General features: G+C 32.3%; 10 protein-coding genes across 10 annotated transcripts in view; 5 read left to right on the top strand and 5 right to left on the bottom strand.

The window, feature by feature from the left end:
* Window positions 1-464, top strand: part of LOTGIDRAFT_116873 (hypothetical protein) — a gene marked incomplete at both ends in the record, with an annotated part of 18,415 nt that extends 17,951 nt beyond the window's left edge. The window contains 2 exons of the mRNA XM_009055643.1: window positions 1-116; window positions 302-464. The exon at window positions 1-116 is cut by the window's left edge and continues 49 nt beyond it. Coding sequence (XP_009053891.1) covers window positions 1-116; window positions 302-464 — 279 coding nt within the window. The remainder of the gene's footprint in view (window positions 117-301) is intronic.
* Window positions 465-4,100: 3,636 nt separating this feature from the next.
* LOTGIDRAFT_116838 (hypothetical protein) lies at window positions 4,101-5,030 on the bottom strand (the record flags this gene model as incomplete). Its single annotated transcript, XM_009055642.1, has 1 exon — window positions 4,101-5,030. The coding sequence occupies one exon, from the start codon at window positions 5,028-5,030 to the stop codon at window positions 4,101-4,103; it is 930 nt and encodes a 309-aa protein (XP_009053890.1).
* Window positions 5,031-10,857: 5,827 nt separating this feature from the next.
* On the bottom strand, window positions 10,858-15,790 carry LOTGIDRAFT_52553 (hypothetical protein; the record flags this gene model as incomplete). Its single annotated transcript, XM_009055528.1, has 12 exons — window positions 10,858-11,079; window positions 11,324-11,572; window positions 11,811-11,906; window positions 12,326-12,880; window positions 13,200-13,315; window positions 13,496-13,649; window positions 13,883-13,976; window positions 14,244-14,350; window positions 14,795-14,963; window positions 15,193-15,243; window positions 15,431-15,509; window positions 15,664-15,790. Coding segments are annotated over 12 exons (2,019 nt in total), but the record flags the coding sequence as incomplete, so codon positions are not given.
* A 7,942-nt stretch (window positions 15,791-23,732) lies between these two features.
* Window positions 23,733-24,979, top strand: LOTGIDRAFT_160514 (hypothetical protein; the record flags this gene model as incomplete). Its single annotated transcript, XM_009055641.1, has 2 exons — window positions 23,733-23,843; window positions 24,482-24,979. The coding sequence occupies 2 exons, from the start codon at window positions 23,733-23,735 to the stop codon at window positions 24,977-24,979; spliced, it is 609 nt and encodes a 202-aa protein (XP_009053889.1).
* A 3,916-nt stretch (window positions 24,980-28,895) lies between these two features.
* Window positions 28,896-31,514, top strand: LOTGIDRAFT_215032 (hypothetical protein; the record flags this gene model as incomplete). Its single annotated transcript, XM_009055640.1, has 2 exons — window positions 28,896-29,018; window positions 30,102-31,514. 2 exons carry the CDS (start codon window positions 28,896-28,898, stop codon window positions 30,618-30,620), a joined length of 642 nt encoding a protein of 213 aa, XP_009053888.1. The 3' UTR covers window positions 30,621-31,514.
* Window positions 31,515-32,167: 653 nt separating this feature from the next.
* LOTGIDRAFT_116799 (hypothetical protein) lies at window positions 32,168-33,317 on the bottom strand (the record flags this gene model as incomplete). The annotated part of the gene is made up of 3 exons (XM_009055639.1): window positions 32,168-32,287; window positions 32,675-32,741; window positions 33,253-33,317. Coding segments are annotated over 3 exons (252 nt in total), but the record flags the coding sequence as incomplete, so codon positions are not given.
* Window positions 33,318-35,211: 1,894 nt separating this feature from the next.
* On the top strand, window positions 35,212-44,305 carry LOTGIDRAFT_215027 (hypothetical protein; the record flags this gene model as incomplete). The annotated part of the gene is made up of 21 exons (XM_009055638.1): window positions 35,212-35,271; window positions 35,927-36,012; window positions 36,263-36,401; window positions 36,512-36,708; window positions 36,973-37,078; window positions 37,278-37,358; window positions 37,610-37,721; window positions 38,091-38,174; window positions 38,757-38,935; window positions 39,161-39,273; window positions 39,595-39,684; window positions 39,921-40,056; window positions 40,422-40,511; window positions 40,916-41,026; window positions 41,359-41,428; window positions 41,781-41,880; window positions 42,261-42,308; window positions 42,810-42,913; window positions 43,074-43,126; window positions 43,545-43,617; window positions 44,017-44,305. Exons 1-21 carry the CDS (start codon window positions 35,217-35,219, stop codon window positions 44,303-44,305), a joined length of 2,316 nt encoding a protein of 771 aa, XP_009053886.1. The 5' UTR covers window positions 35,212-35,216.
* An 8,564-nt stretch (window positions 44,306-52,869) lies between these two features.
* On the bottom strand, window positions 52,870-58,266 carry LOTGIDRAFT_116903 (hypothetical protein; the record flags this gene model as incomplete). The annotated part of the gene is made up of 4 exons (XM_009055637.1): window positions 52,870-52,992; window positions 53,233-53,290; window positions 57,786-57,850; window positions 58,129-58,266. 4 exons carry the CDS (start codon window positions 58,264-58,266, stop codon window positions 52,870-52,872), a joined length of 384 nt encoding a protein of 127 aa, XP_009053885.1.
* Window positions 58,267-60,445: 2,179 nt separating this feature from the next.
* Window positions 60,446-62,495, bottom strand: LOTGIDRAFT_232059 (hypothetical protein). Its single transcript, XM_009055636.1, has 6 exons — window positions 62,343-62,495; window positions 61,947-62,011; window positions 61,551-61,608; window positions 61,213-61,285; window positions 60,827-60,930; window positions 60,446-60,537 (listed from the first exon to the last, which is right to left on the bottom strand). The coding sequence occupies exons 1-5, from the start codon at window positions 62,478-62,480 to the stop codon at window positions 60,830-60,832; spliced, it is 435 nt and encodes a 144-aa protein (XP_009053884.1). The 5' UTR covers window positions 62,481-62,495; the 3' UTR covers window positions 60,446-60,537; window positions 60,827-60,829.
* A 7,938-nt stretch (window positions 62,496-70,433) lies between these two features.
* LOTGIDRAFT_117098 (hypothetical protein) overlaps window positions 70,434-72,089 on the top strand; it is a gene marked incomplete at both ends in the record, with an annotated part of 4,999 nt that continues 3,343 nt past the window's right edge. Inside the window, 4 exons of the mRNA XM_009055635.1 lie at window positions 70,434-70,612; window positions 70,991-71,089; window positions 71,323-71,409; window positions 71,593-71,671. Coding sequence (XP_009053883.1) covers window positions 70,434-70,612; window positions 70,991-71,089; window positions 71,323-71,409; window positions 71,593-71,671 — 444 coding nt within the window. The remainder of the gene's footprint in view (window positions 70,613-70,990; window positions 71,090-71,322; window positions 71,410-71,592; window positions 71,672-72,089) is intronic.

Genomic DNA, 72,089 nt, shown 5'->3' with positions numbered 1-72,089 from the left:
TGGGATTATAATTTTACTACGTCTGGTACTATATCAGATGATCGTTTGGATGGTGGATTGTTTGGTCAGGTGATGAATTCCTCTCAGAATAGTGCTATGCCTGGTAAAATGCATGGGTAAGTGTTCTATCTATGTGGAAGGAGATTGATATAAGTATTAGCCGTCCAATAATCAAATATATTTGAATAAATAAAAATATGGGAACCCATCTTTAAGTTAAGCTGAAAAAACATGATGTAATATAAAGTTACATTTCTTTTGATAGTGAATTAATTTAAATAAACCATGTCTTTTATTTCAGGTATGGCTTTGGTCTACCAACTTCATTAGCTTATTCTCAGTATCTTGGAGGAAGTCTGACTTTAGAAACCATGCCAGGTATTGGAACAGACGTCTATTTACGTCTAGCACATATTGATGGGAAGAAAGAGAGTTTCCGTATCTATGACAATAAATGTCACTGAATCTTGGTAAAGAATTTCACCATTTTATTTCTACCCAATTATTAGGAGGCTTTGATGTACATGTATCAGCTTTTTAAATCTTACTGCTCATCCGAGTCCATTCCAAACATAAACATGACTAGTCCATTTCATTTATAGGTAGAATAAATAGTAATAGATACTATACAGACTAAACTTATATTGTGTTGAATTCTACTTAGACTACCTAAAAATATAGTGGACTGGTTGTGTTTATGTTTTGGAACGAATCAATCAACTATATCAGTTCATTAGATATTAATGAATTATTGTTATGGTTGAAACTCTTCATTATGAAAGCATTATTTGAAGTGAAGCAATAAGACATATTGGTATTATGATTGTGACGTAGTAGGGGACTAATGCTTCCGTGTAAGTTTCAGTTCGTCAAGTGCATCACTTTGACACATTTTAAATTTAATGTCATTAATGTAGTAATAGGAAACATGATACAATATGTGAATTTTAACAAATTATTGCTTTGTTGTTGTGCAAATTGTGTGCCAATGACATTGCAATGAATTCAAGCGCTGGTATTTAATGCCTAATGTGTCAGTTGACTTGGCTTTGATATTTATTACATATTAAGTTTTGTTAAGATTAAAATGTTTGTTTATTTACTGTATGATATTTAATAAAGTGAATTCGTTGTCGTTGTTTTCAGGGAAAATATCAATCTAAAAATATTTTAGACCTATATCTTGATTATACAAACTAACATTAATATATATGTTTTAACTATATCAGGAATCCAAAACCAAAATAAGAAATAATACTAGTCACAGCTTGATACTTCGCTTTTAAACTTATGTAAAATGAACACATACTGAAGTCGTAAATCTGTACAGCATGGATTTTGTAATTTTAGATTAATTATATCTTTGATTTCTTTTTGAACAAATAATTTCTGTTATATGAACAAACACATTTATATTTTTACATTATATCGGGTTTAATAAAATAGTTAGTCCTTTTACATCAATTACATGTATGACAACCAAGACAACAATTGCATATAATCAAGACTACAATTGATATTATAGCATTTGGTGCAATTAGGCTATTATTATGACCTCAGTATGTCAAACATGCAAATCAAGTGATATTCTGTGTTCTGTAGTATTTAGGTTATGTAATTTAAAACATACCATAGGTAATTTACGCTATCAAAGGAATGAAAAATGTTTTCTGGCCTCAATTAGAAGTTAAATTTTCCCAGAAGCAAATATCAAGTCAAAGAAAACTCTTTGCAAAGTGTTGATTAAATGTAGTAAAGAATTAATTTCATTTATGTTATTTGTATTACCATTTTCTGTTTTGCCTTTTTTTTTGATATTCTTAAAGAAACAATGTATATAGCTTATGCCTTGTACTATTGTTTATGTATCATTTTTGGGTTGTATTCCTTTGCAAATCTATAGCTCATTGTCACTTATCATAAGGGAATTGTAGTATTTTAACAATAATTTTATTAATGAAATATTTTAATGAAATATATTATGTGTATCATATACACTATGTATGTATATGATTGTGTGGATTAGATACATATTTACTGTTCTGGTGTATAGGTGTGTATCATGTATCATATGTTTATGTTTCTGATAAGAAACAATGAATTTGATGCCAAATATTCATATTAATGTATTCATTGATATTTCATAAAAGTTCTGTTAATTATGGTCGCAAAAAGTGATGTTTTTAATGATTTTGAACATCCTGTTGAAAATGTATTTAAATAAGCAACATATAATCTTGTTCAGAAGTATTTCTATATCGCTTTACAATTGATGTATTCAGCAATCTTGTTAAGAAAAGTAACAGTTAATCCTGTTTAAAAAGTAACATATAATCCTGTGTAAAAGAGTAACATATCCTGTATGGAAACGAGGTAACTTCAACAAGATTACTGTATGAGTGAATATTGTATATATATAAATTATAATTGCTTATATAGTATCAAAAAGTGAAATCAAAAGCTGTAATTTATAAAGAATCTCATAATTAGTCATAGAAATAGATTTATTTGATGTAATATGTAAAACTGTTACAAAGGATGGTTGAACTTTTGTACCACACAGAAAAAGGATTTTCTTCAAACTGGTTTCTGTAATTTTAGAAAAACCTGATAAAATTATGTTACCATATCCAAACAAATTTAGACTGAATAAGTGATAATGTCATCATATTTGGACGGGAATAGTAATGTAAATAGAGACAATAGATGTGGGCAAGACAAGAAAAGCACTTTAATGAATCTCATGATAGTTATTTCACTTATGATTTGATTTTAAATTTAGCATTTACATGAAAAAAAAAAAAAGGATTCAGGAAAAGCTTATCCATGTCATTGAAATACTAATGATATTATTTCTATTATTTTTAGTCTTATTTTGAAAAAGCTATATAAATCATATATATATCCTCTGCTTTTTTGCAATTTTGCAATTCTGAAAAAACGCCATTTGTATCTCATCTTTATGCTATAGCATTGGTGGCCTCATACATGCGTTTATGTTTTCTTGTACACAAACCACTAGTAATGATTTGAAAATATTCAGTCAATTCTGAATTGAATATAGATTGTTTATGTTGATTCTATCAGTTCTTATTATATATTATAATCAAATTTCATATTTTTTAACTATTAGTTTTGATATTCTACTATGTAGAGTACTATGATTAATTTTGTAGGATGAATTATTCTCATGTTTTCATCTTCATTAAAAAAATGTAGCATAGAGTTGAGTCTTTTGTTTTTCTTAGAAAGAGCAAGAGCCAGCATTGTGAATGCACTGATCACAGCAGTTTTGTTTTGTTTAAAAGGTTGAAGCCAAAATCACAGATGGACTTTGCAAAGTTTTTGTCAGCCAATGTTAAGAGGATCCTTTTTAATATCCCAGCCAATTCCAATCACCTCTTTATGATGTGCACACTAAAATACATATCTTGAAAGTTCTATGTTTTAATGATAAGTCTAGACAATATTGTTCTTTGATCATTTACAAAATTTACATATATCCAGTAATTAGCTTTAGGACATCCATAATTTAAAGTAATTCTTAAGCATCAAGATTTCTTGTTCATTAAAGGTGAACAGTCAGTATTTTGGGATTGATTTGGGTCTTGAATGTGCTCTAAGTACTAAAAATGCATCACTGTCTATTCCAATATATGTGTTTTCTAAATATGGCATAGTCTCACTAAAATTTGAGTCTAATTTTTAACTTTCAAACGTGAATAATTATGAATGCACATGGATTTGAAGGCTCAAACACTATTGAACACTATTACTGATTGTGTAAGCTAAAAATATTCCTGTTTGTGAAACTAAAGTATGATTGGTCGAACACATAGTGAAGGTTCTCCTTTAAAGAACTTTGTCTACTTTATTAGTGGAATTCTGGTATATTCTTAAACATTTAACAGTTTTGAATTTGACAAAATTTTGTCGAATTGCCTGAATGAGGAGAATTTCTTTAGGTTGATAAAATATCACGACCTGCATTTTAACCAGATTGCTATACTTCAACTTTTTTTTTATCTCCAATTTGAAGTCTAAAATGGATCTGAATTCAGGAATACACAGCAACAATATACCTTGCCTTCTGTACATGTTTAAGTTTTTACTATGATTTTCATTTCGGTAGAATTCATGATCAATTTTTTAGGACTGAAAGTGTCCACAAACTTCTGTATAGACAGCCGATTTATTTTGGGACAGCTTTTGAAAGTCAATGACATTAAAGATGAACATGATTTGAAAGTGAAAGCTACGCTGATATCAGTAAGCTGATTGCAGCCAGATAGATCCAATTCTTTGATGGTTGAGGTCAATGGATTAGATCCTCCAAATAGGGTCTCAATCCCAGCATCAGTTAGTCTCATACAGTAACTTAGTCCAAGTTTTTCCAGAAATGTCATATGCTGTACAATTAGTTCCAGGGACTGATCTGTAATTTCACAACCAGATAGATCCAAATTTCGCAGATGGCTTAATCGACTTACATCCAGAACTCCAGGTCTACCATCAACAGGTGGCAGCACTAAATCTCTAAAACAATTTTCACGAATTCCTACTGCCCATTTCAAAAGAAGAGTTCGTAACAATGGGCAGGAGGATGAACACAGACCACAAACTGTTGCCCAAGAGCAATATGTCAGATCAAGTTTTTGAAGTCGTGGGAGACGTGCAACTAACCAAACAAGTTGTTTCTGGGATATGACACTTGAAACTAAAATCAAATTAGCTGGCTGTCTTTTCACAATGCCTATTAAATGTACTTGTTTGAGACGTTTGCGAGACAAGTCAATAGTTGTCCACAACTTCCTGTCCAAACACCACCAATTCCAAGTTTTACACACTGCCATACACATGCTTAAATCACTTTCATTAAGATAAGCAAATATTTGCATCCAAAGCAACCGATTCAGAATGTGTTTCTGGCCATTTTGCAGTTCCACATGAGCAGGAGGAGCCTGAAGTGGAGCTGGTCTAACGACATATTTTTCCTGAACATGTTGAGACTCTTTCTCTTTGTCCAACATAAGAGGTCCTTGTGTTTCAGTTTTTCGTAATTTGGGTACAGGATTTTCATACAATTGACTGCGCACTGTTTTTGAGTCATTTGTTTTGGTGGATGTTCCAGCAGATTCATATTGACTACTGGATTTCTTTAAATGGCTACTCTGTTCACCTCTTCGATCACTACCAGTTTTGGAACTTTCTAACTTTATTTTGGAGCGTTTGATTCGACTTGGGCCTGGTGAATCTGTTCTCTGGCTCTCTGGTGAGATACTCTGTAAAAACGAAGAAAGAAAGTCAAAATAGTGATCGAAGGGGTTACCAGATTTTACTGTCAAGCCATTTTCTCTGTTCTTGAACTTTAACCTATCTGTAGATTTTGATTTGTGTCAATCAAAATTTCATGAAAAACTAACAAGGTATATTTGAAAATGGTATCATTTTATTTTGAAAACTCAACACTAATTAATTCAAACTTTTGAATCAGGGAAAATAATTAACAGTAAAATCTGGAATGAAAATGAAATTCGAAAATTTTAAATGAAAAAAAAATTTAGCACATTCTTAACTGAAACAAGTGAATCAAGTTTGAAGTTGGACATCATATTATAGTCATATATCATATTATAACAACCCACAGAATTAGCAGACAATATCTCAATGTTTCAATAACGAATATAACGTTTTTAAAAGTGAAGTATGAACCATATACAGGTGCACTTAAGTTCTGACAGAAACTATTACACACATAATAGTACAAGGTCTTTGGTCTGTAGGTTTTACAAATATGACTAACAGACTAAATATTTGTTTCATAATCTGAGCTTAATTTCAGCTATCCTTAACCTTTTTAATAGAAGCATTATACATCAGAAAATGAAACACGAGCTCTGTCAGCTGGTTAAGCAAACCTTAACATGTCAATGCTGTACTTGTAACAAATCAAAACAGAAGAACTGAGTTATTCACCAAACAACCATATAAAACTATGGTTTTGATCTTTTACGTACTAATTTATCAATGCAGGGCTTGAATAGAAAGATGGAAATCAAGAACTTAGTTTATGTAATTTCTTAGGGTTACTAACTATTAGACTACTTGTCATCCATGATCTTATGAAATTATTATGTAACGGTACTAAAATATTCAACCAATCGTATGCCATGTTAGCTTGTATCAGCAGCTCACATTTTACAGTCAGACTACCATTACAAAACATGATACAATAAGGTCAGAAATCAACTGACTTCGATTTCAACAAGAATTTCACGAGATCATGGATGATTATATAAGTAACCAAACAGAAAAACATGAAACAAAATATATAGGTCTACTTAGTAGATAATATTAAGTTTTAAGCCAATTCAAAAGATCATAAATACCACAAAATTACTAACACAAAAATAAGATACATAGTCATTAACAAAGTTGACAAAACTAACAATTACAAATGATATATACAGTGATATCTAATGATATGATTACAAATGATTTGCATATTCAAATTTTGTAAGTACATGTACTTTGATATGATACGGTCTGATGAGCAAACCGTGGGCCAGCCTGTTTTCTAGGGTGGGCCAGAAGTGATATGAAAAGATCAGATTTTCTGTCAAATGAATGAACAAAAAAGAATAAATAAATAATTACAAACAAGGACTGTTGATTTGATCAAAGCATTTTGCCTAGTGAATCTTTTTGGGGAAGTATTCAAGATAATGACCTATTCTTTTTTGAATAATTTTAGAACTTTTTTATGATGGAATTATTCAAATCAACAGCCTGTATTACAACATAAATTACAAACAAAATATACAACATGAAACGAAATATACAACATGAAACGAAATATACAAAATGAAACAAAATATACAACATGAAACGAAATATACAACATGAAACAAAATCAACAAGTCCTATTCTAGACCTATAACTAATTCTGACAAATTCTACAAAAAAAAACCAGTTTAAGTCATAAAGTCATCAAAATATTTCCTTTTACAGCTGGTAGGGCACATGTTTAAACTATCCATACCACTTTTCAGAATAAAAACCTGACACCCAGTTCTCTTACAATAGAACAAAAGCTTACTTTAAACTACTATCACTTCGTGAGCACTATGAACTTTTTTCTGTTTAGTTATTACAAATAATCACAATAACTCAAACACTCAAACTGGTCAAGGTTGAAGTGATGATGAAGTATTTGTTGAAAATTAGAAGAACCAGACAATGAATTTGACTGATGAAAAATTCTATAGATAAATTAAATAGGTGAAATCAGATGTTAAAGCAAAAAATTTGTACAACTTTATGTATATCCCTTTCAAATTTAAAATAGATTTTCCAGGAAAGAAATGAACTTCTTTCAATAGTTGAATAATCGCTTCAGTCTGGTACTTGCATCTCTTTTTCTGTACTTGTGTCTTTGAAGCTTTGACTTTGAACACATGGCTCACTTTTTTTTTTTAGATATTTTCTCATCTTGACTGATCTTCAATTCAAATTAATTAAGTCTATGCTAAGTTGGTTTAATATAATTAAAACTAATAAAGTAACTGTTCTATGGGATATATTTTTTTCAATCTTTTTTGTTTGATAAATACATGATACTGAGGGAACATCAAAATGTTTATGATTTCTGTATAAAATGTTTGTAGGTCCCTATTATGTTGATTTCATTCTAGTATTTCTAAGCTGTAAACAGAAGAATTAAATTGTATTATAAACTCTACATGAAAATTTCAACCTTGCACATAAATATTTTTAGCATCAATTTGCACCATTCCAATTTTCATTCTGACATCTGTGGTTCTTGCAATTCTACTAAAACATCACTAAAGGGGAGCTATCAGAATATATATACAGTTCCCTCTAGTGATGTCATAAAACGTGTTTTAGTGGAATTGCAAGAACCACAGACATCTGATTGGAAATTGGAATGGTGCAAAAGTTTAGAAAGCCCCTTTACAATCCCTTTAATATGCTAGTCAATAATAACATTCAATTTATATATGAATTAAAATCTTACTTTTAAAATTATACTATCTCTCACTAACAAATCTGAATTATGTTAAATTAACAAAATAACTTTAAGTGCTTTTATGTTGTTAGTATTAAACTGAATGTAAGAAATAAAATGAAATGAATGGCGTTTTACGTCCTACTTTTCTGCACCATGTGGGCTAATAAAGACGGGCAACGCCATGCAGGGTGTGATGAGGAAAATTTTGCCAGGACAGCGGCATTAGCCTGCTTTTTTTCGATTTCCAACTGTCGAGGCATCTTTAACGTCTCAATGCAAGTGTCAAGTTATAAACACATGAGTTTTATGTCATGTTCACCTGAGGAAATTGGGGAAAAAAACTGTAAATAGCTTTGTTTTTAATGCAAGGCCAGCCAGTGTTGACAACATTTTAGCAAAAAAATAAATGGATACTTATCCTTACTTAAATAGCAATTAAATTGTTATTTAAATAAATACATGTACACAAATCATAGATATCAATAACAGTCCAACTTGGTAGTCTACTTTCAAATTTGCATAAAATATGAATAAATTTAAATAATTTAGAAATATTTTATGGAGTGAAATATAAAGCATAAAGTGAAATGATGTAAAATATTTTTCTTAAATGTAATGCGAAATGATGGTATCTATGGTTACAACAGTATGATTTTGAATTGATGGTATCTGTGGTTACAAGAATGTTTAAAAATGTAGTTATCTATGGTTACAAGAATGTTTAACAATGTAGGTATCTGTGGTTACAAGAATGTGTTTAAAAACTAGGTATCTATGGTTACAAGAGTTATGTGTTTGAAATGATGGTTTTACGTCCTACTTTTCTGCACCATGTGGGCTAATGAAGACGGGCAACGCCATGCTGGGTGCAATGAGGGAAATTTTGCCAGGACAGCGGCATTAGCCTGCTCTTTTTCGATTTCCAACTGTCGAGGGATCTTTAACGTGCACAGCCTGTAGCACACAGGGCCTCGGTTTATTGTCCCATCCGAACGACTAGACGCTTTTTCCATTTCAGCCCCTCGTACCTGCATCACTGACAGGGGGAAACTGGGTTGATACAAGAATGTGAAATGTTGGTTTGAAATGTATGGAATCTATGGTTACAAAAATGAGTATTTTAGATTTATGTTAACTATGGTTACAAAAATGTGTGCTTAAAATAGTTGGTTTCTATGGTAACAAAAATGTGAAATATTAACAAGTGTAAACATGAACTTTAAACTATAGACAATACATGCAAGAATTACAAATATATAAAACATTTTTTAACAAACATATGAAAATATAAAATTTACATCATGCATAACCCGTGAATCCAAACTTAAATCCCAAATACAAGTGATATGATCTGAGGCATATTAAATAAATATCTTCCCAAAATAATGTCAAAAAACATTGTTGTGAATTTAGCAACTCTTTGCAACAGTAGGCCTATATCTCTACTAGAATAGTTGTTACACCAATGGGAATTGAATTCTTTAAATATACCTCATGAAATCCAAATAAAGCCATTGAATGAATCAACACCAAAGTAGATAATTTAGACTCTGATTTGTCTTTCTGGTTCAAAATCTACTTCCAGTTTACACATTCATTGGCTTTATATGAAGACTATTTTCCTTGCTTCCATTGGAAATATTATGTGAAACATTTTCACTTTTTGTGAAAATGTCAACAAATTTTGTGGTTGTTAGTAATTTGTCCGCTTTTCCTAGGACTGGAATACAATTTTTTAGTCTAAATAGCGCCGAGGCAATACTACCTCTCGTTTTGGTCTTTTACTTGACAAATCTATGTCATCTGCTGCCAGTCTTTTAACTTGTGGATTTCGACCAGATCTCGTGAATGAGGGAGATTCTGCTTTGACTTTTTCTATTTTCACTGGAGTAGTTTTCACCTGAAATGAAAGGAAATGTGGAAATGAAATGAAATGTTGAAATGAAATATGGAAATGAAATGTTGAAATGAAATGGTGGAACGAAATGTTGAAATGAAATGAAAAAGGATTTCACCTGAAGACAAATTGATTATCCAGACTAATTCCCAGCAAAAGTCAAATCAGAGCAGATTTCAGATATCTCTCTGCTAGATATATGTTTCCAATTTATAAAGCACATTTTCTTACCTTTTTAGTAGTTGTGGTTTCTTTGTTCTCTTTTGTTGGAGTCATTTTATGTTTCTTCACCAATACTTGTGGTTTCTTATCAATAATTTCTTTTTTAACAGTCAAAGGAGGAAGAGTACTAGGCCCTGGTTTAGGACTCTCTGATGGTGAAGGTGTTTCCTTAGATACCACCCTTTTACCTTCAATGGGAGTTACCTTGATATCATCTGTATCATAGGCAGACTCACTGGCTTCTGATGACCGTCTGCTTTCTATTTTACCTTTTGGTTTTGGTCTAGTCTATAACATGGGAGATACAATTTAAAATGGTGAGATTTACAAAAGCAAAAACAGTTTAACTACAAGAGACCTTCTTAATTTGTCCAATTTTATAAAGGACAACCAATTGCATATCACCTGTCATTGAAAGACTTGCAAAGTAGTGAGTAACCATTAGGGGTCTTACTTAAAGGTACTAAAATATGTTGTCTGCAATTGGTTCTTCTTTCTTCTCTAATTTCACAGCCAAAGTTTGGTCAAAGTTAATTTTTTTGAAGATTTTTTAGCAAGTCAAATGTCTAGCTATTGTTAGCCATTTGTTGCCTTAATCTTTATAGCAACAAATACCAGTGATTGCTGTAGCTTTGTTTATGATCAATAACATGACAAAATATTGCCAAAATGTATTTACATGTACCTTCAACTGGCCTTGTTTACCATCTTGACAACATTTTGGACATTCCCAACTACTAGGTATATCTTCGTTAACTACACCCTCTACATCTAGATCTTCAAACTTCTTCTTGAGACATTCAGGATGAACAATTTCCCAGCAGATACCACATTCCATGAGGGTAGTGATAGATTCATCACTGTCTGCTAATTTAATTCGTTGATCTTCTTCACATATCATACAAGTTGCTGTATGTGGTAAAACAGGCTGAGAAAGAAAAGTACAAATTTCTCAATCATATTTTTATGTGTTACTAACTCAATGTTATCAATTTATGAAGTGAAATGATCTCAAATCTACTCAACCAAAAATCTTTTTAGTGAAAAAATCAAGGGATAGGCATGTAAAGTTCAGATACCCAATTTAAAGATGGTGGTTTCTTAGACTTTGCTCCTTTGGATTCATCTTAAACGGTTGCTTGAGGTCTGAAGAAAGAAGATGAAGAACTTACAGCCATACACTGTCTACTGATACAACTCTGTTTCATTCTACCAGGACCACCAAATTTCCTCATATCTTTACAGAAATTACATTCTTCACAATCAGCTCTTGTACATGCTTCACATTTCTTACATCTAGTTCGTCGCCTACGGTTACCAGATGCTTGCTTTGATGAACCTTTTGGTGGTTTTGGGCCTTTTGGCTGTTTATACAGTTTTACTTTCTGAAAATCAATAGAAACCAAAGTTGACTTTAAAGACTTTATGAGCATATTCTACATCAAAGTGTTTTATATGTGCCCAGCATTTCACTTTAAATTCTTGGTCTTTGACAATCTCAGAAAAAAATTCTTGGCCTATTCCATCCCTTGCACATGCATACCTGACAAAGCTTCTGATGTCACATTCAAGAACAAAGATGCGACTCTTGAATGTCAACCTGTTGAAAAGGTCCTCTTCAGATTGTATATGAGAATTGAGGTTAACACCAAATATGACAATGAGTACCTTAATTTCTGATTCTGGCCAGGAACAAATTGGTTCACCAGTTATAGCTAATGTCTGGTCATCATTCTTATGTTCTACCAATATTTGCTGAAAATACATTATTCATATCATATTAACTCTTCTATATTTTCAACCATAAACTATAATGTTTGTCCAACAGCAAACAGAAAGATTTTGTTAATCAGCAAATATGAATTCCATATAGGAATTTTGGAAAATATTCTCAGGAAAAGTTAGGATGAGAAATTTTGACATATCTGAAGCATTTGAGGCTTATAAATAGAAAGTAGATACCAGTACTATTGTATAAACACCAGGCAAAATTGTTGGTTTTTGGCTCAACAACTGTGCGATATCATCTTTCATGTCAAGGAAAATCCCTTTTAAAAATCTTTAAGTTTGATTGGATAATTTAAAAAAAAAAAATACTCATATATATTTTCAATTATGATTGTTTCTGTTTACATTCAAAAAATATAAAAAAAAACAAAAATTGTCACTCATACCTTGATGTCTGCAATAACTGATTCAGGATTCAATAATTCCTTAGGTATGACCCGTTTCTGAACTGGTACATTTTCTACCCATTGTACCAACTTAGCTAGTCCATCTTGTTCAAATTTAGTTAAATATAGTTTCTTTTTTTCCTTGATATCACTGTTTCCATTTGAAGGTTTACTATTTTCCACATCACTAAAACTCCCATCAGAGTCACCACCCTTTAACAACTCTCCTGCACCTTTACGTTTGGGTTTTTGATTAGCATCAATACGTGTTAGCTCTATTGTTAATCGTTGTGAAAGTTTGTCTGATTCCTCTTTTTCTTGTTTCACTTTTGCTGCGTCTGCTTCTTCCAAAGTAATAGAATCCGGATTCCTGGAGGGGGGTCTGGAATCATCATCAAATTGAGATGAATTAGGTGAATCAGGTGCTTCTTCTATTTCCTCCTTTTTCTTCTCATGTTTCTTAAGATATGACTTTCCTGTTAAACAATGAACATATCTTTCCAAAACATACCACAGTATTTCATTGTAAAATGGATAGCGGAACTTTTGAGGTACCTGAAAGAACAGAATAAAATACAAAGTCATTGTTTTACAAATTCAGACTCTTGGTTTTGAATTTTACCAAGACACTCATTCATTTCATAACAGCTATAAAAAATTTAGACAAGCACCATGAAAACTTAAAGAGAAAAAAGAATAAATTTCATAATTTTGTCAAGGATGGCTTAGCAGGTTCTACAAACAATAATTTTTCTCCATTACTGGGTCAACTGGAGTATTTTCAAATGTCAAACTTCAAGCAACAAAAGTATACAGAAATCTTGAAGTCTTGGATTTCAGATCTTAAGCATTACTTTGAATTATGGTAACTTACATGTGTTCTATCTTCTACTTCTGCTACACGTAGTTGTTGTGTGATGTTAAAACTATGTATAAAATTACCTCCAAACACTAGAGAGTCTACCGGTGTATACACAGCATGTATCCATCCTACAAAATACAAATGACATGGATAAGCCATGGACTATTACACCCACCATTAATAATGATGGAAAATTTCAAAAAAATATTATGCACATTTTTGAGCACCATAATGCCAAATCCCTGCCCTGGCACAAACTTTTTGAAACTGATAAAATACCATTAGAATATTTAAGATGAAATTCCTACCTGATGGAATTATGAATGTGTAACCAGCTTTTAGTTCCAGCATCTGGCAAGATTCCACTTGATCTGCCAGGAATACATCCCCTTGTTTTCCTGATAATATCCAGTTCTCATATATAGCTATATTCTTCTCTGTTGGTGGAATTAACCAAAATACCTTTAAAATAAAAAAGGTTTCAATAATCTATAAATTCTTATCTTCTTTAAATACTTATCAAATGAAATGAATGGAGTTTTACATCCTACTTTTCTGAACCTAAATGGCTAATGAAGACCATGAGGGAAATTTTGCAAGGACAGCTGCATTAGTCTTATCAATTTTCGAAATCCTTATCAGGACAACTGGAATTGAAATAAATTCTAATATTATAGATAAGCACAAAATCTTACCTTCTCTCCATGTAAGATATGATACCATACTGAGGTTCCACCAAAATCTATATGAAAATCTGTATAACAGCCTTCAACACTCATTAAACAATATCTAGAAATAACATAATCTATATTAGTACAAAAATACACAAAAAATCTATTTTAGTAATAGAATACACACAAAACCTAGGCTATGTGGCATGCTTTATCATTAAATTCTATTAATTTTTATACTGCCATAAATACAATCATAAATATGATGCAATACAATATATATATAAATATCCTATATACCATGAAAGACTTGAAAATCTCTCTAGTCTAGAATATTCACATTAGACTTTTCAAAAGCTAAATATAATATAGGGTCTTAACATACTTTTGAACTTTTGGATATTTCATCTTATCTATCACATTGGTTGATTCTGTTTGACAATCTTTTAAATGTCGTGGCCATACTCTATCTACCCAATCTATTTGTCGTACCTGAAAAACGCAATGGGTTGGAATTTCAAGGATAATTTTAAACAAAACATTTCTTTCCACTGCAACTTGATATTCACTCATGGTGGTCATATGATTTGATATAATCAAACTGATTAACACCAAGTGAACATCAAGTTTAACCATTAATACTATTATAGTCATCATTTCAACTGATAACCCTACGCCATAATTGATCAGAACGAAAAGTAAAACTATGTAGTATAGCTATTGAAAATCTCTATAAAATCACTTCCATTTTGTTACAACAAGTCTGACTGGCAAAACATGTAATCTTACTTCATTCTTGGTTTTCTGTCTCAGACATTAAAGACCGCAAAATTCTTTTAAACCCTTGAGGGCTCAAGATTATTTTGGAGACTTTTGAAACAAAAATGTTGTGTGGAAGTTTTTTTTTTAGAGTGGGACACTTTAAAATAGACTCACCAAGGTTGGAGATTCGACATAATTAGCCAGTCTGGTATGACTGAACTCTAAACTAATAACATTCAACAATCTATCACGTTCAGGGTTTTCATAATATCTGACCCAATCTTTCATAGACATCTCCATTCCTCTCTGTGTATTTACATCCATCACATCTAATACTCTTCTACTTCCTGTAAACAAATGAAATGAAGAATTATATGTTTGGGGCGAATTTATTGGTAGGGATGTTGAGATACATAGCTAAAGTACAAATATCGATCCAAATCCCATTCAGAAAACAAGCAGTGTCGTTCTTCCTGAAATAGGACGTTAAATTTTCTGCAAAGTTATTTGTTGTCTGAAATAAATTGTCTGAAAATATAGTTACCTCCCTTTAATTAGTTTTCAACTGACACTTACCGACACATTGTTTTACTTCTGCTACTTTGAAGTTTTCACTTGGCACTCTGCAAATACATTTTGAATCAAATGAACTGATTTCGGAAGAATTTTTACGAGGAAGGACACTAAATCGAGGAATTACAACAATTGCTTCGCTTTTGGTGAGCATTAGGGCTTCTAAATTAACGATTTAGAAAAGTTATAGCCTAGATACTGATAGGCTTAGTCATTAAGGCGTTGAGGCTTACTTACCGCATTCCCAGTCCCGTCTTTTCATAAAATACTATAGGGTTCTTTAATCCATGTTGTTGTACGTGTTTAAGGGTGAATTCTGAAAAACGGGATTATATGAGGTAATAGTTAACCAGTATAGCGTGTAGGCCTCGTAGAGATCTTTCTTTTCGATCAAAAAATTCAGCAATACAAAATTGTTATGTGTGCTTCACCTAAAATTAATGATTTCTTTTTTTTAAATATTAGCTTACCATCGCCTTTCATTGGTGTAACAAAGTTTCCTCGACATCGGTTATTGTTAAACTTGTCCAAAATGCTATAGTTTCTTTTCCCTTCTATTTCATCGTCGTCTATACCTTGGTCTGTGTATAATTTTCGCTCTTTTGTTCGCTGAAATTAGACGAACATTAGATTAGATATACTACTCCCAGTTAAAGGCATACTGAAATCTATAAAAGACAAGAAACTGTAAAGTTAATTTTTTTGTTACTAAAATATTGTAGTTATTTCCCCTTCATAAATCATTAAAGACATGTTTTTTCATATCCTAAGGATGAATTTTTGTTTAAGAGTCTACAGGAATAATTACAGATTTTTTCCATATATTATATTTCCAGCTTATCTTGGGCCACACTGTTTAGATGGAATAAAGAATATAGCATTTACTGAATAAATGTGTCGGCCTATATCTATTTTGAAAATAAGTATCGCTTAAAATCAGGCTCTGAAAATCAACTGGCATTTAATATTAACAATTGCTTAAAATTCAGCACAATAAATACACCTTTAAACATTTATAACGACTTGTATGTATATTGATTTTCAATTATAAAGTATTGACTTTGCTGAATATATCTATACTTTATTGCATTATAAAAGTTTCGATTCACATTCCGTTTGCTGAATAGGCTACATTCTTTGAAGAAATTATACTATTGAATATTCATTTTTCTGAATATATTGATGGTCTTAATTATAATAGCAAATTCCAGTTTCACAATTACGTTTATCAAATTCATTCACTTTGCAAAAAAATATAATCACGTCATAAATTTAATTCCTTGAATATTCAGTCCTCTTAATATACGTCATATACAGCCGTATCTTGTGAATATTCATTTTTCTTAAAGGATAATACCTACCTACCTAAGATTTTACCTACTGAACACAATAAAACGTTATCGAATTTGATGGTTATTCAATATTTATTTTGCTGAAAATATACAGTTGGATACTTATAAAATATTCAATAATTATTCAATTTTATTACAAATTTTCATATTCGTCGTTGAATAAAAAAAAAACTGAATACCATGTAAAAAAGAGGCCATTTTCAGTGATATTTATTTGTTTGATAAACTTATTGGTTTAATATTTCGTTTTTCGTTACATATGAGACAACCTACATTAGTGTCAAAAAAAAAATTTATCTCAAAAATATTACATTCGATTCTCGAACACAACTCAAACAATTTCATCAATAAATCGTTAAACACGCATATACAATTTCATAAACATATTAATAATGATATAAATCTTTAAACAATAAAATTCCACGAGCAAATTGATGCATGAAATTAAAAATTTTCGCAGAAATTCTAGTTGATTTGATGATAGCTCTTTATTCATTTAGTTCGTTAATATTCAATTTGGTGAACATATCATATTTTATAATACAATACAAATTTCATTAATATTCAATTGCAGGAACATAATAATACAAACCCATACAACAATAACATCGTTCATATACAATTGAACATATTAATGCATGCTTAAACATAAAAAATCAAGATGACCATATTGAATATATTCGGTAAATATTTAGTTTAATGAACATAATGACACATACTATATTCAATTTGATACATTTGACCATAACTTTTAAATATTCAATTTGGAAACAAATTGTTATATGCTTAAATACTAAATTCGTTAAATAGCTTGTTTGAAAAATACATTTAAACATAATATTTATACGAAAATTATATTGAACAATAACTATTCAATAATCCATTGGGAACATATTGATACAAACGACACATTCGTTAATATTCATTGTGAAAATATACAAATACAATCTATAAAATATTCGAATTGTCCAGCAAAAGAGACAATCGAATCAACATACATTCGATTAAAAATCGGGCATTTAATCATTGGGCAGCAAGCGATCTTATTTTTATGTGAATTTCATAGTGCTCACCCAGTATATGAATTTAAAATCTAGATAACCTACTATAGTGTATTTTGGACATTCACTACCTGGTGTTTTGCTATATTAAATTAATAAATTTCGTCTGTATTTTGTCATAATAACAAAGATCTTTAATTTGTTACTTATATTCAAAATTAAACCTGTTTTTAGATAGAGAGACCGATATAACCACTAAGCCACGGGCCTATTACATTATATATTATATATAGTAAGAAATGAGGTCAAATTTCGACCACAAATTTGACCTGGTGTGCAGTGGTTTTATGCTTGAACGATCGACAATGGCTCTTTTCTTCAGTTCTACTTCGTTTAAGATATGTATCCTTTATAAGGCGGATTTTTTTTAACCTATTTTCATACAGATTCTTACTCCATTTACTACGAACCGATTTCATTTAAAGGGACAGTCTGATAGATTATTCTTTTTCCCGAAAAATACAAAATTTGTGTCTTAATGGAGAACATTTTCTCAAAAATAAAGAATAGAATTAATTAAAATAGAAAAATAAATAATAAAGAAATAAACTTTTAATTGATATTAGGTGAGGATAGGTCTACAATGTGAATTGTTTAAATTTCAAGATTGTTGTATAAAAATTTCAAGATTGTTGTATAAAAATTTCCAAGATTGTTGTATAAAAATTTCAAGATTGTTGTATAACAACTTCTAGATTGTTGTATAAAAATTTCAAGATTGTTGTATAAAAATTTCAAGATTGTTATATAAAAATTGTTGTATAAAAATTTCAAGATTGTTGTATAACAACTTCTAGATTGTTGTATAAAAATTTGAAGATTGTTGTATAAAAATTTGAAGATTGTTGTATAAAAATTTCAAGATTGTTGTATAACAACTTCTAGATTGTTGTATAAATTTGCAAGGTTATAATATAAAGATTATTGTATCAAGATTGTTGACTCTCATAATGAAATATTATAGAAATTAACATACAAACCTTTTTATTACATAATTTGTGTCGATATGCTTTTTTAATGAGCTCTAAGGTGATATGCTATTTCTATTAAGACAAAGATGAAATCAAATAACGGAACTAATTTTTACGGTGCTTATTTGATGTAATCTCTAGACTACACCTATCATCCTCAGGAGTTCATCGACTCAAGTTTACACTACTGACATGATCATAGTGTTATACAATTATGAATACAATTTTGTCGGCATTTGTATATTTTTCATCGACATTGTCCATCTAAACAAATATAATTTTTAATTGACAAGAATATTTCCTCGACACTTTTGCAATTTGTTCAGATGTGATTACAATTCCACAGATAAGAACATAATAATACGTCGACAAGAACATAATTTTAATACACCGGTACCGGCTGTACCAGAAAACAATTCTTCATCGACAAGAGTATAATGTTTTATTATGAAGAATGGAGTCTATTAGAGGGGACTTGTATTCTCATGTCCAACAACCGAGTCTTTAATTACACAACTATCATTTGGCACAACTAGGCTATCATTTGGCACAACTGTCATTTGGCATAACTAGCATTTGGCACAACTATCATTTGACATAACTATCATTTGGCATAACTATCATTTGACATAACTATTATTTGGCACAACTATTATTTGACACAACTATCATTTGACATAACTATCATTTGACATAATTTGAACAAAACAAGTGTGTCTGTTATCTTGAATTATGATTTAGGGCTGGATTTTTGTTTCGTTTTAGTCGACGTTAATATTTTTACATCGACAATTTCTTCAATTAGTCGAGTGATCTATTGTTGGGTGGGTGAATTAAAGAGACAAAAATAAATCAATTAAGTACATATTAAGGCTTGTATATGAAGAGTGGGGCATCACGGTCCCGCATCATGGTTCTAATTTCTATTCAAATCGTCGACATCAATATCTGGGGAAAATATTGTTAACGATTGATTATTTGTACCGTCACAAGAAAGCATGGAATAACTCTGGTTACAATATATCGCTGAGTTTGTCTTACGAACTGGTAAAATGATCAATAATTGACAAAGATACTGAGTGACCACTCGTTGATTAGAAGGCTGTGTACTAGTAATAGAGGATATGGAATAATCATGAAGCTATATAACAGTAGACCTACAGCCGTAAATGCCACACTTAAATCGTAAGCTTAACATTGGAGAAATTGGAAAATATATGAATCATACAATCTAATCTAGGGGGAAAACTGAACGCCTGAAATATGATCAATTCGGAGAAATTGGAAAATATTATGATCATTTAAATGAACTATAAGAGTCTGTCTTTGGGGAAAATTGAATATCTTCATCAAGGAGCCGTTTAAGTATAAAGAAGAGAACCGATTAAACCTCTTGATTATACAGCTGGGATTATCTTTTGATATTTATAGATCCGTCTAAATCGCTTTAATCATACCTATTACAAAATAATTCAATATTTTTGTGTTTTATGAATCGTACTAAATAAGGATAAATATATATTTGTAAGGATATTTTTTTTACAAAATTACATGTTAAATAGGGTTCAAGCAGTAAACTGATAGGCCCTACTATAACATAAAGTGACGTCATAAACAGGTTTTTTTGCACAACGCTGCCAGTGCTTCTATAAGAGATTATCTCTTAAAAAACCTTATACAACGTTACAAAATAGGAAAAACAGAAAGGTCAAGAATGTGACTAAGTATTTCTGCATCGTTTGGATTATCAACTTATAAAATTTATTGCCTTGGGTTTATGAAATTTGTCATCAATCCAAAAACTTGCAACTTTAAAATAATTTTACAGAGAGGAATTTCCACTGAAAAATCCTTGTCATTTGCGTATGCAATTTCTAAGAGAAGAGTATGCGTATATAAAAGGGATTATTAAGAGTTTTTCTAAATTTTGTATGTGTATCGGGGACAATGATAGCATCAATTTGCGCCATTCCGATTTTCAATCATACGTCTGTGGTTCTAGCAATTCTATTAAAACTGAGTGTTTTATGACGTCACCTCCACTAAGGTTTTAAGTGATACAACCAAATTTTGAGGGGGTGGCGTCATGAAACACTTAGTTTTAGTGGACTTGCAGGAACTACACACGTCTGATTGAAAATTGGAACCCGATAACCATACCAAATTTAGAAATCCTCTTTAATCCCTTTAAATGTAAAATTATCAAAATTCAAACGTGATTTATGGAGCCCAAAGACATTCAAAGACAAATGGTAAGTATTTCAGTAGTATTTTGCCTTTTTTTAAAATAACACACAAAATTCAATTCAGAAAACAAAGTGATCTGTCAGTAGAAGTATTGTTATTTTTCACATCGAGAAGGAGGGCCTATCCTATTGACACACATCAGGATTAGAGGTATAATAAACCTTCTTATTGATATATTTCACAATTAATAAAATAACAGAATATTTTCACTGTTAGAATAGTGCTCAATACATCAATTGTAGAGTGATAACTATTAACCAATAGCTCCAATGTGAACAACAAACAAAAACAGAAAAAGCAAAATGGACTACGTGACGTGAAACATGAACTACAATGCATCGAAGTAGCCTATACCAACGAAAATCAATATACAGGTGTAAGCATTCCGAAGACGAGAAAACAATCCAAGAGACCTAAATTGGTTAATTAATTGCAAATAATAAATATAGGCCTACACACGTGATTAAATACGCTTTAATTAATTTTAATTTGATACGATATACACCTGTATCAAAATGCATATTCTTTGTAAAATTGATATTCACATTTTTGCTTTATTTTATAGTTATTTGAAAGTTTTACTAAAATATCCGTTTTCGCTACCTCACTGCTCAGGCCAGTAAAAAAGAAAAATTTAGTTTCATTGAATGATTTTCACAAAATACAGTTACGTTCATAGGCTAGCTGAATAATTTGTAGATTTTCCAAGGAATTAAATAGGACTATGACATGGCTCCATGCCTTATGGAATATCAGGCCTAGCCTAAGTTTTGAACATATTATAACGGGGAATAAAATTACTCAGGAGAGCACAAAGATATTAGCCTAAGTCTAAGGCCTGCAATTTATGAATAAGATTATGAATTTACAACATTAATTACGGTATTTCAAAATTGTTATAAACAAAAATTATATAAATTTACACCAATCATAATAAAAGTAACAAAAAGTTAAAAACCGCGTCATAAAGCGGCAATTTTAGTGTCTTTGAATAGGATCTATGTTCAGTAAACCGTCTTTCATTATAAGCTACCATTGACTGCAACCGATTTTGAAATAAAAATTTTGAATAACCTTTGCATGCTATGTTGAATTCATATTCAAGAGTTACCTTTAGTATTTCTGAAGCTAATGAAAAGGTTTCTCAATGGAGAAATTTCAAAAATACATAGATATACGGCAAAATAGTTACGATTTTTAACGATAGCAGAAGTTATGAAAGGAAAAAGTGGCAGACACTCGGAAAACTCTGTCCGAATTTCATTTATAACATAATTATTATGCAATCTGTCTCTGAATTTTTACTGGGAAAAGCTGAAAGTATGTTTTCTTCAACTTTTGCAGGTGTCAAATGTTCAATTCTCATCATTTTAAAGATTTTCGGGTTGAATTTTCTTTTGCAATTCATTTTCGTCTGAGCCATGTTCGACCAAAATGGCTGCTAACAATCGCATGCTATACTGCTCTGTCTAAAACGACGAGAACTTGTAGAAAACCCCCAAACCTACCAATTTTCTACCACCATCAGTGGTATCACCCATCTTTATTGGTGTTTTGGTTCTCTTTTACACAATTAATTTCCAAATAAAGGGGGTTTTGATAATATTTTTTCTCAAGCGAGGTGAACTTTTGTGTACGATGTTCGTGACGTCATGTCGAGAATTTATCACGTGACCTAATTTTTTTTTCGTGGCATGCGCAGTTAAAAATGTAAACACGCCGGTGTTTTCCGAAATATTTGGGATCACTTCGTTAAATCATTACTAGTGATTGTGGTGTTCATTTGGACCACATCTACATAGTCCGAAAAGTTCGATTATGTTTCACCCCATAAGTGTCAAAATATCTATCAGAGGCTGAACTGCAGTCAGATGATTCGGACTAGGGGTATCTTAGCTATGTTTAATACCTAACAGGCCGTAGCCAGACTTGTTTTTTTCGGAGGGGCAAGTAATCCGGAGGGACAATGGTTCATGGTGCTCACTTGCAGTAATGGAATTAGTTGGTTGTTTTTCCGAATATTTTCAGGAGGGCAATCATTTATTTTCGGGGGGCGAGAGGGAGGGGAGATGCTTGACACGCCTTGCCACCCCGGCCTTGCCCCCCTATAGCTAGCGTTCTGCTACCCACTTTTAATATAGTAATTTATGTATTTTGCTTATTTCGAAGAGATTCTGTGACTATTGGTAACGGAATTGTGCTATTTTGAAAATTTTCACATTAAATTACATTCAGTGTGGAAAAGTTTCATGCATTGGAGATGCGTTTCTGCCATTCTTAAAGATGGGTTCCCCTATTTTCATTTTTGAAAATGAAAATGCTAATACTTATACAAATAGGAAGTGGGGGTGTTCTAATGACTTGGAAAAATACCAGTTAGTGTCACATGGCCATAATTAATTCATAATTAGCTAAATTAGGAGAGAATTACAAGCAGAATTTCAATGAGTGACCGATCAAGAAAGGTCGAAAAGACTTTTTTTGTTTATCCAGACAGTACATACACGGCCATTTCTGATTTGTTTAAACTTTTAATTATATGCAATAAGAAGATAATGATATGATTAGATTACATGATAATTCATTAGAAACACCAATTCTTCAAATAGTTTGACTAAAAAATAAAGAAACCCATCTTAAACCCACGTTATATTTTTAGATTTTGGCACTCTCTCATTACTTGGACTACTCGATGAGCTACAAACAGTTTCTGATACAAAGCGAACTGAACCATTCTCGACAGTGTTTTTATCTAATTCAATGTTGACGTGTTTGAGCGAAATAGTTATTAATACTTTCATTTACATTATACATTCAATCCTTATCTAAAATCAGCTCATTAATCTAGATGCAAGAGACCTCTGACACGACGTATGAATCCTGGCTGTTAAAGTCATATGTAGACCAAATGACGGACCAACATTCAAGTCAAGCTTTGTCTTGGCGTCGTCTCTATTTGAGCAGAGCAAAGTTAAAAGCATCAAGCAGAACGTCTGCCCTACTTTCAGGATTTGCAATGGTAAGCAAATTGACACTTCCATTTTGTCGCAAATTTGAGATATGTCATCGTCAAAATGTAATGTAGATGACCTTTTAACGCCATGATGGCATTGTCATGAATATAGTCATTATATAGGAAGTAAAATCATTTTGACATTTCGCTTTGTTACAGAATAAATCAGTTTAGACATAGGCTGTAGGCCTGGCTTTGGTAATACACTTTTTTGTAAAGTTTTCTTATCTTTAATTTTTTGTTATAAAAGATAATGTTTCAGGGCTTTCTGTTAATAAACATATCTACACAAATATGAAATCAATAATATAGGCTGCCGTATTTCTATAGTTGAGTTCGAATACATGCAAATAGGAACTATGAAATCATGAAAGCAATGCCCCTACATATACCTACGGCTACAGTAACATTAATATGTTGCCCTAGGCTAGATCTACATTTTTATATTATATGAATCAGTTAATCTTCATGGGCTTGACAACATAAATCGCTCACAAAGAGAGCCTGCAGTTGACAATGTTTCAAGATGTATGAAGATCATGTACAAAACTGGAATAAAATGTTAATTATATGTATAGGTCACCTGCTATATGGACCCCTTTATTTTCCTTCTGTTTGTTAATCCTATATTCTTCTTTTTTCAGATTGCAATGGTAGAAATTCAGATTGATGATAAACAAAAGATCCCAGATGAATTATTAATTGGTTTTGGAGTGTGCACAACTTTATTAGTGACTGTCCATTTATTGGCTTTAATGATTAGTACATGTATACTGCCCAATATTGAATCAGTTAGCAATGTGCATAATATTACAGCAGTTAATGAATCTCCTCATGAAAAAATGAAATGGTGCGTTGAAGTGGCATGGATTTGTTCCACTGGAATAGGAATTATTTTGTTTCTAGCAGAAATCGGCGTATTGACATGGGTAAAATTTTACAGCATTAGTCAAAATACTGCAATTGCATCCACTTGTATTGTTATACCAGCAACAATTCTTTTTATTGCATTTGCTTTAGTGTTTTATAAAAGACTTGTGGAACATAAATACCAAAGACATACAGAGGGATTGAAAGAGTTGGAAAATGAGCTTCATGCTTTAGATGAAAACCAGGAACAAAATGCTAGAAATCCAGTATAATATGTGATAATTGGATGCAATTTTGAATTGTTTTAAATTTATTCAGACTTTTTCATTGTGCTGTTGATAGTCAAAAGTGTAATATACTCAAATATTCTCTATCAGCCTATCTCGACTCATTACATGATTTCACACTTTTAATAAAAGACTTTGATTCAAAATGACCAATTTTAGTGTGCTGAGTAGCCAATAAATCAAAACTGAAGCCGCTTGGGATAAGTCATACAGAATATTGTACCTAGAATTTTGCTTGGCTCTTTCATATCTTGATTTGTCTCAATTTAAAGGGGTTTGTCTTTGTTTCATTTCTTCAAAACGAATCATTTAATGATTTCTCTATTGTAATGGTCCTATTAAACCTGAGAATGTATTCTGGTGGTACTTTTTTAAATTCTTTTCTCCCTGTGAACAAAAAATTTCAGTAATATCCTAGTCCATGGTAGACTTAACCCTCAATAGCCTTCAAATTTCTGACTTCTTTTCTTTTGAATTTCCTACGTTGACCATTCATATTAATGCTTCTTATTTTCTTATAGATACATGAAAAGATTTTGTTTCACAATACAGGTTTTATCTTGAGATGATTATTGATACATCAGAAGAATGTAGACTATTCTATTTTCAGCTATTTCAGTTAAAGAAATGATACTACCACAGATAGTATAAAGAGACATCCTTAGTTAACATATCTAATTATCTTAACCTTTAACTTGCACCTTGTTTTATCATAAATCTTTACTTTGTGACCTAGGCCAGTGCTTTCATGAGACTAAGTTCTCATCACTATCTAACACAAACTTTTATAGTGTTTATCCTAAAGTAAATTGTGTTCTTTCATGTGTTTATGTTTCTTGTAGACAAGAAAAACGATTTTTTTCTATTTATGTCGAATCTCAGACTCTTTTGTGACATAATCTTTGTTGTATTTATGTGTTGTTTATGTGATGGACATCTTCCTATGTGCCTATTGTCAATATAAATTAAAACAACTACCACACAACTTGCAGCCAATCTGTCTTTATTCATGGAATTGTTAGCTTACAAACTCCCACCTTCCAAAACTGGCTGTTTTTGCTAGCGCACAATCCAATCAAATCGCAGTATTTACAAAATTCTGTATACAAGAGTGGTTGCTATTGCAGTCAATGTATATGACGCAGTTCGTTAAAGCATGGAACTGTTATCTTACACACCTCAGGCTGAAACGTTTTGTATTTTCAATATACTGGATTAGAGAGCTGATTAGAAGTAGTATCTGGATTGATGCGGACACTTGGGTCATTCTCTTAAATTGAGAGATACTCATTGTACCTCCGTGCAATGCTTTGAATTACAGTACTCCGAAGACTTATTAAGTATCACCGTTTTCCATATCTTCAGTCAAATAAAATGTGGAGACAAATAAGAATTAATCAATTTTCATAAGTTGCCTCAGTGGTCAAATAAAATTGCAGAGAATTGCTTCGCCTGAATAAAACTATATTAAACGTTTCTATTTGAATTAATAAAAAATTGCATATTTCATAAAAATTGGGTAGCAATTCAAATTGTTCTGGTTGACTTCAGATCGATCTCCCCAATCCATATCCAATGGAGTCTTAAATAATATAGCCTATTGATAATATGGTAACAATGGTTAACGAGTTGTTGCTCTAGACAAAAATGCTCCGACTTTTGAGTGTAATAAAGGTTACATATTTAATCTATTTTGGACGAAACTTGGTGTACTTTAAAATAAGAATAATACTGATGAGATTTAGCATTAATTTGCATTGTATTTTTTGGGATGGAATGCTGCTTAATTTATTTTCCTTGACTTGCCAAAAAAGTGGATATGCTATTATACAACATATCTGCCTGGATTTTGCGAAAAAAAAGAGGAAAAAAAAAAAAAAATATAAATGAATTCTCGATAAGTCAGACTCATGTAATTTATTGATGAATAGATTCTGACCGACTATAACTATTAATTAATATTAAGTCATCCATATAGCCATTATTAGTTATAGATGGGATTGATAAAACATACTTTTTATAAGCTCACTAAAAATTGTGGATGTCTTTTCTCGTCAGTCTGTCTGTCTGCCAACATCTTTTGGGTTCCGACTGCCCCTTTAAAGTGATACTAGCCTACGTCTTAGAATGAACATAAAATTGAAGTTCTCAAGAATGGTCAATATGAGTATATATTCGTCAGTGAACTTACCCGGTGTCATAAAGTTACAACAGAATCTCTGTAAAAACTGAAAAATTGGAAACTTCATAAAACTTAGTAATTATTGAACTTATTAATTTTGATATTAAGCGTATTTCAATAGTTAATTGCATATTTATGGATAATTACTAAGTATTTTAGATTTATCGGATTATATAAGTATCCTGTTATGTTATTTATGATACTAGGTATATCTACTGATGAATATATGCTCTTATTGGCCAAATTTAAAATTTTTCAATTTTATTCTCATTCTAAGACGTAGTATTCCTTTAAAATATATCAAAATCTGCTCGTAGACACAATTAAAGGATTGTAGAGAGGTTTTCTAAACAAAGTTTTTTTTATGACGTCACGTCAAACGGATGGAGAATCTGTTGATTAGCCTACTCTGAGAAACATTTTCCAGGTTATCATAATCAACAGGATTTATCTATCATCATGGTTCTTAGCGTTCTCCATTGGATCTGAAATTTTATTTTGTTAATGCGGAGGTTTACTTTGGCTGCAAATCTATCGTAAGAAAGCCCTTATAGCTACCAGTATAAATGATAAGCGGACGTATAAACAACCGTGAGTATGGAATGCAGCCCGAATATATTATCCCATTTTGTTTTCATACGCATCGAACTGAGTCAGTCCTGAGCGAATGCTCGCAATATTTTTCTTTAAAGTTTCAAACAGGTTGCTAAATCAACACTCTTTATTTATCATCCAAAAAATGAAGTGTAATAGATCATTATATCTGCTTTCATTCATGCATACACGCTGCATTCTGGAAAAGGCATAACTTAAAGGAAACAGTTATTAGATAATCTAACCAAACCATACCAAACCAACGACTACCATTCGACTACCAATCAACAAGAAATACCTTGATCAGAACGAGTTTGGAAGAATGAAGGAGATCGAGAAACTCACGCCACACCATCCAGGGCCGAGTTTCACCGCCATGTCATTCGACCCGACCAGATCTAACGAAGACTCAACAACCAAACCAACAACACAGAATCATACCATTTGAACCAATCCAACTACCAACTACTACGACTACCAACAACTATACCTAGTTTGTGATATCAGAATTCGCTGGAAGCGAACGTTACCTTGTCATCTACCAACCAACCAACAAGGGGGCAATTACTGTCGAGGTTAAGATTCAAAATGCGGCAACTCTACGAAAGTAAAGCCACCATGGAGCGTCTGGAATGGTTTTACCCATTTTTTTTTTCTAAAAAAAAAGAGCTAATTTGGCGTATTCTAACACGTTATGATAATTGGGAGTACAAACCATAATTAATATCATCTGCTGTATAATTATCAATTTAACATCCCTATCAGGTGCTGAAAAGTAGGGCGTAAAACCCATTTCATTTCTAGTCGAAGCATTGACTAAAGCATATATCAAACGTAAAACATCTCGCACTGGTCAACTATTTATTAGTTTAGTTTAGTTATTTATTCCCCGACACCCCCCCCCCCCCTCCTCCCCCAAAAAAGGCCATCAAAATAAACGCTTCATCAAAGGCTATATTGTTTAAATACTCATATATCGATCGAATATGAAAATGCATTTTTACTTATATCCACTATACTATAAGGGTTAACATACGTGATTGATATCAAAACATAACGGCTATTTCGTAGATGGATATTGAAAAACCGACAGTAGCCCATACTGTTGTGGAGGAAAGCTTTCCTATGGATTATAACGACCACGACAATGGACAACTGCAAATTTTGTCTTGGCGTCATCTGCTCTTGAGCAGAACCAAACTGAAAAGATCCAGTCGAACTTCTGCCCTGTTATCCGGTTTTGCAATGGTAAGACTTTTAAGTAGAACTATAATTAACTGGGCCTTTTTTTGACAAGGCCAGTAGCAACTAAAAGGTCTAAACAGTGCATCAAGAATTGTACAGAAAAAAATTAATTATTACAACTGAAAGAAAATTTATTTTTTCATGAACGAATATTAAATTTGCCTACAGTACTTGACAGAAAAAATGCTAAAAAGTGGCTTGTGAATGAGATATTATCTCTGTATCAAACTTGTATGCTTATCTTGTATTAAAAAAAAAAAACACAATATGAGTTGTTTCTTTCATATTTATCGAAATGAAATTGTAATTCCTAATTGTATGGGTGTTTAGATTTTTGCGTGACCGCTCGTTTAATGTATTAATATTAATTTATATATCATTTTCAATATATTATATACGAATTTATGCTATAAATCTTCTCCAAATAAAGTAGTGGAAGTGAACTTTCAATTCGGATATAGAGAGCTAACATTAATAACGACAGACATCTTAAGAATGTAACAACATTTCTCTTGACCACCACATCACAACAAAACGCACCATGGTCATGGCACTATACGCCTTCATCTTTACCTTGACCTTGAAATGTGAAGCGCATATTGGCACGCCCGTCCACAATATTGCTCGTAAACACTCTAGAAGACACAACTTTTATTTAACTGATTTGACAAATCTTGGCGTGAATATTCTTTTTATCACCCAAGGATAAACCCTCTTAAAAACAGAAAAATCGAAAAAGTTTTTGCCCTTGTTCTTGAAAACGCGTTCAATTTTTCTGCTCGTAAACCAATCAAATGCCTTCTCTCACACAAAATCGCAGCTTTGGAGAAGACAGGGATTTGATTGGTTAAATAAAAGGTCATCAGGTTAGGTCAAAAGGTTACTAGGACGAATGTTCAAGAGGCCCGTCTTTCGACACTGATCAAAAATTTAAGTTAATATAAAACGGAACGAAAGTTTGGCACAACTTTTCTGAAAAGTGATTCAAGTAGACGTTAATATGGTGATCTATTTTGGCTATATTTGGTCATAGGCCTATAGCATATTAAACCTCAAATTAATTAAACTTATCTGTTCTTTTTGCAGATGGCTATTGTTGAATTAGAGTTAGATGATGATACCGAAGTACCAGATAATTTATTGATATGCTTTGGAGTGTGTACAACTTTATTGGTGTTTGTCCATCTCTTGGCTTTATTGATAAGTACATGTATACTGCCATATATAGAAGCTGTGAGTGGTACACACGATATATCTATGGTTCACGACTCTCCACATGAAAGCATGAAATGGTGTGTTGAGCTAGCATGGATAAGTTCCACTGGTATTGGAATTATTCTATTTTTGGCACAACTTGGATTACTGGTATGGGTGAAGTTCTATTGTTTAAGTATAAATACAGCCATTGCATCAACGTGTATAGTCATTCCAGGAGCCATTATGTTTGTTGCCTTTGCTTTACTCTTTTATAAATCTCTGATGAAACACAAAAATACAAGACATTCTGAAGGACTGAAAGAGTTGGAAGATGAGCTAAGAGCAATATATGTGTATAATAATAAAAAACTGTTAGATTCCTCTCAGAGTCTGTCTGATAATTGTTAAATAAAATATACTATAATGTAGATAATATATTGGGGATCATGCCAGCTCTAAACTACTATACCGAAAACAGAAAACGGCAGCTTTATTTTGTTAGGCTATGAGCTGCACATGGTTTTAGAGAAGCAAGCTGCTGTTATTGATAACATTCTTAAAAATATTTGTCATACATGTATTTATTACTATTTCAGTGGTTGAAACCAATGACTTTTTGTTTTATTCATGGAAACACGAGCTAGCTCCAATCAAGCTTCACAATCTATTACAAACTGTGTCTAATACTTTGACTGCAATAGGCATCTTTCTTGTATAAGGGAACTATGTAAATACAGAGTTTTGATTGGACTGTATCACATATTTCCATGATACAAGAAAGACAGCTATTGCAGTGAAGGCACAGTTTATTAAAGTTTGACATTGTGAAGATAGCTCCAACAAAGCTTTTTTATTTTAAAGAGCAATGTTTTATATTAATCAGTTTATCTGACATGTCCTTTCAAATCTTGCTGTTTAGCAGCTGCTTTTTTTTTCATCTGTTGTAATCTTTTATCAGCTACTAAGGCATTCATAGAACTAGTCGCACTGATAGTGGAGCTTTTACTAGATGAACTGCTTGAGGACTTCTCTGAGCTCGATGAGGACTTCTCTGAGCTTGATGAGGACTTCTCAGTTGACGACTTCTCTCCAGAACTCTTAGAGGGCTTCTCTCCTGAAGATTTGGAAACTTTTTCACTAGAACTCGAAGATGACTTTTCCACACTGCTACTAGATGACTTTTCACTAGATTTTGAGGATGATGACTTGCTTGATTTTGAGCTCGAGCTGGAACTTGTTTTTGAAGAGGAGCTTGATTTTGATGCTTCTGATTTTGAAGAGCTACTTTTGGTTAAATCTGTCTTCAAAGCAGCAAAAGCTTTGAATGACTCAGCTGATTTGGCCACTGTTTTAGCAGGATCTGTTGTTTTGGATAAATTGGCAGCCAGACTTGCTAGTCCACTCAATGGTTTGGAACTTTCATTCTTACTAGACTCCTTACTTGAAGGCTACAAAATACAAAATGGTGGAATGCAATGTCATAAAACTTTTTTGATCAAAAATTAATTTTAGAATTGAAAAATCTTCAGAAGTACTAGAACTCAAAATGAAATCAGATAATAATTGTAAACTAAATTACCTTAGGTTCCTTTGTTCTTATGAAAGCCACAGGCTGTTCTGAGTCAGATTTAGAAGAAGATTTTGATGGTGCTGTAGACTGTTTAGCTGGTGCAACAGATGGTGGTGTCTTAGCTTTAGTGGGCTGCACAACCTGGAAATAAAGATACAAAATGCTGGGCTCCTATTTCTTTCTATTTTACCTTTCTTGTAGGTACAATTCATAACAAAAAAATATAACTAGCAACTAGAATTTGATAAAAAAAAAAAATAAAAATAAACAAGGAGATTTTTTCATCCTACTTCTCTAAACATTATACCACTCTGCCACTGGTTTTGTCAACTTTCCATTTTCATGGAAAAAGCTAATTAAAATAAGATAAAGGCTGGTGACATTATTACACAGTCCTTTTGTGAAATCTTACCATTTTGGTTAATTTCTTAGCACACCTGTAACAATACCAAACAAATCTTGGATCTGTAACATCTTGATCTAATACTGGTGGTCTGTGACATTCCTAGACAAAAAAATACATAGAAATATTAAAACAGATCTTGAAACATGTTGCTACTCAGAGTTTCACACTATGCAATCTTCAGACAACTGACCTATTTAAGCCTGTTTAATTTATAGCATACGTGATAATGATATAGTTCTAGATAGCACCGGAAGTGGCATCACAAATCCTTCTTGTCTATAGATAGGATGGAACCTTCTGGCAAAGCAATCCACAATCTAACTGGAGCAAAAGGGATGATGTTCATGAACCCTGAGATAACTTAGATGTGTGTTTCAGGGACAGAGATTGATGTTCCAAGGATCATTCAACGTTATTCTTCTATCATATTGCAACATGATTATAAATATATTAAAACTAACAAAAACTTCACCTATGGTGACCTACCTGGTGATATAAATTATGACATTCTTGACATTCTACTAATTGATTTTTAGATGACACATCAAATTGTCTGAAAATAGAATTTAATAAACTATATATATGGAAATAAAATGGTTTAAAAGAGGTTTATTGGCCATGTTTTGTGAAGTGAAGGTATGGTGGAAGCTTATTGCCTCTAATAGGAGAAATCAGCTTAGCAATGATACAATAAAATTAGAACACATGCATGACTTGATCAGGACAATTGGTAGGACAAACCACTCTTTCAACTGTAATTGTTGTGCATCATGTGATACGCATACCATCTCTATGACATCATGGCCAATCTCTTCTATTAAACAGTTTGATTTGAGGCAAGAAGAAGCAAGAAGTATCTCCATTATATATATACAAATTTTGTCAATACATAAATTTGCATTTTAACTGATCAATTTTCAGAATCTCTTTTCAGAATTAGAATAGAACAATCGGTTCTCCTAAAATTGAGAAAAACATACTGTGGTCACTTCCTGGACTCATTATTTGTATAAAGAATGTCACTTTATTAGAGTCAACAGAAAGATAAAAACCATTTGACAAACCTGCAAACTACACAAGAGATTCCTAAATCAAAGGCAAAGTCATCTGCATCCATTCCTCCCTTATTTTCATCTTCATCAGTCTCTGTATCATAATCTTCTTTCTTCTCTGACTCTGCTGGATTCTCTTTCTTCTCAGCATCTGCATCTTTTTCTTTCTTTTCTAGCCCTGCTTCCTTTTCCTTTTCTTTCTTGGCTTTAGCAGCTTTCTCAGCTTGTCTTACTTTATCTTTCTCCTTTCTTTCCTTGTCTTTCTTTTCCTTTTCTCTTTGTTCTTTCTCTTTTCTTTGTTTTTCTTTCTCTTTATCTTTTGATTTGTCATCTTTGTCTTGTCTTGAGGGAGAGTCATGTCTTGATTTTTTGGCATCTGTTGGTTCACTAAGAGAACTTATATCTTGCCTTAGCTTCAAGAAAGAAGATAATTAAACAATATTTGATTTGTATTATGCCATTTTACTAAATTATTAAGGGGAGGGTTAAGTTAAGTAACAGTTAAGGCATTACATGAAAGTGCCTAAATATTTGCCTCACTAGCTAAAGTGGATTAATATTGGCCATGTTGAGAAAAATAATGACATCAGATAAGGATATTGTAGCATTTCTTTCAATATATTAAAAACCAACTTAGAAATAGTAACACAAATACCTTTTCTAAGTTTTTCTTTTCAGTTTCTCTCTTTTTAGCCAAGTCATCTTGATCTGTTGATGATTTAGAAGATCTGCTGCTAGATGATTCACTGGACTGAAACAATAAATCACACCATTGTCTGTAATTTCATGGGGCCTGAATTTGCATATTAGCTGTACCAGGAAATCCCCTCAAATTAAGCAAACCCTCATGAAAATCAATGATATCACAACATAAGTAAAAAATTGCTGTGGAAAAGATTAAAATCTTTAACAGTTTTAACAGTTCTCCATAGAAGGAGATGAAGATACAACATTAAAAGAAATAGCTAAATCATAGAAGTACCTTTCCAGTTTTCTTCTTCTGTAAAGCATCATCTAACATTGATTTCAACTGGGCAGCTGAATCTTTTTGGTTAGATCTTAAAAGTTTTAAAGCTTTCACAAAGATTGGGTCTAACTCTAAAGCTGACATTTTTTTTTATAGCTTTCCCTGACTATGTCAAACCTGAAAAACATTTGAAACTTTTAAAACCTACATACATATTTATGTATCATAAGTGTGTATTCTATAAACGGGCATTTGATGGCTTGTAAACTGTATCATCATAACTGGTTACACACTTAGGCACTTTTTTCTAAGTACATGTAGTACTATACTTAATAAGGCTAATAATAATACTGGGTAATGCTATATACCTTGACAACCCTAAGAACCTTTGAACCATTTATTGTTATATAGATTAAACCTACTTAGATAATTAGTGCCTGTCTACACACATTACTATAGACTACTGAGACTGAGTACAGTATCTATCTAAACAACCACCGTACCATACAATATCATACCATACTATAGCCTATCATACATATTTTGGTAGGCTAATGCCAACCCAACACTCCAGCAGTGGATTTAAAAATAATTTCAAATAATAATAATTTTCGCACTTGAAACATCAAGTTATTTCTTTCAACTTACAAAACATGAAATAATTTTATGATTTTCAAGTCTCTTTTCTTTATCTTTGTTTTTATTAATCTACTTTTAGTTTCCGTTTTATTGACTTCCGTTCAGATAAAAGCTATCTCCCTTGAATTTAATATTTAGGGACCTTCTGTAAATTTTAATTGTGGCTGAATCAAGTGAATAAAATGTGAATTGTGATCGGATGAACTTTACTAGATTTCGTTTTTTTTTTCTTTTTTAGACCGTAGATAAGAAATATGTAATATCAAATTTAAACTTTTATACATTTAAGGTCGTCGTGACCCTTTACATGGTTACTATTTATAGATATTTTTTTGCGAGATTGTGGAGATTTGGCGAGATTTCCAGCAAAATGGCGTCTCGTAGCCATGTGGATGTCAGTGAAAGAAGATTGAGGCCTGTTTATGGTACCTATTTGTCCACTAATGTCAATGAAATTTGGTCCTGATCAACACATTACCTTACTTTATGTCTGCACCTCATATCAGTGGGCCAGACTATATAAGGACATAAGCCAGAGCCAAAATCTTACGGGCCGTCATGTGCTCAGGGATTTTGACTTTTTGTTTGGCACCCTGCCTGTCAGTGTCATGTACTTACTACCCACTGTCTTGTTCTATAATGTTAGATGTATGTCATGTAGAATATTGCCCATGTCAAGAAGAAAAATCACCTTTATCTAAATGAGCCTGTTTGGTTGGCATAATTGTTAGATTTGCATTTGAGAAAATTGAAAGAATGAAACTTGAAAGCATCAATAATGAATGAATCCTGTAGCAAACTTTTAATAACTAAACTACTGGTCAATCACAATGCATGTCTATGACAAAGTAGTTCCTTAAATTCCAGACAAACTTGACCAGATGACAAAACTTGCAAATTTTGTCATGAATGTTCTTCCTTGGACCAAATGAAGTCAAAGATCCATATTATGTTGTATTTCTTATTATAACCAAAAAGTGTCAGTATTGACAGTGTAATACTATAAAAAAAAATCCCAATCACTTGTTTTGTCAGCAATGATGTGTCTTAATAACATGATTGTTTATTGTTTATTTATAGATAATTTGGATAACGGAAACAATAAGAAAGCTGTTCAAGAAGCTGAGAAAGTGTTAAAGAAGCAGAAAGATTTCCAATGTGCAAAAGTAATTTGATGAAAATTTAGTATTTATAAAGTTAATGATAATTTTGCTTCTATCATAGCTGATCATTTGTCAATTTCAACCATTTTACCAAAACTTATAAAGTATGATATGCCAGGATCATAGGTGTTGATATTTGCAGTGGCATTGAGCTGATAGATTGAGACAGCTTCTAAGTAAGGCACTATCAGTTCAGATCGAAAGTACTCAATTGCATGCATGATATTCAAGGTGTCCGTATTTTCTATTTTAGGTGTTAAAGGCCCTAGCTCTATTGAGACTTGGAAGACAAGAAGAAAGTTCTGTTATTTTACAAGAAGTTCATTCTCAACATCCTACAGATGATGCAACATTACAGGCTATGTCTATTTGTTACAGAGAAGTCCATAAATGTAAGAGTTCAAAATATCTGAAGAAAAAAAATATCTTAGTCCAGCTTAACTTCAAGTGTATATGAAGAGCCCTTCTGACTTCTTGAAATCCTACTTGTTTTACATTTCAGTGGATATGATAGCAGATCTGTATCAAAACGCCTATAATGAGAAACCTGATAATGAAGATATATTGTCCGCATTATTTATGGCTCATGTTAGACTTGGAAACTACCAAAAACAGCAACAAACAGCTATGTTATTACATAAACTGAAACCTAATAAAAATCCTTATTATTTCTGGGCTGTGATGAGTATAGTCATGCAGGTAGTTATTTTAGTTTGATGACCTCCACTTAATCATTACACTAAGTGCAATTCACTTCATTTCAAGGAAATTTTATACTATGAAAAATGATTTTATTTTTTTTTCGCATTATTCAATAGAATTGTGGTTGAATTGATTATCAAATATATACGTAAATTTCTTTCACAATATTTGTTACACTTTATCATCAGTAAGATATTTGTGTATATGAAATATGATTAGTTTCACATCAGTTGATTTAAAATATATGTTTCTGTATTGTAGGCTCATACAGCACCAGATAAAAAGTTATCTGAGAAGATGTATTTACCATTAGCTGAAAGAATGACCAGTAAATATATTAAAGATGATAAAATAGAAGCTGAAGCAGGTACGTGTACTTAGTATATGTAAGCTGTTTTATGTAACTATGCCCTCATTGCTCACTTCCTGCATTGTATTGCCAGTGTTCAATGGCTCTACTAAGCATAATTTGAGCTGAGACAGAAAGACTCATTTCATTTGAGATTTTGCCTATTTTTGTTAAGATGGAGAATATATCATTTAAATGTTGTTTTTTTTTTTTAAAGAGGTGATGTTATATCTGATAATAATAGAATTATTAGGAAAATGGCAAGAAGCTGTGGAATTGTTAGAAGGTCCTCTTAGTCGTAAGTGAACACAAGTTGTAATTTATTATTTATTCAAAAGAGTAATGAAAAGGACATGGTTAATCAGAAAAATTCTTGATCTGCTTAAGGGCTGGCAATGACTTCCACTCATGCCTGATATTAACTTTAAACTATTGTGTGGGTTTTATGGACAAGAGTGCAATATAAGGCAATTTTGAAGAAACCTATGATATGTTAATTGGAAATGACCATTAATGTTTCTTTTAAATCAAGCTCTATTTATTTTTCAGAAAAGTTTGTTAGTGAATTCAATTTTAAAGATACCAAACTTGGAGAGCTTTATAAGAAGTTAGAAAACTGGTCCAAGGCTAACATTGTCTATAAAAGGTTATTGAAAAATAGGTAGGAACATTTTGATGTTCTATCACGAAAATACCAGATGAATAAAGTGGACACTCTGAAAGGAATGTAGCTTGTGACATTGCCATGGCATATAAACCATTCAGTCATATACAATAGTGATGTTATATTTTCATTAAGTTTTATGGATTAACATAAATCACATAAGTAATAATCTGAAATTGGAATGGTGATAACAAAAGAGATCTCTGAAGCATATACTTGAAAACCTCTTTTAAGTCTCTGGAATACCTGGTATAGTCTATCAGAATTCATCATTGTCTTAAAAGAAGTGGAATGGACAAATAGTCAGCACTGAATGTATTTAATGAAAATGATCATTTTCGAACCTTCTCAATGAATATTTTTCAGTCCAGATCATTGGCAGTATTGGTTAGAATATTTAAATTCAGCTATATTACTTATACAGTCTTCAGATTCACATAAACAGAATGGGTATAATGATTTGTATTAAATTATGTTTTTTAGTGTAACAATCTTTTGAGAGGTTCTGTAGCACAGTTAATAGAGCATTGGAAACTATACATGACGTCATTTGCTTTATGTTGAACAAATGGTAGTTGCTGATATTGATCATCATTTCTTCATTATTCCAGCCAACCAGTTGTGTATGCGAACTGATTTTTTTTTTGTGCAATTTGTAACTCTCTAGTCTAAAACTATCTTCATAATGTCAATTTTATTGTGATATTAAACTTCTATCTTGATTGTAATAGCCACTATTCTTATATCTTGGAATGTAGCTATTTGATCGGATTGTATGCCAGCAAATACAGCCAAACAGAGCCCTTGGCAAAAAGATCTGTAACCATTATGGCTATGTGTTCACAGGCTTTCTGTCAAGCCTTTGATTGGCTGTATACAATAGCATACAATTCAATCAAATCACTCCATTTCATAAATTTCCAAACTTTCATGATACAAGATAAATGGCTATTTCAGTCAAGGTATAAGACTATATACGTGGTAAATCCTGACCCAAATTCTCTGAATGGTTGCTTTGATGTTTGTTTACAGAACAACAGAGATAGAAGTTGAAAGTGCTGATGATACAGTAGAGAAGATACTAGAGTTAATTAATGAGTTATTGTCTAAAGGTTGTTCACCTGGTATATATAATAGAGGACCATTCTTAGCTAAAATACAGTTAATTATATTATTAGAAAAATCAGATGCTGAAAAAAGTAAAGATATTGGTATGTTGATTTTTTTCCTGTTCTTTGAGATAAAGTGCCACAAGATAAGCCAATCTTTAGTTTACTGCTTGAGGATTAAGTCCACATATTGAGGATCTTTATCGAGTGCTGATGTCATATGAAATGAGTTGCCCGATTTTTAATATTTTCTTGAGCCATGGCGCCATTAACCAACTTATTCCATTCAAACTTTCTCTGACTAATTTTTCTTACATTTATTTGTAGGCTCTGTTGCAGGTTTGTTAGTGCAATATTTTGAGAAGTTTGGTGATCGGTCTTGTTGTTTTGGTGATTTTACATTATTTCTGGATAAATTAACAGATTCCCAGAAACTTCAAGTAAGTTTATTGATATGTTATGATTTGTTCATAAAAGGCCCCTTTCTCAACCAAAACATTTTTTATTAAACTGCAAGTACACCAAATGTTTGTTAGTTAGTAAATCTCAACAATTGATAGCTGATGAGTGAAGGGTTGTGCATCCAAATTTTACAATTTGTTTGGTAACATCAAAAATTTGTTGAATAAGTAAATTTTTCAATTTTGTCAATCAACACAGCTGGGTAGGAATAACTTGTGAAAGATTATTGCTCTGATGTTTATCCTTGGAACAAGAAAAACCTACGACAAACTGTGATCCTATGTATTTTTATTTTTTAGGTATTTAACAGTATTAATGAATCAATTTTTGAAAAACCAGAAACCAAAGTGTATGCAGATAACGTAAGTATTAATTTGATAGCACGGCAAGTTACACTTACATTCAAACTGAATTATTATTTGATGGGTCTACTAATAATAATTAGCTGATATGGTCCATTGTCCACATTCAAGTTGTGAAATTAATTGTCAAAATTTTCAGATGTTTGAAATGATTCAGATTTATGGACAATTCACTATAAAAATTAGTGCCAAATTTCATATCATTTTTGACATTGAAACCTACGTTTCATTATATTAACAATAAGATGTTCATATTTTTATAGGTAAAACTACTACAGAGACATCTAATAGTTTTACAAGTTGAAAGATATTTAGGTTATTTACATCCATTATCTATAGAAGATAAACTAAGTAGAGTACAAGATTTAATAGATAGATATAGACAAGGCTTACAATTTGGTAGGTTCAACTTCATACTCATGTCAGAGGTACATGGGGAGCCGCAGTGGCTCAGTCAGTTAGACGTTTGCTCTCTTAGTTCAAGGGTTTGAGGCTTGCACCTATGCTTCCACATTTGGATTCTTAAGCCTAGCAGTTTTCCTCCCCATTAAGTCAGTTTGTCCCTTATTTACACCCTCAGTTCTTAGAGGATGGTGCTGCCACTATATGCATCTCAGGATCTTACAATTTGATCATTTGCACATTCCAGGTGTTAGTTTTTAGAAGTAAGCATGATGGTTGGGTGTATTTAGTCAATTTCCATACTTTTTCCATACTAATTAGATTATGATAAGTGACTAATATGATATTTCTATATATTACAGGTGATAAACTACTCTCAACTGATTTACAATATAGTGATAATTATTTAATACTAGCTGTGCATTTATTAGTAGATTTATATACACAAACTGGTAGGAATTATTTATTATTTTACATCTGTGAGACTCCTGCTTGCTAATCTGAGATTCCAAGGCTTGGATCTATCGTAGACTGAGATAGTCTCTTGAGATTTTTCAATTGGGATTTTACCTGACAGAGATGAGAAGCTGACATGAAAAAAGCTTCTTGTTTTTTGTTTGACACAAAAACAGAAGCCATGTGTGCTTCAGGCTGTGTTTGTATGAACTCTTAACAATTGGAAATCAAAAAAGGGATGGCTACTGTCTCAGTCCTTGAGTCCATCAGTTTAATCTGAATTAAATCCATAAAATTTGATATATGTATTTTCTGCAGGTATGGCTGGGATCTGAATTTTGCAATCGATACCCAGACCTATCTGAAGGAACCCAAATAATATGGTCGTTCAATTTTATAGGTAAAGATGACTATATATGGCAAGCATGTATACAGCTAGAACAATGTATTAAAAACAGTCCATCTAATTTTCAAGCTAAATTAATTCTGTTACGTTTATATTGTACAATGGGTATGTAGAATTCATAAGGTTCCTGATTTTGAAACTCTACGCCTGGTTTCCCCCTTTCAGGGATGCATGTTAGGGCCGTTATGTTAAAAGTGTCTAATCCTTTAAACCATAGGCTCCATGTGCAATGTTACACATGTACACTCTCTCGACTTGGATGCCTCTGTCCTGGCAAGATTTCCCTAATTGCTCACTGCATGGTGTTTCTCATTCTTATTCATTTCAGTAAATTGAGCCATGATCTGTTTTTTTCTGAGAATTTCACTGAACTTATTCTCTCCCAAATTGGTCATATTGAATCATTTGCTTAGATTTGGATATTATTATTAATGTAGGTGCTTTTGGACCATGTCCAGCTCTGTATGATAGTATAGAAGTTAAACATATAATGAATGATTCTTTAGGGTAAGTAAACACTAAATAGAAGCCATAATTTAGGCATTTCCGTGCATTTTAGATATTGAATATTATTCACCATCAGGATGCTGCAAGTCAGAGAAGCTGAAGAGGCAAAAGTGTCGTTTGGAAGGACAATAATCCCATACCCTCTGTGCAGCAGTTGGTGCACATTGAAGATCCTTGATTGTAAGAAATGGAAAACGAGTAGGCTTATGTTGCTGTACTGATGGAATTTCCTTTATTGCACACTGCATGCCTTTATTGATCATAGAAATCTGCAGCAAACACATAAGATGTTTAACTTTATTTCAAGTCAGCATCATTGTTCTTTACATTTTAATGTAATGATTTATTTCAGTCATATTGTGTTTAATCATGTTGGTAGACTAGGTCATTTTGTATCAGCTTGTGCTAGATATGGTTCTATGTTACGATTTTTTACTGTTAATCATAAAGAAGTAAGGTTGTTTCATTACTTTCACTGTTAAATTAGTGCTTAAAACATCAATTGTAGAGCGATAAGAAATATTAAAACAGAACCTGAAACATGGTGTTACTCAGAGTTTCATGCTGTGCGATCATCAGAGATATGAAAACAAATACTACTTGTAAAACCTCAATAGGGACGCAGGCCGAAATATGTCAGAGTTCTATTTTAATCTTAAACAAATTTAAGTACAGGTTGTTTGCTTACATTTTATTGGAAAGAGATATCTAAATTGGGTAATAGTCTTTAAAATATTTGCTGCTGATAGAGCTCATGTTGAACTATCCATGACACAGTATTAAACATCCTGGAAATCAGACTCTGATCCATACTTAACCTTGTTGTTTTCAGACGACAGATTACCTCATATCTTCCTATAAATATGGCTCTTTTAGTAAGGTAAGTTGAATTACTGTACTTATTGATAATGATACCTTCCGATTTTTCAACCTGGTTTTCCCCTGTCCGTGATGGAGGTTGGAGGAACTTACATATGGAAAAACGTTGAGTCATTCTGATGGGATGTTTATGGACCTGTGCACGTTAAAAATCCTTAGACTGTTGGAAATCAAAAAAGAGAAGACAAATATGGCTGTCCTGACAAAATTTCCCTTATTGCACACATCATGGCATTCCCATCTTTAGTAGGAGTTGGACGTAAAACTCCATTCATTTCATTTACTGTATTTGATAGACAAAAAATAATGTGAGTCTTATCACAAACACAAGGCAATATTATGGTTTAAGCACACTTCTTTAATAGGTATTAAACACTTAACATTTCAACACAACTTATTATTAGATAGAAATGCAATAAAATTTGATCTTCAAGGAACTTGCCGAAATTACTGTGAAAAAGATCAAATTTTATATTTGTAGTTATAATTATTTATATTACAGATATATGAATTTGTTAAGTTTCGAGAAAGGTTACAGAACTCAATACAGTTTGCCAGTGCTACAGCAGAACGTTTATTACTTGATCTCATCTTAGAAACAACTAGGTAAGAAAACTTTAATCTAAATTATATTATAAAATAAACCAGCCTACAAACTGTAAAAAGCCTTTCATTCATACACTTGTCATGAAGTGTTGTATTGATTTTTGGTTTTCTGCTAAATCAATCTTGACTTAAAGGAAGAGTTATGATTTTTTAATTTCAGTCATCCTGTTACAGAACAAATGATAAATTATATGGAAATTAATCCTGTTCAAGGTAATCAGTGGAAACTTTTTAGATTTTATTCATATTATTGAGTTCAGATACACTAGAAAATATTGAAATTGAAATATTATAATCAAGTTTTGTTAAAAGATATTTAAGGGATTGTGGTTCTTGCAATTCCACTAAAACTGACTCGTTTTAAGTCACTAGAGGGGGAATTGCATAATTAATAGTAGCTTCCAGTAGCTCCCCTCAAGTGACATTGAAAATGGGTTAGTTTTAGTGAAATCGTAAGAGGCACAGACGTTGAAATGAAAATTGGAATGGTGCAAATTGAGGCTATCCGTGTCCCCTATACACATACAAAATTTAGAAAACCTCTTTAAAATCCCTTTTTTTTTTTGCTATTTTTGTTGTGAGATTTTTCTCTTCAATTATAACAATGATAATAATTTCTGTCACATTTTAGATAAAACTAATTTTGAAGAATTAAGAGATAATCGTGACTATAAAGTTATGCTCAATTGGGATGCTCCATCCATGTAAGTTTCTAAATGTCTATCCACACAAAAAAACACACAGGACCTTTCCCCCTGACAAACATGAATATTTGAGGGGCTCACATTGAGAAAGTTTTGTGTTTCTGTTGGATTAATAAACCCAGGCAAACTATGTGCAACAGGCGATCAATAATCTAACAAACTTTCTCTTAAAAGTTGTGTCCAGATGAGTTTTGATGAACCAACAGCTTCAGCATAATGTATGCTAACCAATCAACGACACTGTTAAGTGGATGGACAATGCAACTACAAAGTTGACATTTTAGGGTTTCAGATTTCCTTTAACTTTTTTTATTTTTTTTATTAAATCACCCTCAGAAGAACACTAGATGAATTTGAATTGAAAGTAGAGCTTTTTCATGTTTTCTTTGTTTGTTACAGATGTAATGTTGAGGAGTTACAAAGTAAATCATTTGAAGAAGAAAAGTGTTGGTTAAAATTGCGGAATTATTTGTTAAGAATGTTGGCAGCTGCTGTGATAATAGGAGAAAATAGTGACACATCAAATTGTCTCATGAAAAATGGTGTGTCAGAAAATGACAAGCCACCCATGAGCCAAACCTTACAAGAATTATCAGCAAATATAGAAAATTTTATTGAAGATTGTGTTGTATATAAAGAACAATATCAGGTACTCTTTCTTACTTTAAAATATTCTGATATTATTTAGTTTTCTTGGCTTTGGGACTGTAAATTTCTAGATTCCTATTTTTTCCATATTTTGTTTGTGACTTGTTCAAATTTTTAAAAAGTAAACATGATTTCTTTATTTTGTTTTATACCAGTTTTCTTGTCTTATTGTTTTCATACCTCCATTTTTATCAAATTTCAATATTTTTAAGCCCCTTCCTAATGGCAGTTCCAGGGTTTATATATCATGGAAACTGAAAATCAGGGCTAGCCCCCAAAAAATGCACAAAATTGATAACAATATTTGATGGATGACAAAAATCAATTTCAAATGTGCACCATGGCAACAATCTTTCCTGGATTATCCATACCTATAAGGTCACTGGAATTCTGCATACTGACTTAAATTCAAACTTATGAACACAATTTTCCTGTTTCAACTACGAGATATGAAGGTCATTATGAAATGGCACATAAACTATGATTTCTGATATATTATATTCTTCTAGGTACCTTATGTGCTCCAAGCTCCGTTTAGAACTCGACTGTCTTACTACCTCATCAACGAACATCATAAAGTTTTAACTGAATTGGTAGAAACTATTCTCTATGTACATAAATTAAATGTAGATAATCTCGGTAAGAGTTAAATTATCTAGATTGACCCACTGTTATAATATGGTCTATCATGATACAATATTGAGGTCTTAAGGTTTAAAGTCTAAGAGTTATCTCCCTTAACTAGATGTTACGCCTGAAGATGGAGGTGATAATGTCACTGAGTGTGTGATTAGCTTTAAGTCCAAGCCATTCCTAATGATCACAACTCTTTGGAATTTTTAAATTTTGACAACTGTGCTTTTGACACGTGATCATGATTGTATGATGAAATATCCAAAGACTCTTGCTTAGTCCAGACCTTTGAACATATTTTTTATAATGCAGATACAATTGAAGCTGAAGAGGAAAGAATCAAGTCAACAATTCCTAATTTGGTTGCAGGTATTTGTTAATTTAACACATTCTTTCTCATTATACGCTTTTCAGAGCCGCGGTGGCTCAGTGAGTTAGACGCGTGCTCGCTAACCTGAAGGTCCAGGGTTCAATCCCGGCATAGGTCGAGATTTTTCATCCCGGTTTCCCCCTGTAAGTGATGCAGGTACGAGGGGCTGGCATGGAAAAAGCGTCTAGTCATTTGGATGGGACAATAAACCAAGGCCCCGTGTGCTACAGGCTGTGCACGTTAAAGATCCCTTGGCAGTTGGAAATCGAAAAAGAGCAGGCTAATGCCGCTCTCCTGGCAAAATTTCCCTCATTTTGCACCTTGCATGGCGTTGCCCGTCTTCATTAGCCCACATGGAGCAGAAAATTAGGACGTAAAACTCCATTCATTTCATTTTTATATACGCTTGAGCTTGTCCGTGCAAGCTACCTTATTTTATACGCCCATATGAAATGGGGTGGCGTATATTGGCAACACACAAGGCTGTCCGCCTGTCCACAGATAAACGCTCTAGAAGGCACAATATTCGACAGTTTGTCATCACCCTGGGATGAACCCTAGCGCAAATAAAAAAAAATCAATGCGTCCGCTCACTGTTACAATTCTACTAAAACTAAGCCTAGTATGACTTCACTTTCACAATTCTACTAAAACTAAGCCTAGTATGACTTCACTGTTACAATTCTACTAAAACTAAGCCTAGTATGACTTCACTGTTACAATTCTACTAAAACTAAGCCTAGTATGACTTCACTGTTACAATTCTACTAAAACTAAGCCTAGTATGACTTCACTGTTCACAATTCTACTAAAACTAAGCCTAGTATGACTTCACTGTTCACAATTCTACTAAAACTAAGCCTAGTATGAAGTCACTGTTACAATTCTACTAAAATTAAGCGTAGTATGACATCACTTTTACAATTCTACTAAAACAACATAGTATGAGGTCACTGCTAATAATATTTAAGGGCTTTTGCAATATTGATGACAAACTCTAGAGAAAAAGTTCAATTTAAATAATAATGATATTTGTATTTCAGCCTTAGTAAATACTGTAGAAATATCAGACAATGGCTTTACTAATATCAATTCAGCTGTATTAGAAAATTTAGTTCTATGTGCAGAGGTATGTTTTTTTTTGCTAATTTATATGCTTTTTAAACTCCGCTCAAAAGAAAAATTGCTGAATTGTTTGCGGTTCTCAGAATTCTTATTTTAAACGATGATTACAACATCCAATATAGGATTAAACTTAAAGCTGAAAATGTTTGATCAAATTAAAAAAGATTTCTAGATAGTACTAGTAGTTTAGTTTTCTTAATTTTCATTTCAGACCTTCTCTTTTATGGTGATATTAGTTGGTGTGTGCAATAAATTTTTGAAACCTCTGAAAACAACTTTATCCAAAAAATTGAAGAAAAAGAAAGGTCCAGCAATTGAATTGGTATGTTACTCCCTTTGTTCAGGCATGATTTAAAATCTGCAATAAAAAAAAGAAATAGGTTTTCAGGAATCTGTCTTCGACCTGGAGCCTGGCCAAACCCTTATCAGTAGCCTGGATTACCTGTACCCTTTAATAGTTGGGTGGGCTGGAATAATGAGGAAAGATAGCTTTTTAATTTCTCGCTGATCGAGATTAGAATTCACAACCACCATTGTTTTAACACAATGATGAAGTCATAGAATTCAAAGAGCTTTAAGGATTTTAGCAGCAGTAACATAATATTTATCAGATTATAGTTATATATAGTTATTTATAGCATTTGATGTTTTTTCAGCCTCCAACATTTGAGAATTACAATGAACTATTAAAATGTTTAGAGAAAGGAGTAGCATGTTTACATTTAGCTTGTAAACAAATCAACCCCGGATTTCTCGAGTTAGACTTATCTAAGCTCAGTTTAGCTGAACCACTTACACAACATGAGGTAGGTGTTTGTAGATAATTTGGCAAAAACTGACATTACTGTTTACAAGGATCCAATGAAAGCAGTCTTCCAGTGTATTAAAATGGCTGAAGATCTGTGAACTTCCTTGTATTGTAAAGAGGTTCTCAAACCCATTTCACTCTGTCAGTGATGATGCAGGTCAGAGGAGCTGATAAACAAAATCATTTGAGTACCACCACACCTAAAGGCTGTGCATGTTTACAATTCCTTAACAGTTGGAAATCAAAAAAGAGTTGTCCCATATCATGGTATTGCTCATTTTCATTATCCAAATTGGACAAGAAATATAGGATACAAAACTCAAAACCATTTCTTTCAGATGCTGGATTTTTTAAATTGCCAAGTATGAATTCTACTAATTCTAAATCGTTGCATTCACAAACTTCTGTGTTACAAGAATAGTGGCTATTGCTATTTTAATATCCTGACATGGTAAACATTGTAATTACTATACTTGATTCTTGATTCCTCAGTCCTCTCGTGTAATTATATTTGAGAATTTCTGATTTCTGTTGTATATTTAGGATGATGTGACCTATGAAAAAGAAATGTGGAAGAAAGTAGAGAAAAGTTATGAAGAATCAGCAAGAGAAATCTCAGAACTACTGCATAATAAATTACTCTATATTCATACTTTAAAATTATGAAAATGGACACTGTAGGCTCTTAACCATTCATTTAACGGCAAATTGAGACGCGAAAAAAGATGTTTTTCAAGATTTTACTTAGATGTATGCCAGGGCTGTTGATTTAAGAAGTTCCCAACAAGACATTTGATTTAAACCTGTCAAGAATCAGGATCAAGAACACATGAAAATGCAATGAATATAGCACATTTGCATTGAAAGTGTCCTAAAAATCTAAATTGCAGTCAGTCATTGTGGAGGTTCAATCCGACATAACTGGCAAATTCAATGAATCAACAGCCCCATTGTATGCCATTTGCCATCCATGATCGTTATTGAACTATTGTTCTATGTTATTACAATATCCCACCATGAAATGTTCTATTCAATGATTGAATGTGTTAAGAATTTTCTCAGACAACTATCTACTGAACACGATTTAAAGAAGATTGTTGACAGATCATGGCTGACATTTGAAAACAGTTGAAACAAAAATATTTGGATCAGCATTTTATTAGATTGATTGAATACTGTAATGTTTGCTTAGAAATATATTGAGAAGGTAAAATCTATTCTTTTGTAGGTTATTTTGTTACTCAATCAAATCAAATCAATTTTTTTCGTAAAAATAACATCCTAATTTCTGTTCAGATTGTACAACTTCATCTTATTTGGTTATACTGCGTGATTTGCACTTACATTAGACAAGACAATTTACTGTTAGAATTAAAATGAATTTGCACAAATGAAATGAAAATAGTTGTCCCATCTTCACAATGTCAAGCTATTACAAACTTTGAACTTATACTTTGACCGCAATAGCCACTATTCTTGCCAGGGAATATAAACTTCCTTGATACTAGAAAAAGGTGGCTTATGCAGTCAAGGTATACGTTTGTAATAGCTTGATATTGTGAAGATGTAGTTGTCCATGATACATAATTTGAAAGAATGGTTTGAAGTTGTGTTCTGGTTTGAGTTTGTGATATTTTTATACTTGTATGTATGTATGTGTGTGTGTGTTTTTGTATAATATTTATTGTATAAATTATAAATAATTCAAGTGTGTGAAACCTCCATAACATTTTATACATCCACTGGCAGTTGTTTCTGATTACATCACAGATCTCAAGTTCAATTGTTGATTGTCCTCACCAACACCAGTGAGATTATTAATCACCTGCAACCCTTTTCAAGATGAAAATCATACTTTAATTTCATCCATAATTAAATTAATTTGTGAAGATGAATGAGAAAATTTGTTGTGTTATGGACTGAGAATTTCCCAAAGGTTGGTATTTTTATCTACCCAAATACAATCTAAAAAGTTAATATTAATATAATTGGTGGAATCTGATTCTGTGAACATTGTAGACAGACAGTAGAAGATTGTCCTTCCACAAAATTTAAAGGGATAGGTCCTTCATCATTTTCACCAATTGTACTGTAGTCAAAGAAACGAAAATTTCTCATCTTAGCTAATCACTAATGTGTTTGCTGCTTACTGTCGAAATTTGATCCTTCAAATCCACGTATGTCCAGAATGATATAAATCAACAGTTAAATAGACGACTTGCCTTTTCTTGAGACACTGTGATAGGTAAGACATATTGTCGAGATACGAAGTCAAATTCTTCTTTTGAGGTAATTTTGAAGAAATAATGATTTTCATACATTTCTAGTACTTCTGAAGACTAATTACATACATTAAATACTCAAATCAACACTCCAAATTGGTGAAACTATCCCTTTAAGTTCTGCTTGACTATTATTTATAATCTAATTATGTATTTTATAAATAAGATTGTAATATATTGTATATGACATTTGTGATGTGCTGCCAGTTTTCTAGAAAAATAAATCAAATTGTGCTACATTATATTTGTTTCATGTCAATTATTTGTGAATGTATGTCAGTGATGTTGTAAAAGTTATCAACCCATAAGGTGGTCATAATTAGTCAGGGTTATAATCCCAAGTCTAGGTATTAAGAGGGGAAAGCACTGGCACAGGCATCAGAATTTTTCTTACCTTGAGCAGGATTCGAACCCACAACACCTAATATTGCCGAGCAGATTCACTACCACAAAAAGACAGTGTTCTAACCGAGCCTTAGAGTGAAGTATTGACACAGTTTGAAAGTTGTTAACCCCTTCAAGGAGATATTCATTACAGCCTGGCTAAGATTTTTGTCATTCTGTTTCAGTCGTTTTCTGGCCAAGTCCATGTATGACAAACAACTTAAAGTTTATATGTGGAAAGCAGCCTGATTATCAAAACATGATCTATGCAATAGATATATCAAAGCCTGTAATTTGACCATGCCACTTACAAAAGTAATCTATTCCTTATACAAATAATAATATCTTGCTTTAGACAAGTTAGAACAGACAAACTAGTATAAAGATGACTGTATTTTTTTAATACTGTGCTATACTCACACATGGCACAAAGCCTATATTAACAAATATAATATATGAAACAAAGTAATAATTAAGCACTATCAAAATCATGGATGCTAATAAAAGATCACTACCAAAATATTCCAAATCTTTTATATTTCTGATCTTAATGTGCCCAGAATACAGATAACTACTGACTAAATATTTAACAAATGCAAAGCCAAATTTCTTATTTCTTTTGCAAGATATACAATAACCAGTTATGACCAAAATTATTCAGTTCACATAGTTCTAAGTGGAATGTCTATCTCAATTTTACACAAGTAGCATAATTTCCTATTTTTTTGACAATTTCACCAATTTCAGTGAAATTCCAATTTTTTTGGAAAAGGTCCAATGTGGACTGTCATTTGTCATCTAAACATCTAAAATTCATAATGCTTGCTAAATTTCATTCCACACAAAACAAAACAGTAAATAAATCAAAGTATAGATTAAATGTTTGAAACATGACAACATAATTCTTATGTCCACAGTCATGTTTTTATGCTGTTTCTACAGTCAACCATAACAGAAACTGGTGTTCAGTAAGGATTGTGATAAAAATCTACACAACCAAGCAGCAATAATATACAAACATGTTCCACTGAAGCATTTATATTAAAAAAGCAGTTTAGTTACTAAAGTAACCATACAAAGCGTTCAGTACTGAAAAAAGTATGAAGTGTTCAGTACTACAAAAAGTGTTCAGTACTACAAAAAGCGTTCAGTACTTCAAAAAGCATAAAGTGTTCAGTACTACAAAAAGTGTTCAGTAATTACAAAAAGATTTCAAAACTACACAAAGCGTTCAGTACTACAAAAAGCGTTCAGTAACTACACAAAGTGTTCACTACCATATCTAATCACAACTATGTCTTGACTCTTGACCATTCTAATTATCTGAAATGTACAAATTTTATATGTATTAAATCTTGGTACATGCAGTAACAAAATCTTCAGTCCAAATTCAAAATCCTGTTACTTATTGTATATACATATAATCATCTAAATATTAGCTTATCAACTTAATTTGCTTCTATATTGTTTATTGTAGTACAGTTCTCAATGACCTCAAAGTTATAACAGTCAGCCCTTTTTAAAAACCGGGAGCACCCTTCTGAGCAGTAATAGCTCTGAAGTTGTATGAAAAAGGCATGATAAACAAGAAATGATATCTATTCATCATGATTCTAGCAGATCAAGACCAAGTTTCAGATACAAAACCCTCATCAGTATTGTTTGTTTTAGAAATTGATTTTGGTGTAGAGCAAAGCAAGCAAATTAACAAAGATAGCTTGTCAGGCAAGGTAATATATGCCAACTGGCGGCTTTGATTTTAAACAAATATATTTGGCAGTAAGCTTACAGTAACAATTACTAGTATGAAATATTCAACCTTCAGTCATACACTTCTTTTGAATTTTTTGGGGCGATACTGTATAATATTACCAAGTTTCATCAAAATCTGTCAAGAATTGGGCCTTCTAGAGTGTTTACGAGCTAAAAATTGAAAACGTTTTCAAGAACAAGGGCAATAACTCATACTAATTATTTTTCGACTTTTTTGATTTTTTTATAGGGTTCATCCTTAGCTGATAACAAACACTCATACCAAGTTACATCAAAATAAGTCAAGAATTGTGCATTCTAAAGTGTTCTAAAGCAATTGTGGACCGACGGACTGACGGACCAACGGACATGGGTGACATGGGTGAAATGCTCCACATTTTATGTGGGTGTATAAAAAGAATATCCTAGAGAATCTCAACTCATATTGACTAGAACTCATAACATACTGCCAACACTATATATATATTTCAATATCAGATAAAATGATGAAATTTACACATTGAAACCTACCAGAGTATATTTATTTGCATGGTGGCCATCTTTGGGAGTGGAACACTAATGAGAGACAGTTTCCAAACATCAAGATTTGTGAAATAAACAGAGGAATACCACCATATCTTCTCTTCTCAGGGTCTGAAAAATAACAGAATTTTATTTCCTTCTCTTGGTTACACTATTCTGAACTAAAGAATGCACTGTGTTTAATTAACATAAAGTTAAAATTTGCTTAACATACACTACAACCATACATATTTACAATCTCAAACAGTCTCAAAAAGTCTTGTACTCATAAATGCCAGGATTAGCTGGTAGACAGGATCATCAAATCTAACTAAAATATGGATGCCTCTTTTTCACTCATGCAGCATAAAGTTTTACAATAATGTTAAAGGGACAGGTGAACCATTTTGGGGGGTTGATTTGAGTGTTAAATATCTGTAAATAGTCTTCAAATGTACTATATATGTATTTTCTATATATCACAGTATCTTAAAATGAGTTCTTATTTTAATATTTAAATGTAGATAATTCTGGACACACAAAAGAGTTTCAAATTTTGACAGTGAGCTGTGAACTCTATTACTGATTAGCTTAGCTAACAAATTCCTGTTTCTGAGACTGAGGTTTGATTGGTAAAAAAAAATGGTGCACTTAAAGTGAAGAAAGTGAAAATTTATTCAAAAACCCAAATCCAAAATAAGATTTACATCAGAATTTCTTGACAACAGTCATATCACATCAGGAAGATAATCACAAAAATCTAAATCTATAAGCTTACCTCCAGAGTAATAGCCCAAGGCATAGGCTATTCTTCCAAGTAAACACACAGCTCCTAAACCAGCTGTGACTTTCTGAAGAAGAAAATGAAGGTATTGTGGACCTTTTGCAGTATAAGTAAGTTGTGGAATTTCTAACTTCCATTGGCACAAAATTTTCTGGTTTATTCTCAGAAACTTATTCAAGAGAACGTCAATTTTAGGATTTCTCATATTTTTCTAGGTTAATTTTCTCATTACATACTAACTAACAAGCTATTACTACACATCATAATTTCATCATTTTCTTTTCTGAATTGAAGGTTTAATACTTACAGGGTATTGTAATCCTCCAACAAACAATAACATTAGAAACTGTGGATATCCCTCAAGTCTGAATTCAAATGAAAAAATCTCAAACTTGCCAGATAATTACATAATAAAAGAAATAACAATTTGCTTAATAATATCATTCAGGCAATAAAAAAAAATCCATTTAATTGAATGGAATTTTTAAAATATTACTTTTCAGCATGAAATTTGGCAAAAGATGTTCATTTCTATGAAGTGTAGAATGAGGGCAATTTAGTCAAGATTGTGTATCCCATTTCAATATTCAACTGTATTGAAAATGCATGTTTTTCTATAATCTTTAATGGACTGTATCAGCAAAGGGAAAAAACTCACGTATTTTGGTGTGCTCTCTGAATACAGTTGAACTCTTTGTTGTCTGGACTGTATACAACTGGATACTACAAAAAAAAAAATCAATTTTAAAAATGAATATGTATAAACTACAATACATTCAATCTTTTATTAAGCAAGCACTAAGGCAGTGGTTGCCAACCTATTTCAGCCTTCACATCCCTGGAGCAATCATTTAGATCTTTCACACCCCCAAAAATTTGTTTCATCCACATGTTCAGAATGTGATGATGTGAGGTGCTATCTCAATTCAAAATAAATTCTTATCCTACACCAGTTGGCCACACCCCTGACATCCTAGTCCCACATCCCAACAGGACGAAAACACCCCAGGTTGGGAACCAGGGCACTAGGGGGAAGGCTTAAAATCAGCTGTCTGTCTAACTCTAATGAAGGTCAAGGTTATGTGGTGATATTTTAGACATTAACTTACCTGGTATGCTCAAAATTACCAAATTTTGAAATTTGCAAGGAGGAATTTTCACTGGTCGTTGAATGAAGGGTTACAATAAATGGGTGGCCATTTTCGCTGTTTGTACAATTTAGGGATATATGTCTTACCTCAATTCCAAACTTCTTCCTTGCCTTCATCACATTCATTGCCATCCATGTATTGATCACATAGCTACCACAGCCAACTAATACCACATAGCCATAACCACGTGGTAAAGTTAAAACATCACTAGCTAATATCATAGTCATTTTGAATGCACAGCAGTTAGTCTGAAAAAAGAAAATACACATACACAGTTAAACACTGTCTTGATATTCAAATAAATTGATACATTGTTTTGAAGCCATTATCACAAATCCCTTTCTCTTTTCTAACTTTTCAGGTATCAAGCATTGAGCTTAATTACCTCCCTTGAGGCTGCCTTCATCACTCAGTAGGCTAAGCGCCCTGCATTTGGTGTAAGGTACAGCTATCCAAAGTTTCTTCATTTTCATGCAATGCCAATACATGTTTTGTTTTTAAACCACTGCCTAAATTTGTTGCAAGATAAGCTGACAGGAATATTTGTCTGTTTTCTGCAGGGTTAGATAGATTCACTTTAACTTTTTCAGAGTTAAAGATGTGATTGCCTAATGTTGTAAATATCTTTTATAGAACAATTTCAGTGATCCTGTGGCTGTAGCCAACTTTTAATACTGTATTATTGAGATCACGAGTCAAACAAGATCTAAACAAAGTCAGGAAGAGGAAGATTTAAGATTGACCACAAAAAGCAAGATGACATCATTGATAATATACGAGCTTGATTTTCTGTACTAGTCTACTGATATGTCTACAAGAATCATATGTCTACAATTCACTGCTTTAGGTTCGTCAGGTTTGATTTTATTCGAAAAAACAATGTAACATTCACATTCACCTTTCTCTCTGAAGCCAGCTGATGAAAATGAGGAAGTGAAGGTCAAGGGCAAAGTACTACATTGCCATCTGTAGTTTATTCAGACCACAATTAAATTCATGTTCGCTTAATGGATTCAGAGCAGTACAGCATAATCTTTTCTGTCTGTTTCACTTCAGTTCTCTTCAAACTAACTTGCATATATTCTAGAATCTAAGCCTATAGCAAAGCATATTATGTGATATTGATAATGTGACTGGGACATTAGGGTCTAATACATTTTCTCATGAATTTATAATATTTTATAAAAAAAAAAATGTTCAGATTAAAAATTAAGATATAACTGCAAAATCTCTTTTAAAAAGATTACATTTATTAACGGCTAAGATTGACAAATATACATAAAATGGGGACAAATATATTAAACAAATACTCTGGATGTTTTTTATGTTATGAGAACAAAGATATAGCCCATAGAAAATACAAATACTGCCAGGTAATTCTCGTGCAAGATCTACCCTTTCCTAAAGATAAGTCTGATTTTCGAAAGATCAGTCGAATTTGACAAGAATCAGACTGGACATTTAAGTATGAACTTCCAAAAATCAGTCTGAACTTCTGGTCTTCGAATAAGACTGATTTTCCAAAGATCAGTCTGATTTTCCAAAGATCAGTCTGATTTTCCGAAGATCAGTCTAATTTTCCAAAGATCACTCTGATTTTCCAAATATCAGTCTGGTAGTGATTTCTTGGAATCCAATGATCAATGGTCTAACAATTAAAGATCAGTCTGGTTTTTCAAAGATCAGTCTGGAAGTGATTTCTTGGAATCCAATGATAAATGGTCTAACAAAGATCAGTCTGGTTTTCCAAAGGTCAGTCTGATATGTCTATTCCTCGGAAATTCGGTCTGGTCTCGCAGTCTGGTCTATGTTTATGATCACAATATAACACAAAAATCTCAAATCTGTCAATCAAATATACAAAAATACGTAATATAAATCAGTTCTAAATTACAAGCTATAAGTCTTATAATTTATAATAGTTATATATTATAGTTTATAAAATAAACAGAAACAAATCTTTTAACTTAGCATCTGAAAAAGAAAAATATTTTGATAAATAAATAAACAAATTATGGATATAGTAATAAAAAAAATTATGGTACTTGATGAATTGTGCCTACAGCGTAATGCTAGTATTTATAAGGTTAAAGTTTGATATCCTATCCTATAGCAACAAAGCCAGGCTGTGTATTCTCGAAACGATCTTTGCGCTAGGAAGTCCTGGGGTCTTAACTGTCTCCCAATGATCATTCTGTTCTCCAAAAGATCAGCCTGTTTTCCCAAAGACCAGTCTGTTCTCCCAAAGATCAGTCTGTTCTCCAAAAGATCAGCCTGTTCTCCCAAAGACCAGTCTGTTTTCCCAAAGCTATTCTGTTCTAATATTTTAAATAATTTTACACCAACCTGTTAATTCTGTATTTATGAACCATTCGGTGTCCTAATTGAGCACAATTACCCAACATTAAGAGCTGTGAAATAAACATAGGTATTCCGCCAATTCTTCTCTTACCTGGTTCTAAATACCAAATATGAAAAAAACATTAACTGAGTTGGTGAAAATGGACGTATTGAACTGGCAGAAAGGTAATTTTTATACGTTGAAAATTTTTTTATTTAAATATATATATTTATTGGCATTGTTTGTTCACCTTCCCCCTGTCTTCCATACTAGAACCTAAAGCTGAAACATTCCACAATGAACAGATGACTAACTCAAAGTCAGTAGAGTTAGATAAGACCGAAACCACGACCAAAAATTGTCCGCTGGAATCACAGAGCAAAGCAAACTACTGATCGAGCTTCAGTTATGGTTGTAGATTAAATTAACACATACCTCCAGTATAATACCCAAAAGCATAGGCAATTCTACCAAGTAGATAAACTACACCTAGTCCAGCTACCCGTTTCTAGAAAACAGAATTTAGAAAACGATACAAATCATAGTTTTATAGGGTACCTAGCTAGAGTATGTGAAATATCTAAATTTAAGGGATATTGTTGTGACGTTTAAATATCTGCTTTATCAAATGATACAGCCCAATTACGACCATCCGTAACACTTTTCAAAATTCAATTCCGACGATCTAGCCGTATATTTCAAACAGTTATTGAGATTTTGATATATTATCGGTAACATCTATATAACATGGAAAATTGTTGACAAATACTTACAGGATTGTTTAAACCACCCACAAATAACATGAACAAAAACTGAGGGTATCCTTCTAATCTGAAATTTAAATCGACAGTTTTGTTGCTAGCGAGTGGTGTTTCTATAAATCATTAAATGGAGCACGGTCTCAGAACTTTCAAAGGGGGCCAATAGCACAGACGAGTCGGGAGCCCGTGGACTCAAGTGGGTTGGTCCCCTTTTGTTAATTTTTATTTCCTGGGAAGGGCCCCCAATAGAGGAGGAGGTCGGTGAACTTGGTTTAACCAGTCCCTATGATATTTGAGCAAAGCCATAGAAACGCCACTGCCTTGCGAAGGTGCAGAAATGAAATGAAATGAATGGAGTTTTACGTCCTACTTTTCTGTACCATGTGGGCTAATGAAGACGGGCAACGCCATGCAGGATGCGATGAGGGAAATTTTGCCAGGACAGCGGCATTAGCCTGCTCTTTTTCGATTTCCAACTGTCGAGGTGCGAAAGTGCAGAGCAGAAGGATTAAAGCATGAGATTTCCAAGCAAACATTATGACCTTTCACATCTTATGAAAGCTAATTTGGTCCTGAATTGCATATTTATGAATGCAGGCTTACTTACGTGTTTTGATGAGCTCTTTGAATACAGTTGAATGTATCATTGTCGTCACTGTATAGTTTGGGGTACTGAAAATAATAAAAATCATGGTGAAATAATTTCAGCGTTAATCATTTCTCGATAATCTTGCTAAAAAATCAAATATGCCATGGAAGTTAGAACTGGTGACGTGGTTAAGACACTTTTTATTGTTGGTTATGCCGAAGCGTGTTGGAGTATTGTACTCTATGACGTCACGGTATGATTTATCATTCGTGCAAGTAGTTAGATGAGGATAACCTGGAGGCTCCAACTTTAAAATGTTGATACTGACGATATAACAAAGACGATATATTAGGGCATTTACCTCAACACCATACTTCTTTCTAGCAGCACCAACTTTAAAGGCCATCCACATGTTAACAGCTACACTGCCACATCCTACTAATATTACATATCCATATTCGTTAGGTAAAAACTCAATTATTCTTTCCACTGAAGACATTTTGGTAGATTGTCAACTTTACATACAATTAGTTCTACAGTTAATTAAAATCTGAAAAAAACACTCAAATTTATCTATTTACACCAATTTTCAAATAGGATTTTTGACGTCTGGTATAGCAAAGTTCTAAATATGTGGCTTATTTTACAAATTAATTAATTGATTATTTGATAAATATTACAATTTTATGGTCTTACATATTAAAAGTATTACTTACTCTGTTCCAAGAATTTATCTTAAATCTGATGAAAATTCAAAATAATTATTTCAAATAGTCCTATATAATGAACCATTTCAAAAAAATCGAAATTGCAGGTTGGATTACGCGTGCTTACCATTAACGTGAAAGATAATGATTTGTTTAGTGCTCTGACTGATCATTTTAGCTTAGCTTACCTTGTACAATGTCTAATGCATGCGCCTATCTCAAATAAACATGAATCAACAGTTTTTGAGGTGACAATGAACCGTGAGATAAAGGTCAAATAATTTTATCTCCAAGGGTATAATATTCACTGCGTTCATTCATTCATAACAAGAAAGGCCCATATAGACCTTGGCCTATTTAATAACAAGATCCGCTAGGGGAAGGTGGGCTATAGCCTATGACTGGTTGTGTGCTTTACAATCAAATATTTCACTGGTAGGCGATATGAAATTGGATAATATGTAAATTTGTCACAATATTTTCGAGTCATTGGGAGTCTTCGCAAGGTAAATTGGCCACAGTACCAATGTAAATTTGACTCAGTAGTCTTACGCGGTTTAAAGGTAAATTGGCCTCAGTCTTAATATCAATTTGAGGCGAACTACTATGTGCAATTTTTGCCATTGGTTTGAGTTTTGGAATCATTATGTCATTTGCCTTAAACAATTTTTGATCATTGGATAAATCTTAATGGTCATGAAGAAAGTTTGTTAACTTTTAATAACTCATTAATTGGCCGTTACCACGTGGTAAAGTTAAAACATCACTAGCTAATATAATAGTCATTTTGAATGCACAACAGTTAGTCTGAAAAAGGAAGAACAATATGAGAATATTCACTGCTAAGTATTGTCTTGATATTCAATGAATGGATACATTGTTTTCGAACCATTATCATAACTCCCTTTTATAACTTTTCAGGTATCAAGCATTGAGCTTAATTACCTCCCTTGAGTCTGCTTTCATCACTCAGTATGCGCCCTGCATGTGGTGTAAGGTACAGCTATCCAAAATTTTTTTCATATTCATGCAATGCCAATACATGTATTTTTTTTTAAACCAGCCTAAATTTGTTGAAAGATAAGCTGACAGGAATATTTGTCTGTTTTCTGTAGGATTAGATAGTAAGATGGTAGATTCATTTTAACTTTTTCAGAGTTAAAGATGTGATTGCCTAATGTTGTAAATATCTTTCATAGGACAATTTCAATGATTTTGTGTGCTTTACTGGTACAGTATATGATGTATGATGTAGTCAACTTTAAATGTGCTGTCATGTGGGATATAATATTCCCATTCAATTTTATCAGGGTGAAATTTCAAAATATTTTATGATAAAAGTTGGATCAATCTTGTAGATCAGAGCACAGATTTAGATTTGAAGCCTAGGCTATTAGGTTTCATGTCCAAATTTCATAGGCATTACTGCACTTCAATTTTCTACCCTATATTTCCTCATGACCTCATTTTAATTTAACCAAGGCAGTGAAGGGGTGCGACTTTATCTGATTGTTAGATTAATACACTGACAGAAAATATCTTCATAACCATTAAAGATGGGTTTCCTTATTTTTTTAATGTCAAATGAAGCAACCTATTTGATTAATTGGTGTTTCTAATTGGTGAATTATCATGTATTTTTAATCATAACGTTTCAACACAATATACAAGTGACGTCATCACATTACATCTGATGACGACACGTGTATATTGTGTTGAAACGTTATGTGCCCAACCTTATTAAAGAAATGTGTTATATTCCATAATATTGTCTTGTGTTTTGTTATATGTGCTCCTCGCTTGTATATGTCGTTCAAATCTTATATCAATGATAAATGGTCTAACAAAGATCAGTCTGGTTTTCCAAAGGTCAGTCTGATCTTCCAGGGATATGTCTACACCTCCAATATACGGTCTGGTCTCGCAGTCTGATCTATGTTTATGATCACAATATAACACAAAAATCTAAAATCTGTATATAAAAATATTTAATATAAATCAGTTCTAAATTACAAGCTATAAGTCTTTTAAAATAAACAGAAACAAATCTTTTAACTTAGCATCTGAAAAAGAAAAATATTTTGATAAATAAATAAACAAATTATGGATATAGTAATAAAAAAAATTATGGTACTTGATGAATTGTGCCTACAGCGTAATGCTAGTATTTATAAGGTTAAAGTTTGGTATCCTATCCTATAGCAAAAGATCTCTCTGTTGTCTCAATCTGTTCTCCTAAACATCAGTCTGTTCTCCTAAATATCAGTCTGTTCTCCAAAAGATCAATCCGATCTCCAAAAGCTATTCTGTTCTAATTCTCAGACTGTAAAAGCAAAATAATTTTACACCAACCTGTTAATTCTGTACCATTCTGTATCCTAATTGAGCACAATTACCCAACATTAGGATGAATGAAATAAGCATTGGTAGGGCGCCTAATTTTCTTTTTTCTGGGTCTAAATACCAAATATGAAAAACATTAAGTGAAATAAAAGACATGTTTTACATTTCAATAAATATATTTCTTTGAATTGTTTGTTCACCATCCCCCTGTCTTCCATACTCAAACCTAAAGCTAAAACATCCCATATTGAAGAGATGACAAACTCAGAGTCAGTAGACTAAGATAAGAACGAAATCACGACCAAAAATTGTCCACTGGAATCACAGAGCAAAACAGACTACTAAACTACTGATCGAGCTGCAGATATGGTTGTAGATTAAATGAATTCACTTACCTCCAGTATGGTATCCAAGAGCATAGGCAATTCTACCAAGTAGATAAATTACACCTAGTCCAGCTACCCATATCTGGAAAACAGAATTTAGAAAACGATACAAATCATAGTTTTATAGGGTACCTAGCTAGAGTATTTGAAATATCTAAATTTAAGGGATATTGTTGTGACGTTTAAATATCTGCTTTCTCAAATGATACAGCTCAATTAAGGCCATCCGTAACACTTTTCAAAATTCAAATCCGACGTTCTAACCGTATATTTCAAACAGTTATTGAGATTTTGATATATTATCGGTAACATCTATATAACATGGAAGATTGTTGACAAATACTTACAGGATTGTTTAAACCACCCACAAATAACAAGAACAAAAACTGAGGGTATCCTTCTAATCTGAAATTTAAATCGACAGTTTTGTAGTTTGTGATAGTAGCATTTCTATAAATCATTAGATGGAGCACGGCCACAGATCTTTCAAAGGGGGACCAATAACACAGACATTGGCTCAACGAGATGTGCGGGGGCCAGAGGATTTAAGTTAGTTGGGTCCCCTCCTCCGTGGGCTAGTGGACTTGGTTCAGCTAGTCCCTATTGTAGAAGAGGCAGTTTAGCCACCGCAATAAGAACTCAATGGTATGACATTTGAGAGGGGGGAGGTGCAGTAGGATCCAAGCAAACATGACCGTTTAGCCCTTCCATTTATTTTGAAAGCCTAATGAGTGTTTACTTACGTGTTTTGATGAGCTCTTTGAATACAGTTGAATGTATCATTGTTATCACTGTAAAGTTTGGGGTACTGAAATATCAAAATGATATAAATTAATAAATCACAGTCTACAAATAAGGTTAAGATAATAATTTCTCGATAGCACTTGATAAAGTGGCAATATGCCATGGAAATTAGAACTGTTGACGTGGTTAAGACACTTTATATTGTTGGAGATGCCGGAGCGTGTTGGAGTATTGTAGACTCCACTTCTTGCTTCTCGTAATTTAACCCCATATTGTACTCTGTGACGTCACGGTATGATTTATCAGTCATGCTAGTGATCATGATACCCTGAAGGCTACAACTTTAAAATGTTGATACTGACGATATAACAAAGACGATATATTAGGGCATTTACCTCAACACCATACTTCTTTCTAGCAGCACCAACTTTAAAGGCCATCCACATGTTAACAGCTACACTGAGACATCCTACTAATATTACATATCCATATTCGTTAGGTAAAAACTCAATTATTCTTTCCACTGAAGACATTTTGGTAGATTGTCAACTTTACATACAATTAGTTCTACAGTTAATTAAAATCTGAGTACGCTAATTTTCAAACATCTGGTACGTCTGCAATAATAATAAAGAATGCATGCATGATAGAATTTAATGATATAGCTATAATAATATGCCTACCATTTAAACGTATTATATTTACTAAATGTAATGTATTTTTTACAGAGTTATATTTTCCAGATTCCAATTTCTATTCATATTCATTTAACACCGGTGGCATATTGTTTATAAACAATATATGCTACTGGTGCTTAAGGAACATGATTACTATTGTGAAAACAGTTCATTCATTTTTTGCCATCAAAGACGTTGTAAAGAGGTTTTCTAAACTTTTTATGTAGGCCTAGGTCCTATTTTGAGGGCACTGATAGCACCAATTTGCAACATTCGAATTATCAGTCAGATGTCTGTGGCTCCTGCAATTCGTCGTCATTAAGGACTTAGTTTACCATGATAAATCAACTTTGGTCTGGTTTCACGAGTTGTGCCCCTTCTCAGTTGATTTTCATTTACGAAATCAAAAAACTATTGTCGAATCCACGCGATAAACAGAATATAAACATTAGGATTAGATTATTAACTCCAGCTAAAAGGGTCGACGAAAGTGTAAAAAGCTTTGGCATTTATTTCATTGTGAGTATATAATCTTTTTTGAACTGTGATATATAGTTCATTTTCGTGCTGTATTGACAATATTTCTCAACCAGTCCGTAGTCCGAAACATCTGTCTCTGTTTTGTAGGGATTGACTCCATGTTGTGCCTAGTAGGTCCTACTAATCATTCCTTTCAGTTGATCAAACCTTTACCTGTTGTTTTTATGGGAATTTTATTCTTATATCACCCTACTAAGGTGACCAGAATTATAGTGTATATATCCTATAGGCCTACCAGTGCTATGATTATGAGAATAATTGTATTTTCAAAATGTGTTGAAACACTAGGCCTATTATTGTGTTATCGGAAATAAATGATGACTTTGGAGAGAACCTTTTTTTTTTAATTAATTAATGGGAACAAGAAGATGAAATTTGACCTTCTGTGGAAACATTTAGATTTACTGGCTTCATTTTTTTCCAGTTGACCTCTTGAACTTGTAATTAATATTAATACTACATTACTTTGAGATCATGAACATTTTATTCTGTAAAATCACCATTAATTTTTGACTGCTATAGCAAAGGATCCCAGACTTCCTCTATTATTTTATTCTAGATAATGATAATCTCATTATTCTAGACAGTAACAATCACACTAGTTATTTTATTCGAGACAGTGATAATCACACTATTCTAGGCAACGACAATCACATTTGTCATTTTATTCTAGACAATCACACTAGTTATTTTATTCTAGACAATCACACTAGTTATTTTATTCTAGACAATCACACTAGTTATTTTATTCTAGACAATCACACTAGTTATTTTATTCTAGACAATGAAATCTCCCTTGTTATTTTATACTAGACAATCACACTAGTTATTTTATTCTAGACAATCACACTAGTTATTTCATTCAAGACAATCACTCTAGTTATTTTATTCTAGACAATGAAATCTCACTTGTTATTTTATACTAGACAATCACACTAGTTATTTTATTCTAGACAATCACACTAGTTATATTGCTTAATCCCATACAATATTCTATGTATTATTCTAGGATTTAGTAATGTGATATCATCAAACTGGAGTATTTTTATTGGCTAGGTGCAGGAGTTATTCTCTTACTCTCTGTATTATTTTTGATTTATACACAAAATTTGAAAGTAAGTATAAGCTTTAGTATACTGTTTCTTTGTTCAAGATAATTTAAACAGATTTACACATGTAATATGGACATTTTGATTTAAATCTAGGTTTAATCATTGGCAGAGCCAGGTTTAAGTCTAAATATCTGAGATTGCCCAAATTTTTAACCTAGTATGAGATTTTTTGGGACTGCGAGGAGGTGCGGCTGCCCGCCACTGGGTTTAATTCACATACAATTTTGTTAGTAGCATCACATAATGCTAGTGCTGAAAAGGAAGAAATTTAATTGGTTGGTAATATTAAGGTGTATGGAGATGGTGTTATGGATCAGATGAAAGTTGGTGTGGTTGCATAAGAATGAAAGCTTATAAAAATATGAAATGAAAAAACTTTGGGTGCAAATATTTAATATTGCTCATTTTTCCCTTCGATTTGTAATATATGTGCTCGTGTATTAAGCTATTAGATCATAATAAAGAAGGCTTTTTTCATTTTTTAAGAGTAAAATGAAGCAAACTATTTGATAAATTGGTATTTATAATAAATTAACCATGTATTTTTAATCAAAAGAAATCTACATGTTGATGTTGAAGTGCTTGGAGGATACAATAAACTCAAATCCACGCTGTGTCGCTAAATTTAGACTTCATATTACCAAATGACGTGAAGCTATTTTTGAATACTGGCCACATTTTCTTTTTTTAAAATAATGAGCCAAATCTTTTTGGAAGGAGATATGGAAAGTAAGCTAAAGCTAATTTATATTCATTCATTATATATTTTTTCAAAATGAAATTGAAATATAATCTTTCCTGTTGCTTGAGGCAACAAATAGAATACCAAAATATTCGAATAACTGTTGCATATAATTAAGAGTTTTATCAACCAAAGAAAAATGTCTATGACTGTACAGACTGGATAATAGAAAAAAAATACAAATTGATCGTTCTATTGCGGTTACTGTTCAGAACATTTATCTGCATTCCCTTGGTAATTAGCTTGTTTTTTTTTTTTTTTTTTAAAGTTAACCAGGGACAAAGTGGTATTTTTTCCTGATAAAGTAAAACACCTCTACTTTCGATTGCGATAATAGAATATATATATAAATAAATGAAATAAGGGAACCCATCTTTAAGTAAAATTTTCATTGCTAGTTAAGAAGTAGGCGGAGAGATTGAAGTGAAAAATATTCTACAGAGTGAAAGTAAATGAAATAGAAATTGGTGTTATATTGATTGAATTAAACTAAAATTAGTGATAACTAATCATTTGATCAAGTCTTCATTCAGAGTAAATATTGTTTATTTTTGTTGATGACTGTTGTCAATAGCGACTTGTGAATATAGGTCAATAGTTTACACACTCCTTGGCAAAGATATGTCTCTTATTAATAAGCCGATCTATGAAATATCATATAATATCAACCTTATAACACCTACTAAATCCTGTGAACGATTTCATCTGAAATGTCTAGTGGGGAACATGAGGATTTGTTAACTAGTGTAGTTTTATTTGGAGTTTTTGGTGTTTTGTTTTATCCTCTTGGATTATCAGCCACATACTGTTGGCAAAAGGTATTTTGATCAAAGATATTGTTGAACTCTGTTGGCATAGGTCTATTTTTTGAATAACATTTTTTATGTTTAAAGTGGCAGTATGCAAAATTTTCAATTAGTGTCAATTATAGGGAAAGATTTTTGAAATATGCTATTTATATCTATGTATGCATGTGATTAAACTGAATTATTTTAAAGGAACTTTTGGGCCATTTTTTTGGCCAATTGTACCTTAGTCTCAGAAATAGGAAATTTTTAGCTAGAGTTCGAGTGTTCACAGCATATCATATCATTGCCCAGAATTATCCGTGTGATATATAGACACAACATATATCTAGAAATAGTGAGTAAAATTCCTAGTTAGAAGTATTTTTGAAGGAATTTTGTGACTTTCTTAGATTTCTAATACATCTGAGGACATGTATTCAACACTCAAATCAACCCCCAAATAGCGCACATTCCCTATAAAAGGGATGATTAGACGGGTTTTTACTAATATATGTAAGCAGTTAAAACTATATTGATGTTAAACTGCTAGATATTGTATGAAAGACATATGTGTCTTTGCCCCCATGTTTTGCGCTACCTTTATGTCATAGTACATATGTGTCACGATGAATATGTGTCATAACCCCTTTGTGACGAGATACAAATGTGTCATTGAACCCTTGTGTCGTGATACATATGTGTCATTGCCCCCTTGTGCTGAGATACAAATGTGTCATTGCCCCTTGTGTCGAGATATATATTTGTCATTGCCCCCTTGTGTCGAGATACATATGTGTCATAACCCCCCTTTTTCATTACATATGTGTCATAACCCCCTTGTGTCGTGATACATATGTGTCATAACCCCTTTGTTCTGTAATACATATTGTATCATAACCCCCTTGTATCGTGACATGTATTGTATCATATCATAACCCAGCACCAGTACATGACTTCCATGGCTGAAAGGCCATTAATACTGAATACAGTCAATTGACAAATTGTGACCTGTTTGAACTCTGAACAAATAAATAGGCAAGCCATAGCGTGAAACATAACCACCAATATATTATGTCAGCCAGACCACATGACACTTTTAAGGAAAGGGGAGACTGAGAAGTGTCATCTCATGATTTTCCTAATTAATCATATTTTATTAATCACCATTTTATTTTAACATGGTGAAAGTTGAATGATTTCCTTTTATTCTGTCAGGGCCTAAACATTTGATTAATATACTTTCAGGGATTTTTGAGCAAAAATATTTTTGACTTCATTTATCGTTTAGTTTTGCCTTCATTTATCAATTAGTTATGCCTTCCCAAAATAAGATGTATACAGTGATGTTAAAACAAGTATTTTTGTGGTCTGGCTTACTACGTATAATGAAAAAGATAGATAAAGGTTTTTGTTCATTGTGAAATAGAGATAGACTTGTATTACAAGTTCAGGTCAACAACATTTGAGGGGCGTAATGGACTAGTGTATGTCCGTTTGATTTGAACTTGTGTGGGAAAAACACTTGCAAGGTATGAAATTATGATAAAGAGAAGTTTTGTGTTGATTTTTCTTTAAAGGATTTAATATATTTCATACCCATTTCAACCCATTGTTGATGTATAGAAAAGGTTTTTAATTGTGTTACTGTAGGGATTTAAAAGTGGACCATTTGTCAGGATATGTTCAATATACTGTATTTGGAAATATTTAAAAAGGCTTAACAACCGTATTAAAGATGGGTTTCCTTATTGTTCTTTTTCAAATCAGTCTTTGTGTTTGATTAATTGATGTTTCTAATAAATAATTCAAGTACCCTTGTGCTTTTTCTTTGAAATTGAAACGAAATTTCACTTTATAATATGAGATAAAACCCACTTATTGTTGAACACTGGGAGACCATATTTAGTAATATGTTATATTATGAAACTAGACATTATGTCAGAAGATAAAAGTGAAAATGAAAGTAGTTAATTTGTTCCCAAATCTCTAGATAGTATGATTTGTGTTAGTACTGAATTTGTTCAGTGAACCAAGAACACTTTTGATAGCTAGTGTATTCAGTTAGAGTTAAAATTTGAGAGAATTAGGTCACATGTCATTTTTGTTTTAAACACTCTGGTTTTGATTGGTAAGATGTCTTTATTTTGAAGGTTTTTTTTAAGTATTTTTACATTAAAAGGCTATGGGTTGCCAATTTGGGTCTTGAATATATGTAAATAGTCTAATCCCTTTAAATATAACTCAAACTAGGAATTTCACTTTCTATTTCAATATATATACAGTGGTTTAACCTATTTTCGTAACCTATTTTCGTGCATATAAGGATTCAACACCAAATTTCGTCAAAGTTAAAAAAAAAAATTTTTTTGTCTTAGATGTTTCCTCAGATATTGTACAAAATAATTAAAATTGGTTTGTTTCGATTTTCTTTATGAATCCTTCACTTTGACCCATATTTCATGAGCAACAGAATCCGCTAGTTGATCACGTGACTTAATTCGTTGGACAACATTCTAGCAGACGACACTTGGAATTCTGATTACCGCTTGGGATTATAAGGAAATTCAGCTGATAAAAAATGGTGACGTTTGGTAATAACTGAAATCTGCCATTTTTTATTTGTCAAAGTATACATTAATACATTTTACCTTGCTTGAAACTACTGAATTCATTCTACTAGCTGATATTGTAGAGAAAACACATGTTTATCGAAACAAGCAAATGCGGAGGTCATGCGAGGTCGCACATGTAAACCTTAAACCTTTCCGGAAAGGCCGAAATTAGGTTACTTGACTGTATGTCTTGTTTTATATATGGCAGAGTTGAGTGGTCATTTTTACTTTCAAACATGGATAATTCTGGACACACATTGGATTTGAGTGAGTTATGAACACTATTACTGATTAGTTTAGCTTAAAAATTCCCATTTCTGAGACTAAGTTACGATTGGTCAAAGTGATGGCAAATCTGTAACTTAAATTGGAAAGATGGAAATTTTCAGCATTTTTTGTGAACTTTTTTGAAATATATTCCCCAACTATGGACTGGTATTATTCAAATTCAGTTTTTTTCTAATAATGTTAGCTAAGATGAACATGCTAGTCTACATTTATCTCAAACCAGCTAATAGAGCTCATATTCAGCTTCTTTCAGCTTTTTTGTATAGATGAACCATTTGTTAGATCTCTGTTCTTAAAAAGGATGTGCCCCGTGTGCTACAGGCTGTGCATGTTAAAGATTCCTTGACAGTTGGAAAAAGAGCAGGCTAATGACGCTGTCCTGGCAAAATTTCCCTCATTGCAATCTACATTAGCCCACATGGTGCAAAAGAGTAAGATGTGGGGTGCCCGTTGGCTCAGTGAGTTAGACGCTTGCTCGATGATCTGAGGGTCCAGGGTTCCATAGTTTGGGATAATACCATTAGATTATTTTACCTGGTTTTGCCCCTGTCAGTGCTGCAGGCCCTAAACAAAATATCAATTGAGTGTTAACTATTATGAAATATATGTAGGTAAAAAATGTCAGTATGTAGGATTCAATGCAAACTTGTGAAAAGAGTGTTATATATAAATAGCTTATCATTTAGAAAGGGCTATGAGCCATGTAGCCAGTTAGATGGTTTAAACATCTTTTATACTATGTGGCTAGCAAAAAAATAGAGTTTTGTACACAGTGGATTGAAAATGTTTATTAGCAAACCTATTAATTTGATAATTTAAACTGTATAATTCCTGCCTCTGTAGAATATTAATCTGATTAATTTAGTAATTATGAATATTGGTAGTTAATTTACAGTTAATTATTAATTACCTTTCCTCTAATGATGCTCGTTAGCTAGAAAAATCAATTATGATTTGATATATATAGGTACCATTGTTTTGTATGTTCTAATAATAATTAATAATGTTTAAATAATTCACCATTAGTAAAGTATAAGGGTTTGAAGCAATATCCAATCTCTTGGTGTTAAGGTGAAATGAGAATTTAACTCATAGAAAGCACGGGACTGGGTCTGAAGCATGGACTATTCATTTACCAGTGCTGGTGTTAAATTAGTAGATAGTGGACAATCAATAAGAATAAATAGCAAAGAAAACAGTTTTTTGAATTTTTTCTATTAAATGCTTCACAGGCAAAAAAATCAATCTGAAAGCCTACTGGTGCCACAAAAACATCATTGTGTTTCTAAAAACAAAGTTATATCCACATTTCACTAATTAAAATATCACTTTTGTTGACAAAAATGTAAACTCCCTGACAATAATGTCATATCCAACCAGAGTTGTGTCCCTTCTTGGACCAATTTACTTTGTCAATAGGGGTGGTGGAACTGCACATGGTTATTAAAACTGTACAGTATATGGCCATATGTCAACCCAATGCCCCTATAGTAAAATGACAACAACTTATATTAAGCTATTAAAAAATTAAATCAAACAAGAGAAATCCCTTATATAATAAGTTCAATTTTAATTTAGTGTTAAAATATAGATGTTTTTGTCTCCACAAGTATTAAAACAGAACCTGAAACATGTAGTGCAATCTTCAGACAATGATGATGTTCATCTATTTTCAGATAAATGGTTATATGGGGACAACATGTTGTAAGGCGGGAACGAGTGTAAGAATGTCGAAGTCTATACACCAGAAAGCACGGACTTCCCCGTACCCGAGAACTAAAGATATCATTAGGACAAAGGTTGCTGATGATAATGTTCCATGGAAAGTTGAATATGATTATAAACCTGTAAAATACACATCAGAATCTGTTTTAAAAGGTCCTGTATGGGCAGATCCTGATATTAAGTAAGTGCTAGTGTTTCTTAGAAAATGTCCTCTACATTTAAAGCATTTCAAAGAAGGCCCTAAACCATCTTCAGACTGTCAAGCTATAACAAACTTTGTAAATCTTTACCTTGGCAGCAATAGATACTATCCTTCTCATATTACAGCTATTTGATTGGATTGTACGCCAGCAAAGACAGACAATCAGAGCCCTGGACATAAATGATGTAAACATTATGGCTTTGTGTTCACAGACTTTCTGTCGAGTCCTCTGATTGGCTGTATTTCCAATCACATTACTTCATTAGCAAACCTTCATGATAGTTTTGTAATAGCCTGATATTATGAAGATAGCCCCATATATACACTATAATAAGATAATTATGTTTTTTATTGTAGACCGGGTGATAAACACAATATACAATTTAATACTGTTGATAATAATGTAAATAGAACAAGTTTTATTTGTAAATATGAAGTTGTTAATTCACTGCCAAGGTAAGAAAATAAACAAAGAATGAGACTTCGTCACAAAAAATTGTTTTAAAGTCATTCAAGAACCAATGTGTGAGTGGAAATTAATAGCAATTTTTGACTGAATATTTCTTCCTATGAGACACTTATTTGATCACCTGTACAGAACTGCTGTATTTTGAATCTCTTCCTCTACAGTTGCTTATTGTTTATTAATAATATGTGTTTTATAGTACATTAATTGTATAATTTTGTAGAAATCCAATGGGTAGAACTGGTCTTACTGGTAGAGGTAGTTTAGGAAGATGGGGACCTAATCATGCTGCTGATCCAATAGTCACAAGGTAAGTGCACATATTTAAAGACATTAATACCAATATGCCTTCACTTCTCAATTATTATAGAGATTTAGTTAAAGACTGTTTTTGCTCTAGGGACCTTTGTCTACAGATAAAATAGGAAATATGATGTCTTTTTATTCTGGTTGTGATAAAAATTCTAAATAATGCTTGAATGTTTGATTTCAGATGGAAAAATAAAGACAAGAAGATTTTACAGTTTGTGGCTGTACAAAGAAAAGATAATGGTGAATGGGCTATTCCAGGGGTTCGTATTTTATTTTTTGTGGGACTTTGCTTTCAGCATTTTAAAACAAAATTTAGTCCGAAAAAAATACTTCGGCCGCCATCTTGATTTGATACTTTTTCATAAAACTCAAAATGGGGCTTCGGGGGAGAATGGGATTGGTCAAATTTTTATGTTGCGACAAAAATGTTGGAAATGGATTTTTGAATTTGACTTTTGCTTTTTTGCAACTTCCGGTCGAATTTTTTCAATTTTTGAAGGCTTGTATCTCGTGACCTTGACCTTTGATGACCTTGACCTTTTTAGGGTCAAAGGTCATTGACCTTGGCTACCTTTTGATACTTTGACCTTTGACCCCAGATATGTACTTCCGGTTTTATAGCTATCCGTAAAAAGCCAAATTCGCAACTTTGGACTGCTCTAACACGTGACCTAATTA

Source organism: Lottia gigantea (assembly GCF_000327385.1).
Source record: "Lottia gigantea unplaced genomic scaffold LOTGIsca_25, whole genome shotgun sequence".
In the NCBI taxonomy this organism is placed as follows: Eukaryota; Metazoa; Mollusca; class Gastropoda; family Lottiidae; genus Lottia; species Lottia gigantea.
This window is presented reverse-complemented; position numbering and strand designations above follow the sequence as displayed.

Bases quoted from the DNA above. Each gene is read 5' to 3' on its own strand.
- LOTGIDRAFT_232059 (XM_009055636.1), bottom strand. From the start codon at position 62,480: ATGTCTTCAGTGGAAAGAATAATTGAGTTTTTACCTAACGAATATGGA. The intron at 61,286-61,550 runs GTAAGTATTTGT...TCTGTTTTCCAG, and splicing joins TGGGTGGTTTAAACAATCCT to ATATGGGTAGCTGGACTAGG. The intron at 60,931-61,212 runs GTAAGTGAATTC...TTTGGTATTTAG, and splicing joins TCTTGGATACCATACTGGAG to ACCCAGAAAAAAGAAAATTA.